The following is a 70,793-nucleotide window of genomic DNA, read 5'->3' as shown; positions in this document are numbered from 1 at the left end:
TCCTCCATGTAGCAGTCCTACCAGTCATCCCCTCTCCTTCCTCCATGTAGCAGTCCTACCAGTCATCCCCTCTCCTTCCTCCATGTAGCAGCCCTACCAGTCATCCACCCCCCTTCCTCCATGTAGCAGCCCTACCAGTCATCCCCTCTCCTTCCTCCATGTAGCAGCCCTACCAGTCATCCTTTCTCCTTCCTTCACGTAGCAGCCCTACCAGTCATCCCCTCTCCGTCCTCCATGTAGCAGTCCTACCAGTCATCCCCTCTCCTTCCTCCATGTAGCAGCCCTACCAGTCATCCCCTCTCCTTCCTCCATGTAGCAGCCCTACCAGTCATCCCCTCTCCTACCGCCATGTAGCAGCCCTACCAGTCATCCCCTCTCCGTCCTCCACGTAGCAGCCCTACCAGTCATCCCCTCTCCATGTTGCAGCCCTTACCAGTCATCCCCCTCCTTCCTCCATGTAGCAGCCCTACCAGTCATCCCCTCTCCTTCCTCCATGCAGCAGCCCTACCAGTCATCCCCTCTCCTTCCTCCATGTAGCAGCCCTACCAGTCATCCCTTCTCCTTCCTTCATGTAGCAGCCCTACCAGTCATCCCCTCTCCTACCTCCATGTAGCAGCCCTACCAGTCATCCCCTTTCCGTCCTTCACGTAGCAGCCCTACCAGTCATCCCCTCTCCTTCCTCCATGTAGCAGCCCTACCAGTCATCCCCTCTCCTTCCTCCATGTAGCAGCCCTACCAGTCATCCCCTCTCCTTCCTCCATGTAGCAGCCCTACCAGTCATCCCCTCTCCTTCCTCCATGTAGCAGCCCTACCAGCCATCCCCTCTCCTTCCTCCATGTAGCAGCCCTACCAGTCATCCCCTCTCCTTCCTCCATGTAGCAGCCCTACCAGTCATCCACTCTCCTTCCTCCATGTAGCAGCCCTACCAGTCATCCTCTCTCCTTCCTCCATGTAGCAGTCCTACCAGTCATCCCCTCTCCTTCCTCCATGTAGCAGTCCTACCAGTCATCCCCTCTCCTTCCTCCATGTAGCAGTCCTACCAGTCATCCCCTCTCCGTCCTCCATGTAGCAGTCCTACCAGTCATCCCCTCTCCTTCCTCCATGTAGCAGCCCTACCAGTCATCCCCTCTCCTTCCTCCATGTAGCAGCCCTACCAGTCATCCCCTCTCCTACCGCCATGTAGCAGCCCTACCAGTCATCCCCTCTCCGTCCTCCACGTAGCAGCCCTACCAGTCATCCCCTCTCCATGTTGCAGCCCTTACCAGTCATCCCCCTGCTTCCTCCATGTAGCAGTCGTACCAGTCATCCCCTCTCCTTCCTCCATGTAGCAGCCCTACCAGTCATCCCCTCTTCTTCCTCCATGTAGCAGCCCTACCAGTCATCCCCTCTCCTTCCTCCATGTAGCAGCCCTACCAGTCATCCCCTCTCCTTCCTCCATGTAGCAGCCCTACCAGTCATCCCCTCTCCTTCCTCCATGTAGCAGCCCTACCAGTCATCCCCTCTCCATGTTGCAGCCCTTACCAGTCTTCCCCCTCCTTCCTCCATGTAGCAGCCCTACCAGTCATCCCCTCTCCTTCCTCCATGTAGCAGCCCTACCAGTCATCCCCTCTCCTTCCTCCATGTAGCAGCCCTACCAGTCATCCCCTCTCCTTCCTCCATGTAGCAGCCCTACCAGTCATCCCCTCTCCTTCCTCCATGTAGCAGCCCTACCAGCCATCCCCTCTCCTTCCTCCATGTAGCAGCCCTACCAGTCATCCCCTCTCCTTCCTCCATGTAGCAGCCCTACCAGCCATCCTCTCCTTCCTCCATGTAGCAGCCCTACCAGTCATCCTCTCTCCTTCCTCCATGTAGCAGTCCTACCAGTCATCCACTCTCCTTCCTCCATGTAGCAGCCCTACCAGTCATCCCCTCTCCTACCTCCATGTAGCAGCCCTACCAGTCATCCCCTCTCCGTCCTCCACGTAGCAGCCCTACCAGTCATCCCCTCTCCTTCCTCCATGTAGCAGCCCTACCAGTCATCCCCTCTCCTTCCTCCATGTAGCAGCCCTACCAGTCATCCCCTCTCCTTCCTCCATGTAGCAGCCCTACCAGTCATCCCCTCTCCTTCCTCCATGTAGCAGCCCTACCAGTCATCCTCTCTCCTTCCTCCATGTAGCAGCCCTACCAGTCATCCTCTCTCCTTCCTCCATGTAGCAGCCCTACCAGTCATCCCTTCTCCTTCCTTCACGTAGCAGCCCTACCAGTCATCCCCTCTCCTACCTCCATGTAGCAGCCCTACCAGTCATCCCCTCTCCGTCCTCCACGTAGCAGCCCTACCAGTCATCCCCTCTCCATGTTGCAGCCCTTACCAGTCATCCCCCTCTTTCCTCCATGTAGCAGCCCTACCAGTCATCCCCTCTCCTTCCTCCATGTAGCAGCCCTACCAGTCATCCCCTCTCCTTCCTCCATGTAGCAGCCCTACCAGTCATCCCCTCTCCTTCCTCCATGTAGCAGCCCTACCAGTCATCCCCTCTCCATGTTGCAGCCCTTACCAGTCATCCCCCTCCTTCCTCCATGTAGCAGCCCTACCAGTCATCCCCTCTCCTTCCTCCATGTAGCAGCCCTACCAGTCATCCCCTCACCTTCCTCCATGTAGCAGCCCTACCAGTCATCCCCTCTCCTTCCTCCATGTAGCAGCGCTACCAGTCATCCCCTCTCCTACCTCCATGTAGCAGCCCTATCAGTCATCCCCTCTCCTTCCTCCATGTAGCAGCCCTACCAGCCATCCCCTCTCCTTCCTCCATATAGCAGCCCTACCAGTCATCCCCTCTCCTTCCTCCATGTAGCAGCCCTACCAGTCATCCCCTCTCCTTCCTCCATGTAGCAGCCCTACCAGTCATCCCCTCTCCTTCCTCCATGTAGCAGCCCTACCAGCCATCCCCTCTCCTTCCTCCATGTAGCAGCCCTACCAGTCATCCCCTCTCCTTCCTCCATGTAGCAGCCCTACCAGTCATCCACTCTCCTTCCTCCATGTAGCAGCCCTACCAGTCATCCTCTCTCCTTCCTCCATGTAGCAGTCCTACCAGTCATCCCCTCTCCTTCCTCCATGTAGCAGTCCTACCAGTCATCCCCTCTCCTTCCTCCATGTAGCAGTCCTACCAGTCATCCCCTCTCCGTCCTCCATGTAGCAGCCCTACCAGTCATCCCCTCTCCGTCCTCCACGTAGCAGCCCTACCAGTCATCCCCTCTCCATGTTGCAGCCCTTACCAGTCATCCCCCTGCTTCCTCCATGTAGCAGTCGTACCAGTCATCCCCTCTCCTTCCTCCATGTAGCAGCCCTACCAGTCATCCCCTCTCCTTCCTCCATGTAGCAGCCCTACCAGTCATCCCCTCTCCTTCCTCCATGTAGCAGCCCTACCAGTCATCCCCTCTCCTTCCTCCATGTAGCAGCCCTACCAGTCATCCCCTCTCCATGTTGCAGCCCTTACCAGTCTTCCCCCTCCTTCCTCCATGTAGCAGCCCTACCAGTCATCCCCTCTCCTTCCTCCATGTAGCAGCCCTACCAGTCATCCCCTCTCCTTCCTCCATGTAGCAGCCCTACCAGTCATCCCTTCTCCTTCCTTCACGTAGCAGCCCTACCAGTCATCCCCTCTCCTACCTCCATGTAGCAGCCCTACCAGTCATCCCCTCTCCGTCCTCCACGTAGCAGCCCTACCAGTCATCCCCTCTCCTTCCTCCATGTAGCAGCCCTACCAGTCATCCCCTCTCCTTCCTCCATGTAGCAGCCCTACCAGTCATCCCCTCTCCTTCCTCCATGTAGCAGCCCTACCAGCCATCCCCTCTCCTTCCTCCATGTAGCAGCCCTACCAGTCATCCCCTCTCCTTCCTCCATGTAGCAGCCCTACCAGCCATCCTCTCCTTCCTCCATGTAGCAGCCCTACCAGTCATCCTCTCTCCTTCCTCCATGTAGCAGTCCTACCAGTCATCCACTCTCCTTCCTCCATGTAGCAGCCCTACCAGTCATCCCCTCTCCTACCTCCATGTAGCAGCCCTACCAGTCATCCCCTCTCCGTCCTCCACGTAGCAGCCCTACCAGTCATCCCCTCTCCTTCCTCCATGTAGCAGCCCTACCAGTCATCCTCTCTCCTTCCTCCATGTAGCAGCCCTACCAGTCATCCTCTCTCCTTCCTCCATGTAGCAGCCCTACCAGTCATCCCTTCTCCTTCCTTCACGTAGCAGCCCTACCAGTCATCCCCTCTCCTACCTCCATGTAGCAGCCCTACCAGTCATCCCCTCTCCGTCCTCCACGTAGCAGCCCTACCAGTCATCCCCTCTCCATGTTGCAGCCCTTACCAGTCATCCCCCTCTTTCCTCCATGTAGCAGCCCTACCAGTCATCCCCTCTCCTTCCTCCATGTAGCAGCCCTACCAGTCATCCCCTCTCCTTCCTCCATGTAGCAGCCCTACCAGTCATCCCCTCTCCATGTTGCAGCCCTTACCAGTCATCCCCCTCCTTCCTCCATGTAGCAGCCCTACCAGTCATCCCCTCTCCTTCCTCCATGTAGCAGCCCTACCAGTCATCCCCTCACCTTCCTCCATGTAGCAGCCCTACCAGTCATCCCCTCTCCTTCCTCCATGTAGCAGCCCTACCAGTCATCCCCTCTCCTACCTCCATGTAGCAGCCCTATCAGTCATCCCCTCTCCTTCCTCCATGTAGCAGCCCTACCAGCCATCCCCTCTCCTTCCTCCATATAGCAGCCCTACCAGTCATCCCCTCTCCTTCCTCCATGTAGCAGCCCTACCAGTCATCCCCTCTCCATGTTGCAGCCCTTACCAGTCATCCCCCTCCTTCCTCCATGTAGCAGCCCTACCAGTCATCCCCTCTCCTTCCTCCATGTAGCAGCCCTACCAGTCATCCCCTCACCTTCCTCCATGTAGCAGCCCTACCAGTCATCCCCTCTCCTTCCTCCATGTAGCAGCGCTACCAGTCATCCCCTCTCCTACCTCCATGTAGCAGCCCTATCAGTCATCCCCTCTCCTTCCTCCATGTAGCAGCCCTACCAGCCATCCCCTCTCCTTCCTCCATATAGCAGCCCTACCAGTCATCCCCTCTCCTTCCTCCATGTAGCAGCCCTACCAGTCATCCCCTCTCCTTCCTCCATGTAGCAGCCCTACCAGTCATCCCCTCTCCTTCCTCCATGTAGCAGCCCTACCAGCCATCCCCTCTCCTTCCTCCATGTAGCAGCCCTACCAGTCATCCCCTCTCCTTCCTCCATGTAGCAGCCCTACCAGTCATCCACTCTCCTTCCTCCATGTAGCAGCCCTACCAGTCATCCTCTCTCCTTCCTCCATGTAGCAGTCCTACCAGTCATCCCCTCTCCTTCCTCCATGTAGCAGTCCTACCAGTCATCCCCTCTCCTTCCTCCATGTAGCAGTCCTACCAGTCATCCCCTCTCCGTCCTCCATGTAGCAGTCCTACCAGTCATCCCCTCTCCTTCCTCCATGTAGCAGCCCTACCAGTCATCCCCTCTCCTTCCTCCATGTAGCAGCCCTACCAGTCATCCCCTCTCCTACCGCCATGTAGCAGCCCTACCAGTCATCCCCTCTCCGTCCTCCACGTAGCAGCCCTACCAGTCATCCCCTCTCCATGTTGCAGCCCTTACCAGTCATCCCCCTGCTTCCTCCATGTAGCAGTCGTACCAGTCATCCCCTCTCCTTCCTCCATGTAGCAGCCCTACCAGTCATCCCCTCTCCTTCCTCCATGTAGCAGCCCTACCAGTCATCCCCTCTCCTTCCTCCATGTAGCAGCCCTACCAGTCATCCCCTCTCCTTCCTCCATGTAGCAGCCCTACCAGTCATCCCCTCTCCATGTTGCAGCCCTTACCAGTCTTCCCCCTCCTTCCTCCATGTAGCAGCCCTACCAGTCATCCCCTCTCCTTCCTCCATGTAGCAGCCCTACCAGTCATCCCCTCTCCTTCCTCCATGTAGCAGCCCTACCAGTCATCCCTTCTCCTTCCTTCACGTAGCAGCCCTACCAGTCATCCCCTCTCCTACCTCCATGTAGCAGCCCTACCAGTCATCCCCTCTCCGTCCTCCACGTAGCAGCCCTACCAGTCATCCCCTCTCCTTCCTCCATGTAGCAGCCCTACCAGTCATCCCCTCTCCTTCCTCCATGTAGCAGCCCTACCAGTCATCCCCTCTCCTTCCTCCATGTAGCAGCCCTACCAGCCATCCCCTCTCCTTCCTCCATGTAGCAGCCCTACCAGTCATCCCCTCTCCTTCCTCCATGTAGCAGCCCTACCAGCCATCCTCTCCTTCCTCCATGTAGCAGCCCTACCAGTCATCCTCTCTCCTTCCTCCATGTAGCAGTCCTACCAGTCATCCACTCTCCTTCCTCCATGTAGCAGCCCTACCAGTCATCCCCTCTCCTACCTCCATGTAGCAGCCCTACCAGTCATCCCCTCTCCGTCCTCCACGTAGCAGCCCTACCAGTCATCCCCTCTCCTTCCTCCATGTAGCAGCCCTACCAGTCATCCTCTCTCCTTCCTCCATGTAGCAGCCCTACCAGTCATCCTCTCTCCTTCCTCCATGTAGCAGCCCTACCAGTCATCCCTTCTCCTTCCTTCACGTAGCAGCCCTACCAGTCATCCCCTCTCCTACCTCCATGTAGCAGCCCTACCAGTCATCCCCTCTCCGTCCTCCACGTAGCAGCCCTACCAGTCATCCCCTCTCCATGTTGCAGCCCTTACCAGTCATCCCCCTCTTTCCTCCATGTAGCAGCCCTACCAGTCATCCCCTCTCCTTCCTCCATGTAGCAGCCCTACCAGTCATCCCCTCTCCTTCCTCCATGTAGCAGCCCTACCAGTCATCCCCTCTCCATGTTGCAGCCCTTACCAGTCATCCCCCTCCTTCCTCCATGTAGCAGCCCTACCAGTCATCCCCTCTCCTTCCTCCATGTAGCAGCCCTACCAGTCATCCCCTCACCTTCCTCCATGTAGCAGCCCTACCAGTCATCCCCTCTCCTTCCTCCATGTAGCAGCCCTACCAGTCATCCCCTCTCCTACCTCCATGTAGCAGCCCTATCAGTCATCCCCTCTCCTTCCTCCATGTAGCAGCCCTACCAGCCATCCCCTCTCCTTCCTCCATATAGCAGCCCTACCAGTCATCCCCTCTCCTTCCTCCATGTAGCAGCCCTACCAGTCATCCACTCTCCTTCCTTCATGTAGCAGTCCTACCAGTCATCCCCTCTCCATGTTGCAGCCCTTACCAGTCATCCCCCTCCTTCCTCCATGTAACAGTCGTACCAGTCATCCCCTCTCCTTCCTTCACGTAGCAGCCCTACCAGTCATCCCCTCTCCTACCTCCATGTAGCAGCCCTACCAGTCATCCCCTCTCCTTCCTCCATGTAGCAGCCCTACCAGTCATCCCCTCTCCTTCCTCCATGTAGCAGCCCTACCAGTCATCCCCTCTCCTTCCTCCATGTAGCAGCCCTACCAGTCATCCCCTCTCCTTCCTCCATGTAGCAGCCCTACCAGTCATCCCCTCTCCTTCCTCCATGTAGCAGCCCTACCAGTCATCCCCTCTCCTTCCTCCATGTAGCAGCCCTACCAGTCATCCCCTCTCCTTCCTTCACGTAGCAGCCCTACCAGTCATCCCCTCTCCTTCCTCCATGTAGCAGCCCTACCAGTCATCCCCTCTCCTTCCTCCATGTAGCAGCCCTACCAGTCATCCCCTCTCCATGTTGCAGCCCTTACCAGTCATCCCCCTCCTTCCTCCATGTAGCAGCCCTACCAGTCATCCCCTCTCCTTCCTCCATGTAGCAGCCCTACCAGTCATCCCCTCACCTTCCTCCATGTAGCAGCCCTACCAGTCATCCCCTCTCCATGTTGCAGCCCTTACCAGTCATCCCCCTCCTTCCTCCATGTAGCAGCCCTACCAGTCCTCCCTTCTCCTTCCTTCACGTAGCAGCCCTACCAGTCATCCCCTCTCCTACCTCCATGTAGCAGCCCTATCAGTCATCCCCTCTCCTTCCTCAATGTAGCAGCCCTACCAGCCATCCCCTCTCCTTCCTCCATATAGCAGCCCTACCAGTCATCCCCTCTCCTTCCTCCATGTAGCAGCCCTACCAGTCATCCACTCTCCTTCCTTCATATAGCAGTCCTACCAGTCATCCCCTCACCATGTTGCAGCCCTTACCAGTCATCCCCCTCCTTCCTCCATGTAGCAGCCCTACCAGTCATCCCCTCTCCTTCCTCCATGTAGCAGCCCTACCAGTCATCCCCTCATCTTCCTCCATGTAGCAGCCCTACCAGCCATCCCCTCTCCTTCCTCCATGTAGCAGCCCTACCAGCCATCCCCTCTCCTTCCTCCATGTAGCAGCCCTACCAGTCATCCCCTCTCCTTCCTCCATGTAGCAGCCCTACCAGCCATCCTCTCCTTCCTCCATGTAGCAGCCCAACCAGTCATCCTCTCTCCTTCCTCCATTTAGCAGTCCTACCAGTCATCCACTCTCCTTCCTCCATGTAGCAGCCCTACCAGTCATCCCCTCTCCTACCTCCATGTAGCAGCCCTACCAGTCATCCCCTCTCCGTCCTCCACGTAGCAGCCCTACCAGTCATCCCCTCTCCTTCCTCCATGTAGCAGCCCTACCAGTCATCCCCTCTCCTTCCTCCATGTAGCAGCCCTACCAGTCATCCCCTCTCCTTCCTCCATGTAGCAGCCCTACCAGTCATCCCCTCTCCTTCCTCCATGTAGCAGCCCTACCAGTCATCCTCTCTCCTTCCTCCATGTAGCAGCCCTACCAGTCATCCTCTCTCCTTCCTCCATGTAGCAGCCCTACCAGTCATCCCTTCTCCTTCCTTCACGTAGCAGCCCTACCAGTCATCCCCTCTCCTACCTCCATGTAGCAGCCCTACCAGTCATCCCCTCTCCGTCCTCCACGTAGCAGCCCTACCAGTCATCCCCTCTCCATGTTGCAGCCCTTACCAGTCATCCCCCTCTTTCCTCCATGTAGCAGCCCTACCAGTCATCCCCTCTCCTTCCTCCATGTAGCAGCCCTACCAGTCATCCCCTCTCCTTCCTCCATGTAGCAGCCCTACCAGTCATCCCCTCTCCTTCCTCCATGTAGCAGCCCTACCAGTCATCCCCTCTCCTTCCTCCATGTAGCAGCCCTACCAGTCATCCCCTCTCCATGTAGCAGCCCTTACCAGTCATCCCCCTCCTTCCTCCATGTAGCAGCCCTACCAGTCATCCCCTCTCCTTCCTCCATGTAGCAGCCCTACCAGTCATCCCCTCACCTTCCTCCATGTAGCAGCCCTACCAGTCATCCCCTCTCCTTCCTCCATGTAGCAGCCCTACCAGTCATCCCCTCTCCTACCTCCATGTAGCAGCCCTATCAGTCATCCCCTCTCCTTCCTCCATGTAGCAGCCCTACCAGCCATCCCCTCTCCTTCCTCCATATAGCAGCCCTACCAGTCATCCCCTCTCCTTCCTCCATGTAGCAGCCCTACCAGTCATCCACTCTCCTTCCTTCATGTAGCAGTCCTACCAGTCATCCCCTCTCCATGTTGCAGCCCTTACCAGTCATCCCCCTCCTTCCTCCATGTAACAGTCGTACCAGTCATCCCCTCTCCTTCCTTCACGTAGCAGCCCTACCAGTCATCCCCTCTCCTACCTCCATGTAGCAGCCCTACCAGTCATCCCCTCTCCTTCCTCCATGTAGCAGCCCTACCAGTCATCCCCTCTCCTTCCTCCATGTAGCAGCCCTACCAGTCATCCCCTCTCCTTCCTCCATGTAGCAGCCCTACCAGTCATCCCCTCTCCTTCCTCCATGTAGCAGCCCTACCAGTCATCCCCTCTCCTTCCTCCATGTAGCAGCCCTACCAGTCATCCCCTCTCCTTCCTCCATGTAGCAGTCCTACCAGTCATCCCCTCTCCTTCCTTCACGTAGCAGCCCTACCAGTCATCCCCTCTCCTTCCTCCATGTAGCAGCCCTACCAGTCATCCCCTCTCCTTCCTCCATGTAGCAGCCCTACCAGTCATCCCCTCTCCATGTTGCAGCCCTTCTTCCTCCATGTAGCAGCCCTACCAGTCATCCCCTCTCCTTCCTCCATGTAGCAGCCCTACCAGTCATCCCCTCACCTTCCTCCATGTAGCAGCCCTACCAGTCATCCCCTCTCCATGTTGCAGCCCTTACCAGTCATCCCCCTCCTTCCTCCATGTAGCAGCCCTACCAGTCCTCCCTTCTCCTTCCTTCACGTAGCAGCCCTACCAGTCATCCCCTCTCCTACCTCCATGTAGCAGCCCTATCAGTCATCCCCTCTCCTTCCTCAATGTAGCAGCCCTACCAGCCATCCCCTCTCCTTCCTCCATATAGCAGCCCTACCAGTCATCCCCTCTCCTTCCTCCATGTAGCAGCCCTACCAGTCATCCACTCTCCTTCCTTCATATAGCAGTCCTACCAGTCATCCCCTCACCATGTTGCAGCCCTTACCAGTCATCCCCCTCCTTCCTCCATGTAGCAGCCCTACCAGTCATCCCCTCTCCTTCCTCCATGTAGCAGCCCTACCAGTCATCCCCTCATCTTCCTCCATGTAGCAGCCCTACCAGTCATCCCCTCTCCATGTTGCAGCCCTTACCAGTCATCCCCCTCCTTCCTCCATGTAGCAGCCCTACCAGTCCTCCCTTCTCCTTCCTTCACGTAGCAGCCCTACCAGTCATCCCCTCTCCTACCTCCATGTAGCAGCCCTACCAGTCATCCCCTCTCCGTCCTCCACGTAGCAGCCCTACCAGTCATCCCCTCTCCTTCCTCCATGTAGCAGCCCTACCAGTCATCCCCTCTCCTTCCTCCATGTAGCAGCCCTACCAGTCATCCCCTCTCCTTCCTCCATGTAGCAGCCCTACCAGTCATCCTTTCTCCTTCCTTCACGTAGCAGCCCTACCAGTCATCCCCTCTCCTACCTCAAGGTAGCAGCCCTACCAGTCATCCCCTCTCCGTCCTCCACGTAGCAGCCCTACCAGTCATCCCCTCTCCATGTTGCAGCCCTTACCAGTCATCCCCCTCTTTCCTCCATGTAGCAGCCCTACCAGTCATCCCCTCTCCTTCCTCCATGTAGCAGCCCTACCAGTCATCCCCTCTCCTTCCTCCATGTAGCAGCCCTACCAGTCATCCCCTCTCCTTCCTCCATGTAGCAGCCCTACCAGTCATCCCCTCTCCTTCCTCCATGTAGCAGCCCTACCAGTCATCCCCTCTCCATGTTGCAGCCCTTACCAGTCATCCCCCTCCTTCCTCCATGTAGCAGCCCTACCAGCCATCCCCTCTCCTTCCTCCATGTAGCAGCCCTACCAGTCATCCCCTCTCCTTCCTCCATGTAGCAGCCCTACCAGTCATCCTCTCTCCTTCCTCCATGTAGCAGTCCTACCAGTCATCCCCTCTCCTTCCTCCATGTAGCAGCCCTACCAGTCATCCCCTCTCCTTCCTCCATGTAGCGGCCCTACCAGTCATCCCCTCTCCATGTTGCAGCCCTTACCAGTCATCCCCCTTCTTCCTCCATGTAGCAGCCCTACCAGTCATCCCCTCTCCTTCCTCCATGTAGCAGCCCTACCAGTCATCCCCTGACCTTCCTCCATGTAGCAGCCCTACCAGTCATCCCCTCTCCTTCCTCCATGTAGCAGCCCTACCAGTCATCCCCTCTCCTACCTCCATGTAGCAGCCCTATCAGTCATCCCCTCTCCTTCCTCCATGTAGCAGTCCTACCAGTCATCCCCTCTCCTTCCTCCATGTAGCAGTCCTACCAGTCATCCCCTCTCCTTCCTCCATGTAGCAGCCCTACCAGTCAAACCCTCTCCTTCCTCCATGTAGCAGCCCTACCAGTCATCCCTTCCCATTCCTTCACGTAGCAGCCCTACCAGTCATCCCCTCTCCTACCTCCATGTAGCAGCCCTACCAGTCATCCCCTCTCCGTCCTCCACGTAGCAGCCCTACCAGTCATCCCCTCTCCATGTTGCAGCCCTTACCAGTCATCCCCCTGCTTCCTCCATGTAGCAGCCCTACCAGCCATCCCCTCTCCTTCCTCCATGTAGCAGCCCTACCAGTCATCCCCTCTCCTTCCTCCATGTAGCAGCCCTACCAGTCATCCCCTCTCCTTCCTCCATGTAGCAGCCCTACCAGTCATCCTCTCTCCTTCCTCCATGTAGCAGTCCTACCAGTCATCCCCTCTCCTTCCTCCATGTAGCAGCCCTACCAGTCATCCCCTCTCCTTCCTCCATGTAGCGGCCCTACCAGTCATCCCTTCTCCTTCCTTCACGTAGCAGCCCTACCAGTCATCCCCTCTCCTACCTCCATGTAGCAGCCCTACCAGTCATCCCCTCTCCGTCCTCCACGTAGCAGCCCTACCAGTCATCCCCTCTCCATGTTGCAGCCCTTACCAGTCATCCCCCTCTTTCCTCCATGTAGCAGCCCTACCAGTCATCCCCTCTCCTTCCTCCATGTAGCAGCCCTACCAGTCATCCCCTCTCCTTCCTCCATGTAGCAGCCCTACCAGTCATCCCCTCTCCATGTTGCAGCCCTTACCAGTCATCCCCCTCCTTCCTCCATGTAGCAGCCCTACCAGTCATCCCCTCTCCTTCCTCCATGTAGCAGCCCTACCAGTCATCCCCTCACCTTCCTCCATGTAGCAGCCCTACCAGTCATCCCCTCTCCTTCCTCCATGTAGCAGCCCTACCAGTCATCCCCTCTCCTACCTCCATGTAGCAGCCCTATCAGTCATCCCCTCTCCTTCCTCCATGTAGCAGCCCTACCAGCCATCCCCTCTCCTTCCTCCATATAGCAGCCCTACCAGTCATCCCCTCTCCTTCCTCCATGTAGCAGCCCTACCAGTCATCCACTCTCCTTCCTTCATGTAGCAGTCCTACCAGTCATCCCCTCTCCATGTTGCAGCCCTTACCAGTCATCCCCCTCCTTCCTCCATGTAACAGTCGTACCAGTCATCCCCTCTCCTTCCTTCACGTAGCAGCCCTACCAGTCATCCCCTCTCCTACCTCCATGTAGCAGCCCTACCAGTCATCCCCTCTCCTTCCTCCATGTAGCAGCCCTACCAGTCATCCCCTCTCCTTCCTCCATGTAGCAGCCCTACCAGTCATCCCCTCTCCTTCCTCCATGTAGCAGCCCTACCAGTCATCCCCTCTCCTTCCTCCATGTAGCAGCCCTACCAGTCATCCCCTCTCCTTCCTCCATGTAGCAGCCCTACCAGTCATCCCCTCTCCTTCCTCCATGTAGCAGCCCTACCAGTCATCCCCTCTCCTTCCTTCACGTAGCAGCCCTACCAGTCATCCCCTCTCCTTCCTCCATGTAGCAGCCCTACCAGTCATCCCCTCTCCTTCCTCCATGTAGCAGCCCTACCAGTCATCCCCTCTCCATGTTGCAGCCCTTACCAGTCATCCCCCTCCTTCCTCCATGTAGCAGCCCTACCAGTCATCCCCTCTCCTTCCTCCATGTAGCAGCCCTACCAGTCATCCCCTCACCTTCCTCCATGTAGCAGCCCTACCAGTCATCCCCTCTCCATGTTGCAGCCCTTACCAGTCATCCCCCTCCTTCCTCCATGTAGCAGCCCTACCAGTCCTCCCTTCTCCTTCCTTCACGTAGCAGCCCTACCAGTCATCCCCTCTCCTACCTCCATGTAGCAGCCCTATCAGTCATCCCCTCTCCTTCCTCAATGTAGCAGCCCTACCAGCCATCCCCTCTCCTTCCTCCATATAGCAGCCCTACCAGTCATCCCCTCTCCTTCCTCCATGTAGCAGCCCTACCAGTCATCCACTCTCCTTCCTTCATATAGCAGTCCTACCAGTCATCCCCTCACCATGTTGCAGCCCTTACCAGTCATCCCCCTCCTTCCTCCATGTAGCAGCCCTACCAGTCATCCCCTCTCCTTCCTCCATGTAGCAGCCCTACCAGTCATCCCCTCATCTTCCTCCATGTAGCAGCCCTACCAGCCATCCCCTCTCCTTCCTCCATGTAGCAGCCCTACCAGCCATCCCCTCTCCTTCCTCCATGTAGCAGCCCTACCAGTCATCCCCTCTCCTTCCTCCATGTAGCAGCCCTACCAGCCATCCTCTCCTTCCTCCATGTAGCAGCCCTACCAGTCATCCTCTCTCCTTCCTCCATTTAGCAGTCCTACCAGTCATCCACTCTCCTTCCTCCATGTAGCAGCCCTACCAGTCATCCCCTCTCCTACCTCCATGTAGCAGCCCTACCAGTCATCCCCTCTCCGTCCTCCACGTAGCAGCCCTACCAGTCATCCCCTCTCCTTCCTCCATGTAGCAGCCCTACCAGTCATCCCCTCTCCTTCCTCCATGTAGCAGCCCTACCAGTCATCCCCTCTCCTTCCTCCATGTAGCAGCCCTACCAGTCATCCCCTCTCCTTCCTCCATGTAGCAGCCCTACCAGTCATCCTCTCTCCTTCCTCCATGTAGCAGCCCTACCAGTCATCCTCTCTCCTTCCTCCATGTAGCAGCCCTACCAGTCATCCCTTCTCCTTCCTTCACGTAGCAGCCCTACCAGTCATCCCCTCTCCTACCTCCATGTAGCAGCCCTACCAGTCATCCCCTCTCCGTCCTCCACGTAGCAGCCCTACCAGTCATCCCCTCTCCATGTTGCAGCCCTTACCAGTCATCCCCCTCTTTCCTCCATGTAGCAGCCCTACCAGTCATCCCCTCTCCTTCCTCCATGTAGCAGCCCTACCAGTCATCCCCTCTCCTTCCTCCATGTAGCAGCCCTACCAGTCATCCCCTCTCCTTCCTCCATGTAGCAGCCCTACCAGTCATCCCCTCTCCTTCCTCCATGTAGCAGCCCTACCAGTCATCCCCTCTCCATGTAGCAGCCCTTACCAGTCATCCCCCTCCTTCCTCCATGTAGCAGCCCTACCAGTCATCCCCTCTCCTTCCTCCATGTAGCAGCCCTACCAGTCATCCCCTCACCTTCCTCCATGTAGCAGCCCTATCAGTCATCCCCTCTCCTTCCTCCATGTAGCAGCCCTACCAGCCATCCCCTCTCCTTCCTCCATATAGCAGCCCTACCAGTCATCCCCTCTCCTTCCTCCATGTAGCAGCCCTACCAGTCATCCACTCTCCTTCCTTCATGTAGCAGTCCTACCAGTCATCCCCTCTCCATGTTGCAGCCCTTACCAGTCATCCCCCTCCTTCCTCCATGTAACAGTCGTACCAGTCATCCCCTCTCCTTCCTTCACGTAGCAGCCCTACCAGTCATCCCCTCTCCTACCTCCATGTAGCAGCCCTACCAGTCATCCCCTCTCCTTCCTCCATGTAGCAGCCCTACCAGTCATCCCCTCTCCTTCCTCCATGTAGCAGCCCTACCAGTCATCCCCTCTCCTTCCTCCATGTAGCAGCCCTACCAGTCATCCCCTCTCCTTCCTCCATGTAGCAGCCCTACCAGTCATCCCCTCTCCTTCCTCCATGTAGCAGCCCTACCAGTCATCCCCTCTCCTTCCTCCATGTAGCAGTCCTACCAGTCATCCCCTCTCCTTCCTTCACGTAGCAGCCCTACCAGTCATCCCCTCTCCTTCCTCCATGTAGCAGCCCTACCAGTCATCCCCTCTCCTTCCTCCATGTAGCAGCCCTACCAGTCATCCCCTCTCCATGTTGCAGCCCTTCTTCCTCCATGTAGCAGCCCTACCAGTCATCCCCTCTCCTTCCTCCATGTAGCAGCCCTACCAGTCATCCCCTCACCTTCCTCCATGTAGCAGCCCTACCAGTCATCCCCTCTCCATGTTGCAGCCCTTACCAGTCATCCCCCTCCTTCCTCCATGTAGCAGCCCTACCAGTCCTCCCTTCTCCTTCCTTCACGTAGCAGCCCTACCAGTCATCCCCTCTCCTACCTCCATGTAGCAGCCCTATCAGTCATCCCCTCTCCTTCCTCAATGTAGCAGCCCTACCAGCCATCCCCTCTCCTTCCTCCATATAGCAGCCCTACCAGTCATCCCCTCTCCTTCCTCCATGTAGCAGCCCTACCAGTCATCCACTCTCCTTCCTTCATATAGCAGTCCTACCAGTCATCCCCTCACCATGTTGCAGCCCTTACCAGTCATCCCCCTCCTTCCTCCATGTAGCAGCCCTACCAGTCATCCCCTCTCCTTCCTCCATGTAGCAGCCCTACCAGTCATCCCCTCATCTTCCTCCATGTAGCAGCCCTACCAGTCATCCCCTCTCCATGTTGCAGCCCTTACCAGTCATCCCCCTCCTTCCTCCATGTAGCAGCCCTACCAGTCCTCCCTTCTCCTTCCTTCACGTAGCAGCCCTACCAGTCATCCCCTCTCCTACCTCCATGTAGCAGCCCTACCAGTCATCCCCTCTCCGTCCTCCACGTAGCAGCCCTACCAGTCATCCCCTCTCCTTCCTCCATGTAGCAGCCCTACCAGTCATCCCCTCTCCTTCCTCCATGTAGCAGCCCTACCAGTCATCCCCTCTCCTTCCTCCATGTAGCAGCCCTACCAGTCATCCTTTCTCCTTCCTTCACGTAGCAGCCCTACCAGTCATCCCCTCTCCTACCTCAAGGTAGCAGCCCTACCAGTCATCCCCTCTCCGTCCTCCACGTAGCAGCCCTACCAGTCATCCCCTCTCCATGTTGCAGCCCTTACCAGTCATCCCCCTCTTTCCTCCATGTAGCAGCCCTACCAGTCATCCCCTCTCCTTCCTCCATGTAGCAGCCCTACCAGTCATCCCCTCTCCTTCCTCCATGTAGCAGCCCTACCAGTCATCCCCTCTCCTTCCTCCATGTAGCAGCCCTACCAGTCATCCCCTTTCCTTCCTCCATGTAGCAGCCCTACCAGTCATCCCCTCTCCATGTTGCAGCCCTTACCAGTCATCCCCCTCCTTCCTCCATGTAGCAGCCCTACCAGCCATCCCCTCTCCTTCCTCCATGTAGCAGCCCTACCAGTCATCCCCTCTCCTTCCTCCATGTAGCAGCCCTACCAGTCATCCTCTCTCCTTCCTCCATGTAGCAGTCCTACCAGTCATCCCCTCTCCTTCCTCCATGTAGCAGCCCTACCAGTCATCCCCTCTCCTTCCTCCATGTAGCGGCCCTACAAGTCATCCCCTCTCCATGTTGCAGCCCTTACCAGTCATCCCCCTTCTTCCTCCATGTAGCAGCCCTACCAGTCATCCCCTCTCCTTCCTCCATGTAGCAGCCCTACCAGTCATCCCCTGACCTTCCTCCATGTAGCAGCCCTACCAGTCATCCCCTCTCCTTCCTCCATGTAGCAGCCCTACCAGTCATCCCCTCTCCTACCTCCATGTAGCAGCCCTATCAGTCATCCCCTCTCCTTCCTCCATGTAGCAGTCCTACCAGTCATCCCCTCTCCTTCCTCCATGTAGCAGTCCTACCAGTCATCCCCTCTCCTTCCTCCATGTAGCAGCCCTACCAGTCAAACCCTCTCCTTCCTCCATGTAGCAGCCCTACCAGTCATCCCTTCCCATTCCTTCACGTAGCAGCCCTACCAGTCATCCCCTCTCCTACCTCCATGTAGCAGCCCTACCAGTCATCCCCTCTCCGTCCTCCACGTAGCAGCCCTACCAGTCATCCCCTCTCCATGTTGCAGCCCTTACCAGTCATCCCCCTGCTTCCTCCATGTAGCAGTCGTACCAGTCATCCCCTCTCCTTCCTCCATGTAGCAGCCCTACCAGTCATCCCCTCTCCTTCCTCCATGTAGCAGCCCTACCAGTCATCCCCTCTCCTTCCTCCATGTAGCAGCCCTACCAGTCATCCCCTCTCCTTCCTCCATGTAGCAGCCCTACCAGTCATCCCCTCTCCTTCCTCCATGTAGCAGCCCTACCAGCCATCCCCTCTCCTTCCTCCATGTAGCAGCCCTACCAGTCATCCCCTTTCCTTCCTCCATGTAGCAGCCCTACCAGTCATCCACTCTCCTTCCTCCATGTAGCAGCCCTACCAGTCATCCTATCTCCTTCCTCCATGTAGCAGTCCTACCAGTCATCCCCTCTCCTTCCTCCATGTAGCAGTCCTACCAGTCATCCCCTCTCCATGTTGCAGCCCTTACCAGTCATCCCCCTCCTTCCTCCATGTAGCAGCCCTACCAGCCATCCCCTCTCCTTCCTCCATGTAGCAGCCCTACCAGTCATCCCCTCTCCTTCCTCCATGTAGCAGCCCTACCAGTCATCCTCTCTCCTTCCTCCATGTAGCAGTCCTACCAGTCATCCCCTCTCCTTCCTCCATGTAGCAGCCCTACCAGTCATCCCCTCTCCTTCCTCCATGTAGCGGCCCTACCAGTCATCCCCTCTCCATGTTGCAGCCCTTACCAGTCATCCCCCTTCTTCCTCCATGTAGCAGCCCTACCAGTCATCCCCTCTCCTTCCTCCATGTAGCAGCCCTACCAGTCATCCCCTGACCTTCCTCCATGTAGCAGCCCTACCAGTCATCCCCTCTCCTTCCTCCATGTAGCAGCCCTACCAGTCATCCCCTCTCCTACCTCCATGTAGCAGCCCTATCAGTCATCCCCTCTCCTTCCTCCATGTAGCAGCCCTACCAGCCATCCCCTCTCCTTCCTCCATATAGCAGCCCTACCAGTCATCCCCTCTCATTCCTCCATGTAGCTGCCCTACCAGTCATCCCCTCTCCTTCCTCCATGTAGCAGTCCTACCAGTCATCCCCTCTCCTTCCTCCATGTAGCAGTCCTACCAGTCATCCCCTCTCCTTCCTCCATGTAGCAGCCCTACCAGTCATACCCTCTCCTTCCTCCATGTAGCAGCCCTACCAGTCATCCCTTCCCATTCCTTCACGTAGCAGCCCTACCAGTCATCCCCTCTCCTACCTCCACGTAGCAGCCCTACCAGTCATCCCCTCTCCATGTTGCAGCCCTTACCAGTCATCCCCCTGCTTCCTCCATGTAGCAGTCGTACCAGTCATCCCCTCTCCTTCCTCCATGTAGCAGCCCTACCAGTCATCCCCTCTCCTTCCTCCATGTAGCAGCCCTACCAGTCATCCCCTCTCCTTCCTCCATGTAGCAGCCCAACCAGTCATCCCCTCTCCTTCCTCCATGTAGCAGCCCTACCAGTCATCCCCTCTCCTTCCTCCATGTAGCAGCCCTACCAGCCATCCCCTCTCCTTCCTCCATGTAGCAGCCCTACCAGTCATCCCCTTTCCTTCCTCCATGTAGCAGCCCTACCAGTCATCCACTCTCCTTCCTCCATGTAGCAGCCCTACCAGTCATCCACTCTCCTTCCTCCATGTAGCAGTCCTACCAGTCATCCCCTCTCCTTCCTCCATGTAGCAGTCCTACCAGTCATCCCCTCTCCTTCCTCCATGTAGCAGTCCTACCAGTCATCCCCTCTCCTTCCTCCATGTAGCAGCCCTACCAGTCATCCACTCCCCTTCCTCCATGTAGCAGCCCTACCAGTCATCCCCTCTCCTTCCTCCATGTAGCAGCCCTACCAGTCATCCTTTCTCCTTCCTTCACGTAGCAGCCCTACCAGTCATCCCCTCTCCGTCCTCCACGTAGCAGCCCTACCAGTCATCCCCTCTCCATGTTGCAGCCCTTACCAGTCATCCCCCTCTTTCCTCCATGTAGCAGCCCTACCAGTCATCCCCTCTCCTTCCTCCATGTAGCAGCCCTACCAGTCATCCCCTCTCCTTCCTCCATGTAGCAGCCCTACCAGTCATCCCCTCTCCTTCCTCCATGTAGCAGCCCTACCAGTCATCCCCTCTCCATGTTGCAGCCCTTACCAGTCATCCCCCTCCTTCCTCCATGTAGCAGCCCTGCCAGTCATCCCCTCTCCTTCCTCCATGTTGCAGCCCTTACCAGTCATCCCCTCTCCTTCCTCCATGTAGCAGCCCTACCGGTCATCCCCTCTCCTTCCTCCATGTAGCAGCCCTACCAGTCATCCCCTCTCCTTCCTCCATGTAGCAGCCCTACCAGTCATCCCCTCTCCTTCCTCCATGTAGCAGCCCTACCAGTCATCCCCTCTCCTTCCTCCATGTAGCAGCCCTACCAGTCATCCCCTCTCCTTCCTCCATGTTGCACCCCTACCAGTCATCCCCTCTCCTTCCTCCATGTAGCAGCCCTACCAGCCATCCCCTCTCCTTCCTCCATATAGCAGCCCTACCAGTCATCCCCTCTCATTCCTCCATGTAGCTGCCCTACCAGTCATCCCCTCTCCTTCCTCCATGTAGCAGTCCTACCAGTCATCCCCTCTCCTTCCTCCATGTAGCAGTCCTACCAGTCATCCCCTCTCCTTCCTCCATGTAGCAGCCCTACCAGTCAAACCCTCTCCTTCCTCCATGTAGCAGCCCTACCAGTCATCCCTTCCCATTCCTTCACGTAGCAGCCCTACCAGTCATCCCCTCTCCTACCTCCATGTAGCAGCCCTACCAGTCATCCCCTCTCCGTCCTCCACGTAGCAGCCCTACCAGTCATCCCCTCTCCATGTTGCAGCCCTTACCAGTCATCCCCCTGCTTCCTCCATGTAGCAGTCGTACCAGTCATCCCCTCTCCTTCCTCCATGTAGCAGCCCTACCAGTCATCCCCTCTCCTTCCTCCATGTAGCAGCCCTACCAGTCATCCCCTCTCCTTCCTCCATGTAGCAGCCCTACCAGTCATCCCCTCTCCTTCCTCCATGTAGCAGCCCTACCAGTCATCCCCTCTCCTTCCTCCATGTAGCAGCCCTACCAGCCATCCCCTCTCCTTCCTCCATGTAGCAGCCCTACCAGTCATCCCCTTTCCTTCCTCCATGTAGCAGCCCTACCAGTCATCCACTCTCCTTCCTCTATGTAGCAGCCCTACCAGTCATCCTATCTCCTTCCTCCATGTAGCAGTCCTACCAGTCATCCCCTCTCCTTCCTCCATGTAGCAGTCCTACCAGTCATCCCCTCTCCTTCCTCCATGTAGCAGTCCTACCAGTCATCCCCTCTCCTTCCTCCATGTAGCAGTCCTACCAGTCATCCCCTCTCCTTCCTCCATGTAGCAGTCCTACCAGTCATCCCCTCTCCTTCCTCCATGTAGCAGCCCTACCAGTCATCCACTCCCCTTCCTCCATGTAGCAGCCCTACCAGTCATCCCCTCTCCGTCCTCCACGTAGCAGCCCTACCAGTCATCCCCTCTCCATGTTGCAGCCCTTACCAGTCATCCCCCTCTTTCCTCCATGTAGCAGCCCTACCAGTCATCCCCTCTCCTTCCTCCATGTAGCAGCCCTACCAGTCATCCCCTCTCCTTCCTCCATGTAGCAGCCCTACCAGTCATCCCCTCTCCTTCCTCCATGTAGCAGCCCTACCAGTCATCCCCTCTCCTTCCTCCATGTAGCAGCCCTACCAGTCATCCCCTCCCCATGTGGCAGCCCTTACCAGTCATCCCCCTCCTTCCTCCATGTAGCAGCCCTACCAGTCATCCCCTCTCCTTCCTCCATGTAGCAGCCCTACCAGTCATCCCCTCTCCATGTTGCAGCCCTTACCAGTCATCCCCTCTCCTTCCTCCATGTAGCAGCCCTACCAGTCATCCCCTCTCCTTCCTCCATGTAGCAGCCCTACCAGTCATCCCTTCTCCATCCTCCACGTAGCAGCCCTACCAGTCATCCCCTCTCCTACCTCCATGTAGCAGCCCTACCAGTCATCCCTTCTCCTTCCTTCACGTAGCAGCCCTACCAGTCATCCCCTCTCCTTCCTTCACGTAGCAGCCCTACCAGTCATCCCCTCTCCTTCCTCCATGTAGCAGCCCTACCAGTCATCCCTTCTCCATTCTCCACGTAGCAGCCCTACCAGTCATCCCCTCTCCTTCCTCCATGTAGCAGCCCTACCAGTCATCCCTTCTCCATCCTCCACGTAGCAGCCCTACCAGTCATCCCCTCTCCTACCTCCATGTAGCAGCCCTACCAGTCATCCCCTCTCCGTCCTCCACGTAGCAGCCCTACCAGTCATCCCCTCTCCATGTTGCAGCCCTTACCAGTCATCCCCCTCTTTCCTCCATGTAGCAGCCCTACCAGTCATCCCCTCTCCTTCCTCCATGTAGCAGCCCTACCAGTCATCCCCTCTCCTTCCTCCATGTAGCAGCCCTACCAGTCATCCCCTCTCCTTCCTCCATGTAGCAGCCCTACCAGTCATCCCCTCTCCTTCCTCCATGTAGCAGCCCTACCAGTCATCCCCTCCCCATGTGGCAGCCCTTACCAGTCATCCCCCTCCTTCCTCCACGTAGCAGCCCTACCAGTCATCCCCTCTCCATGTTGCAGCCCTTACCAGTCATCCCCCTCCTTCCTCCATGTAGCAGCCCTACCAGTCATCCCCTCTCCTTCCTCCATGTAGCAGCCCTACCAGTCATCCCCTCTCCATGTTGCAGCCCTTACCAGTCATCCCCTCTCCTTCCTCCATGTAGCAGCCCTACCAGTCATCCCTTCTCCATCCTCCACGTAGCAGCCCTACCAGTCATCCCCTCTCCTACCTCCATGTAGCAGCCCTACCAGTCATCCCCTCTCCGTCCTCCACGTAGCAGCCCTACCAGTCATCCCCTCTCCATGTTGCAGCCCTTACCAGTCATCCCCCTCTTTCCTCCATGTAGCAGCCCTACCAGTCATCCCCTCTCCTTCCTCCATGTAGCAGCCCTACCAGTCATCCCCTCTCCTTCCTCCATGTAGCAGCCCTACCAGTCATCCCCTCTCCTTCCTCCATGTAGCAGCCCTACCAGTCATCCCCTCTCCTTCCTCCATGTAGCAGCCCTACCAGTCATCCCCTCCCCATGTGGCAGCCCTTACCAGTCATCCCCCTCCTTCCTCCACGTAGCAGCCCTACCAGTCATCCCCTCTCCATGTTGCAGCCCTTACCAGTCATCCCCCTCCTTCCTCCATGTAGCAGCCCTACCAGTCATCCCCTCTCCTTCCTCCATGTAGCAGCCCTACCAGTCATCCCCTCTCCATGTTGCAGCCCTTACCAGTCATCCCCTCTCCTTCCTCCATGTAGCAGCCCTACCAGTCATCCCCTCTCCTTCCTCCATGTAGCAGCCCTACCAGTCATCCCTTCTCCATCCTCCACGTAGCAGCCCTACCAGTCATCCCCTCTCCTACCTCCATGTAGCAGCCCTACCAGTCATCCCTTCTCCTTCCTTCACGTAGCAGCCCTACCAGTCATCCCCTCTCCTTCCTCCATGTAGCAGCCCTACCAGTCATCCCCTCTCCTTCCTCCATGTAGCAGCCCTACCAGTCATCCCTTCTCCATTCTCCACGTAGCAGCCCTACCAGTCATCCCCTCTCCTTCCTCCATGTAGCAGCCCTACCAGTCATCCCTTCTCCATCCTCCACGTAGCAGCCCTACCAGTCATCCCCTCTCCTACCTCCATGTAGCAGCCCTACCAGTCATCCCCTCTCCGTCCTCCACGTAGCAGCCCTACCAGTCATCCCCTCTCCATGTTGCAGCCCTTACCAGTCATCCCCCTCTTTCCTCCATGTAGCAGCCCTACCAGTCATCCCCTCTCCTTCCTCCATGTAGCAGCCCTACCAGTCATCCCCTCTCCTTCCTCCATGTAGCAGCCCTACCAGTCATCCCCTCTCCTTCCTCCATGTAGCAGCCCTACCAGTCATCCCCTCTCCTACCTCCATGTAGCAGCCCTACCAGTCATCCCCTCTCCTTCCTCCATGTAGCAGCCCTACCAGTCATCCCCTCTCCTTCCTCCATGTAGCAGCCCTACCAGTCATCCCCTCTCCATGTTGCAGCCCTACCAGTCATCCCCCTCCTTCCTCCATGTAGCAGCCCTACCAGTCATCCCCTCTCCTTCCTCCATGTAGCAGCCCTACCAGTCATCCCCTCACCTTCCTCCATGTAGCAGCCCTACCAGTCATCCCCTCTCCTTCCTCCATGTAGCAGCCCTACCAGTCATCCCCTCTCCTACCTCCATGTAGCAGCCCTACCAGTCATCCCCTCTCCTTCCTCCATGTAGCAGCCCTACCATTCATCCCCTCACCTTCCTCCATGTAGCAGCCCTACCAGTCATCCCCTCTCCTTCCTCCATGTAGCAGCCCTACCAGTCATCCCCTCTCCGTCCTCCACGTAGCAGCCCTACCAGTCATCCCCTCTCCATGTTGCAGCCCTTACCAGTCATCCCCCTCTTTCCTCCATGTAGCAGCCCTACCAGTCATCCCCTCTCCTTCCTCCATGTAGCAGCCCTACCAGTCATCCCCTCACCTTCCTCCATGTAGCAGCCCTACCAGTCATCCCCTCTCCTACCTCCATGTAGCAGCCCTACCAGTCATCCCCTCTCCATGTTGCAGCCCTTACCAGTCATCCCCCTCCTTCCTCCATGTAGCAGCCCTACCAGTCATCCCCTCTCCTTCCTCCATGTAGCAGCCCTACCAGTCATCCCCTCACCTTCCTCCATGTAGCAGCCCTACCAGTCATCCCCTCTCCTTCCTCCATGTAGCAGCCCTACCAGTCATCCCCTCTCCTACCTCCATATAGCAGCCCTACCAGTCATCCCTTCTCCTTCCTCCACGTAGCAGCCCTACCAGTCATCCCCTCTCCTACCTCCATGTAGCAGCCCTACCAGTCATCCCTTCTCCTTCCTTCACGTAGCAGCCCTACCAGTCATCCCCTCTCCTACCTCCATGTAGCAGCCCTACCAGTCATCCCCTCTCCGTCCTCCACGTAGCAGCCCTACCAGTCATCCCCTCTCCATGTTGCAGCCCTTACCAGTCATCCCCCTCTTTCCTCCATGTAGCAGCCCTACCAGTCATCCCCTCTCCTTCCTCCATGTAGCAGCCCTACCAGTCATCCCCTCTCCTTCCTCCATGTAGCAGCCCTACCAGTCATCCCCTCTCCTACCTCCATGTAGCAGCCCTACCAGTCATCCCCTCTCCTTCGTCCATGTAGCAGCCCTACCAGTCATCCCCTCTCCTTCCTCCATGTAGCAGCCCTACCAGTCATCCCCTCTCCTTCCTCCATGTAGCAGCCCTACCAGTCATCCCCTCTCCTTCCTCCATGTAGCAGCCCTACCAGTCATCCCCTCTCCTTCCTCCATGTAGCAGCCCTACCAGTTATCCCCTCTCCTTCCTCCATGTAGCAGCCCTACCAGTCATCCCCTCTCCATGTTGCAGCCCTTACCAGTCATCCCCCTCCTTCCTCCATGTAGCAGCCCTACCAGTCATCCCCTCTCCTTCCTCCATGTAGCAGCCCTACCAGTCATCCCCTCTCCATGTTGCAGCCCTTACCAGTCATCCCCCTCCTTCCTCCATGTAGCAGCCCTACCAGTCATCCCCTCTCCTTCCTCCATGTAGCAGCCCTACCAGTCATCCCTTCTCCTTCCTCCACGTAGCAGCCCTACCAGTCATCCCCTCTCCTACCTCCATGTAGCAGCCCTACCAGTCATCCCTTCTCCTTCCTTCACGTAGCAGCCCTACCAGTCATCCCCTCTCCTACCTCCATGTAGCAGCCCTACCAGTCATCCCCTCTCCGTCCTCCACGTAGCAGCCCTACCAGTCATCCCCTCTCCATGTTGCAGCCCTTACCAGTCATCCCCCTCTTTCCTCCATGTAGCAGCCCTACCAGTCATCCCCTCTCCATGTTGCAGCCCTTACCAGTCATCCCCCTCCTTCCTCCATGTAGCAGCCCTACCAGTCATCCCCTCTCCTTCCTCCATGTAGCAGCCCTACCAGTCATCCCCTCACCTTCCTCCATGTAGCAGCCCTACCAGTCATCCCCTCTCCTTCCTCCATGTAGCAGCCCTACCAGCCATCCCCTCTCCTTCCTCCATATAGCAGCCCTACCAGTCATCCCCTCTCCTTCCTCCATGTAGCAGCCCTACCAGTCATCCACTCTCCTTCCTTCATGTAGCAGTCCTACCAGTCATCCCCTCTCCATGTTGCAGCCCTTACCAGTCATCCCCCTCCTTCCTCCATGTAACAGTCGTACCAGTCATCCCCTCTCCTTCCTTCACGTAGCATCCCTACCAGTCATCCCCTCTCCTACCTCCATGTAGCAGCCCTACCAGTCATCCCCTCTCCTTCCTCCATGTAGCAGCCCTACCAGTCATCCCCTCTCCTTCCTCCATGTAGCAGCCCTACCAGTCATCCCCTCTCCTTCCTCCATGTAGCAGCCCTACCAGTCATCCCCTCTCCTTCCTCCATGTAGCAGCCCTACCAGTCATCCCCTCACCTTCCTCCATGTAGCAGCCCTACCAGTCATCCCCTCTCCATGTTGCAGCCCTTACCAGTCATCCCCCTCCTTCCTCCATGTAGCAGCCCTACCAGTCCTCCCTTCTCCTTCCTTCACATAGCAGCCCTACCAGTCATCCCCTCTCCTACCTCCATGTAGCAGCCCTATCAGTCATCCCCTCTCCTTCCTCAATGTAGCAGCCCTACCAGCCATCCCCTCTCCTTCCTCCATATAGCAGCCCTACCAGTCATCCCCTCTCCTTCCTCCATGTAGCAGTCCTACCAGTCATCCCCTCTCCATGTTGCAGCCCTTACCAGTCATCCCCCTCCTTCCTCCATGTAGCAGCCCTACCAGTCATCCCCTCTCCTTCCTCCATGTAGCAGCCCTACCAGTCATCCCCTCTCCTTCCTCCATGTAGCAGCCCTACCAGTCATCCCCTCTCCTTCCTCCATGTAGCAGCCCTACCAGTCATCCTTTCTCCTTCCTTCACGTAGCAGCCCTACCAGTCATCCCCTCTCCTACCTCAAGGTAGCAGCCCTACCAGTCATCCCCTCTCCGTCCTCCACGTAGCAGCCCTACCAGTCATCCCCTCTCCGTCCTCCACGTAGCAGCCCTACCAGTCATCCCCTCTCCATGTTGCAGCCCTTACCAGTCATCCCCCTCCTTCCTCCATTTAGCATCCCTACCAGTCATCCCCTCTCCTTCCTCCATGTAGCAGCCCTACCAGTCATCCCCTCTCCTTCCTCCATGTAGCAGCCCTACCAGTCATCCCTTCTCCTTCCTTCACTTAGCAGCCCTACCAGTCATCCCCTCTCCTACCTCCATGTAGCAGCCCTACCAGTCATCCCCTCTCCGTCCTCCACGTAGCAGCCCTACCAGTCATCCCCTCTCCTTCCGCCATGTAGCAGCCCTACCAGTCATCCCCTCTCCTTCCGCCATGTAGCAGCCCTACCAGTCATCCCCTCTCCTTCCTCCATGTAGCAGCCCTACCAGTCATCCCCTCTCCTTCCTCCATGTAGCAGCCCTACCAGTCATCCCCTCTCCATGTTGCAGCCCTTACCAGTCATCCCCCTCCTTCCTCCATGTAGCAGCCCTACCAGTCATCCCCTCTCCTTCCTCCATGTAGCAGCCCTACCAGTCATCCCCTCACCTTCCTCCATGTAGCAGCCCTACCAGTCATCCCCTCTCCTTCCTCCATGTAGCAGCCCTACCAGTCATCCCCTCTCCTACCTCCATGTAGCAGCCCTATCAGTCATCCCCTCTCCTTCCTCCATGTAGCAGCCCTACCAGCCATCCCCTCTCCTTCCTCCATATAGCAGCCCTACCAGTCATCCCCTCTCCTTCCTCCATGTAGCAGCCCTACCAGTCATCCACTCTCCTTCCTTCATGTAGCAGTCCTACCAGTCATCCCCTCTCCATGTTGCAGCCCTTACCAGTCATCCCCCTCCTTCCTCCATGTAACAGTCGTACCAGTCATCCCCTCTCCTTCCTTCACGTAGCATCCCTACCAGTCATCCCCTCTCCTACCTCCATGTAGCAGCCCTACCAGTCATCCCCTCTCCTTCCTCCATGTAGCAGCCCTACCAGTCATCCCCTCTCCTTCCTCCATGTAGCAGCCCTACCAGTCATCCCCTCTCCTTCCTCCATGTAGCAGCCCTACCAGTCATCCCCTCTCCTTCCTCCATGTAGCAGCCCTACCAGTCATCCCCTCACCTTCCTCCATGTAGCAGCCCTACCAGTCATCCCCTCTCCATGTTGCAGCCCTTACCAGTCATCCCCCTCCTTCCTCCATGTAGCAGCCCTACCAGTCCTCCCTTCTCCTTCCTTCACATAGCAGCCCTACCAGTCATCCCCTCTCCTACCTCCATGTAGCAGCCCTATCAGTCATCCCCTCTCCTTCCTCAATGTAGCAGCCCTACCAGCCATCCCCTCTCCTTCCTCCATATAGCAGCCCTACCAGTCATCCCCTCTCCTTCCTCCATGTAGCAGTCCTACCAGTCATCCCCTCTCCATGTTGCAGCCCTTACCAGTCATCCCCCTCCTTCCTCCATGTAGCAGCCCTACCAGTCATCCCCTCTCCTTCCTCCATGTAGCAGCCCTACCAGTCATCCCCTCTCCTTCCTCCATGTAGCAGCCCTACCAGTCATCCCCTCTCCTTCCTCCATGTAGCAGCCCTACCAGTCATCCCCTCTCCGTCCTCCACGTAGCAGCCCTACCAGTCATCCCCTCTCCATGTTGCAGCCCTTACCAGTCATCCCCCTCCTTCCTCCATTTAGCATCCCTACCAGTCATCCCCTCTCCTTCCTCCATGTAGCAGCCCTACCAGTCATCCCCTCTCCTTCCTCCATGTAGCAGCCCTACCAGTCATCCCTTCTCCTTCCTTCACTTAGCAGCCCTACCAGTCATCCCCTCTCCTACCTCCATGTAGCAGCCCTACCAGTCATCCCCTCTCCGTCCTCCACGTAGCAGCCCTACCAGTCATCCCCTCTCCTTCCGCCATGTAGCAGCCCTACCAGTCATCCCCTCTCCTTCCTCCATGTAGCAGCCCTACCAGTCATCCCCTCTCCTTCCTCCATGTAGCAGCCCTACCAGCCATCCCCTCTCCTTCCTCCATGTAGCAGCCCTACCAGTCATCCCCTCTCCTTCCTCCATGTAGCAGCCCTACCAGTCATCCACTCTCCTTCCTCCATGTAGCAGTCCTACCAGTCATCCTCTCTCCTTCCTCCATGTAGCAGTCCTACCAGTCATCCCCTCTCCTTCCTCCATGTAGCAGTCCTACCAGTCATCCCCTCTCCTTCCTCCATGTAGCAGTCCTACCAGTCATCCCCTCTCCTTCCTCCATGTAGCAGCCCTACCAGTCATCCACTCCCCTTCCTCCATGTAGCAGCCCTACCAGTCATCCCCTCTCCTTCCTCCATGTAGCAGCCCTACCAGTCATCCTTTCTCCTTCCTTCACGTAGCAGCCCTACCAGTCATCCCCTCTCCTACCTCAAGGTAGCAGCCCTACCAGTCATCCCCTCTCCGTCCTCCACGTAGCAGCCCTACCAGTCATCCCCTCTCCTTCCTCCATGTAGCAGCCCTACCAGTCATCCCCTCTCCTTCCTCCATGTAGCAGCCCTACCAGTCATCCCCTCTCCATGTTGTAACCCTTACCAGTCATCCCCTCTCCTTCCTCCATGTAGCAGCCCTACCAGTCATCCCCTCACCTTCCTCCATGTAGCAGCCCTACCAGTCATCCCCTCTCCTACCTCCATGTAGCAGCCCTATCAGTCATCCCCTCTCCTTCCTCCATGTAGCAGCCCTACCAGCCATCCCCTCTCCTTCCTCCATATAGCAGCCCTACCAGTCATCCCCTCTCCTTCCTCCATGTAGGAGCCCTACCAGTCATCCACTCTCCTTCCTTCATGTAGCAGTCCTACCAGTCATCCCCTCTCCATGTTGCAGCCCTTACCAGTCATCCCCCTCCTTCCTCCATGTAACAGTCGTACCAGTCATCCCCTCTCCTTCCTTCACGTAGCAGCCCTACCAGTCATCCCCTCTCCTACCTCCATGTAGCAGCCCTACCAGTCATCCCCTCTCCTTCCTCCATGTAGCAGCCCTACCAGTCATCCCCTCTCCTTCCTCCATGTAGCAGCCCTACCAGTCATCCCCTCTCCTTCCTCCATGTAGCAGCCCTACCAGTCATCCCCTCTCCTTCCTCCATGTAGCAGCCCTACCAGTCATCCCCTCTCCTTCCTCCATGTAGCAGTCCTACCAGTCATCCCCTCTCCTTCCTTCACGTAGCAGCCCTACCAGTCATCCCATCTCCTTCCTCCATGTAGCAGCCCTACCAGTCATCCCCTCTCCTTCCTCCATGTAGCAGCCCTACCAGTCATCCCCTCTCCATGTTGCAGCCCTTAATAGTCATCACCCTCCTTCCTCCATGTAGCAGCCCTACCAGTCATCCCCTCTCCTTCCTCCATGTAGCAGCCCTACCAGTCATCCCCTCACCTTCCTCCATGTAGCAGCCCTACCAGTCATCCCCTCTCCATGTTGCAGCCCTAACCAGTCATCCCCCTCCTTCCTCCATGTATCAGCCCTACCAGTCCTCCCTTCTCCTTCCTTCACGTAGCAGCCCTACCAGTCATCCCCTCTCCTACCTCCATGTAGCAGCCCTATCAGTCATCCCCTCTCCTTCCTCAATGTAGCAGCCCTACCAGCCATCCCCTCTCCTTCCTCCATATAGCAGCCCTACCAGTCATCCCCTCTCCTTCCTCCATGTAGCAGCCCTACCAGTCATCCACTCTCCTTCCTTCATGTAGCAGTCCTACCAGTCATCCCCTCTCCATGTTGCAGCCCTTACCAGTCATCCCCCTCCTTCCTCCATGTAGCAGTCGTACCAGTCATCCCCTCTCCTTCCTTCACATAGCAGCCCTACCAGTCATCCCCTCTCCTACCTCCATGTAGCAGCCCTACCAGTCATCCCCTCTCCTTCCTCCATGTAGCAGCCCTACCAGTCATCCCCTTTCCTTCCTCCATGTAGCAGCCCTACCAGTCATCCCCTCTCCATGTTGCAGCCCTTACCAGTCATCCCCCTCCTTCCTCCATGTAGCAGCCCTACCAGTCATCCCCTCTCCTTCCTCCATGTAGCAGCCCTACCAGTCATCCCCTCACCTTCCTCCATGTAGCAGCCCTACCAGTCATCACCTCTCCATGTTGCAGCCCTTACCAGTCATCCCTCTCCTTCCTCCATGTAGCAGCCCTACCAGTCCTCCCTTCTCCTTCCTTCACGTAGCAGCCCTACCAGTCATCCCCTCTCCTACCTCCATGTAGCAGCCCTACCAGTCATCCCCTCTCCGTCCTCCACGTAGCAGCCCTACCAGTCATCCCCTCTCCTTCCTCCATGTAGCAGCCCTACCAGTCATCCTTTCTCCTTCCTTCACGTAGCAGCCCTACCAGTCATCCCCTCTCCTACCTCAAGGTAGCAGCCCTACCAGTCATCCCCTCTCCGTCCTCCACGTAGCAGCCCTACCAGTCATCCCCTCTCCATGTTGCAGCCCTTACCAGTCATCCCCCTCTTTCCTCCATGTAGCAGCCCTACCAGTCATCCCCTCTCCTTCCTCCATGTAGCAGCCCTACCAGTCATCCCCTCTCCTTCCTCCATGTAGCAGCCCTACCAGTCATCCCCTCTCCTTCCTCCATGTAGCAGCCCTACCAGTCATCCCCTCTCCTTCCTCCATGTAGCAGCCCTACCAGTCATCCCCTCTCCTTCCTCCATGTAGCAGCCCTACCAGTCATCCCTTCTCCTTCCTTCACGTAGCAGCCCTACCAGTCATCCCCTCTCCTACCTCCACGTAGCAGCCCTACCAGTCATCCCCTCTCCGTCCTCCACGTAGCAGCCCTACCAGTCATCCCCTCTCCTTCCTCCATGTAGCAGCCCTACCAGTCATCCTCTCTCCTTCCTCCATGTAGCAGTCCTACCAGTCATCCCCTCTCCTTCCTCCATGTAGCAGTCCTACCAGTCATCCCCTCTCCTTCCTCCATGTAGCAGTCCTACCAGTCATCCCCTCTCCTTCCTCCATGTAGCAGCCCTACCAGTCATCCACTCCCCTTCCTCCATGTAGCAGCCCTACCAGTCATCCCCTCTCCTACCTCAAGGTAGCAGCCCTACCAGTCATCCCCTCTCCGTCCTCCACGTAGCAGCCCTACCAGTCATCCCCTCTCCTTCCTCCATGTAGCAGCCCTACCAGTCATCCCCTCTCCTTCCTCCATGTAGCAGCCCTACCAGTCATCCCCTCTCCTTCCTCCATGTAGCAGTCCTACCAGTCATCCCCTCTCCTTCCTCCATGTAGCAGTCTTACCAGTCATCCCCTCTCCTTCCTCCATGTAGCAGCCCTACCAGTCATCCCCTCTCCTTCCTCCATGTAGCAGCCCTACCAGTCATCCACTCCCCTTCCTCCATGTAGCAGCCCTACCAGTCATCCCCTCTTCAACCTCAAGGTAGCAGCCCTACCAGTCATCCCCTCTCCGTCCTCCACGTAGCAGCCCTACCAGTCATCCCCTCTCCTTCCTCCATGTAGCAGCCCTACCAGTCATCCCCTCTCCATGTTGTAACCCTTACCAGTCATCCCCCTCCTTCTTCCATGTAGCAGCCCTACCAGTCATCCCCTCTCCTTCCTCCATGTAGCAGCCCTACCAGTCATCCCCTCTCCTTCCTCCATGTAGCAGCCCTACCAGTCATCCCCTCTCCTTCCTCCATGTAGCAGCCCTACCAGTCATCCACTCTCCTTCCTCCATGTAGCAGTCCTACCAGTCATCCCCTCTCCTTCCTTCATGTAGCAGTCCTACCAGTCATCCCCACTCCATGTTGCAGCCCTTACCAGTCATCCCCCTCCTTCCTCCATGTAGCAGTCGTACCGGTCATCCCCTCTCCTTCCTCCATGTAGCAGCCCTACCAGTCATCCCCTCTCCTTCCTCCATGTAGCAGCCCTACCAGTCATCCCCTCTCCATGTTGCAGCCCTTACCAGTCATCCCCCTCCTTCCTCCATGTAGCAGCCCTACCAGTCATCCCCTCTCCTTCCTCCATGTAGCAGCCCTACCAGTCATCCCCTCTCCTTCCTCCATGTAGCAGCCCTACCAGTCATCCCTTCTCCTTCCTTCACGTAGCAGCCCTACCAGTCATCCCCTCTCCTACCTCCATGTAGCAGCCCTACCAGTCATCCCCTCTCCGTCCTCCACGTAGCAGCCCTACCAGTCATCCCCTCTCCTTCCTCCATGTAGCAGCCCTACCAGTCATCCCCTCTCCTTCCTCCATGTAGCAGCCCTACCAGTCATCCCCTCTCCATGTTGTAACCCTTACCAGTCATCCCCCTCCTTCTTCCATGTAGCAGCCCTACCAGTCATCCCCTCTCCTTCCTCCATGTAGCAGCCCTACCAGTCATCCCCTCACCTTCCTCCATGTAGCAGCCCTACCAGTCATCCCCACTCCATGTTGCAGCCCTTACCAGTCATCCCCCTCCTTCCTCCATGTAGCAGTCGTACCGGTCATCCCCTCTCCTTCCTCCATGTAGCAGCCCTACCAGTCATCCCCTCTCCTTCCTCCATGTAGCAGCCCTACCAGTCCTCCCTTCTCCTTCCTTCACGTAGCAGCCCTACCAGTCATCCCCTCTCCGTCCTCCACGTAGCAGCCCTACCAGTCATCCCCTCTCCTTCCTCCATGTTGCAGCCCTTACCAGTCATCCCCTCTCCATCCTCCATGTAGTAGCCCTACCAGTCATCCCCTCTCCTTCCTCCATTTAGCAGCCCTACCAGTCATCCCCTCTCCTTCCTCCATGTTGCAGCCCTATCAGTTATCCCCTCTCCTTCCTCCATGTAGCAGCCCTACCAGTCATCCCCTCTCCTTCCTCCATGTAGCAGCCCTACCAGTCATCCCCTCTCCTTCCTCCATGTAGCAGTCCTACCAGTCATCCCCTCTCCTTCCTCCATGTAGCAGTCCTACCAGTCATCCCCTCTCCTTCCTCCATGTAGCAGTCCTACCAGTCATCCCCTCTCCTTCCTCCATGTAGCAGTCCTACCAGTCATCCCCTCTCCTTCCTCCATGTAGCAGCCCTACCAGTCATCCACTCCCCTTCCTCCATGTAGCAGCCCTACCAGTCATCCCCTCTCCTACCTCAAGGTAGCAGCCCTACCAGTCATCCCCTCTCCGTCCTCCACGTAGCAGCCCTACCAGTCATCCCCTCTCCTTCCTCCATGTAGCAGCCCTACCAGTCATCCCCTCTCCTTCCTCCATGTAGCAGCCCTACCAGTCATCCCCTCTCCTTCCTCCATGTAGCAGCCCTACCAGTCATCCCCTCTCCATGTTGTAACCCTTACCAGTCATCCGCCTCCTTCTTCCATGTAGCAGCCCTACCAGTCATCCCCTCTCCTTCCTCCATGTAGCAGCCCTACCAGTCATCCCCTCACCTTCCTCCATGTAGCAGCCCTACCAGTCATCCCCTCTCCATGTTGTAACCCTTACCAGTCATCCCCCTCCTTCTTCCATGTAGCAGCCCTACCAGTCATCCCCTCTCCTTCCTCCATGTAGCAGCCCTACCAGTCATCCCCTCACCTTCCTCCATGTAGCAGCCCTACCAGTCATCCCCTCTCCTTCCTCCATGTAGCAGCCCTACCAGTCATCCCCTCTCCTACCTCCATGTAGCAGCCCTATCAGTCATCCCCTCTCCTTCCTCCATGTAGCAGCCCTACCAGCCATCCCCTCTCCTTCCTCCATATAGCAGCCCTACCAGTCATCCCCTCTCCTTCCTCCATGTAGCAGCCCTACCAGTCATCCACTCTCCTTCCTCCATGTAGCAGTCCTACCAGTCATCCCCTCTCCTTCCTTCATGTAGCAGTCCTACCAGTCATCCCCACTCCATGTTGCAGCCCTTACCAGTCATCCCCCTCCTTCCTCCATGTAGCAGTCGTACCGGTCATCCCCTCTCCTTCCTCCATGTAGCAGCCCTACCAGTCATCCCCTCTCCTTCCTCCATGTAGCAGCCCTACCAGTCATCCCCTCTCCTTCCTCCATGTAGCAGCCCTACCAGCCATCCCCTCTCCTTCCTCCATGTAGCAGCCCTACCAGCCATCCCCTCTCCTTCCTCCATGTAGCAGCCCTACCAGTCATCCACTCTCCTTCCTCCATGTAGCAGCCCTACCAGTCATCCTCTCTCCTTCCTCCATGTAGCAGTCCTACCAGTCATCCCCTCTCCTTCCTCTATGTAGCAGTCCTACCAGTCATCCCCTCTCCTTCCTCCATGTAGCAGTCCTACCAGTCATCCCCTCTCCTTCCTCCATGTAGCAGCCCTACCAGTCATCCACTCCCCTTCCTCCATGTAGCAGCCCTACCAGTCATCCCCTCTCCTTCCTCCATGTAGCAGCCCTACCAGCCATCCCCTCTCCTTCCTCCATGTAGCAGCCCTACCAGCCATCCCCTCTCCTTCCTCCATGTAGCAGCCCTACCAGCCATCCCCTCTCCTTCCTCCATATAGCAGCCCTACCAGTCATCCCCTCTCCTTCCTCCATGTAGCAGCCCTACCAGTCATCCACTCTCCTTCCTCCATGTAGCAGTCCTACCAGTCATCCCCTCTCCTTCCTTCATGTAGCAGTCCTACCAGTCATCCCCACTCCATGTTGCAGCCCTTACCAGTCATCCCCCTCCTTCCTCCATGTAGCAGTCGTACCGGTCATCCCCTCTCCTTCCTCCATGTAGCAGCCCTACCGGTCATCCTTTCTCCTTCCTTCACGTAGCAGCCCTACCAGTCATCCCCTCTCCTACCTCAAGGTAGCAGCCCTACCAGTCATCCCCTCTCCGTCCTCCACGTAGCAGCCCTACCAGTCATCCCCTCTCCATGTTGCAGCCCTTACCAGTCATCCCCCTCTTTCCTCCATGTAGCAGCCCTACCAGTCATCCCCTCTCCTTCCTCCATGTAGCAGCCCTACCAGTCATCCCCTCTCCTTCCTCCATGTTGCAGCCCTATCAGTTATCCCCTCTCCTTCCTCCATGTAGCAGCCCTACCAGTCATCCCCTCTCCTTCCTCCATGTAGCAGCCCTACCAGTCATCCCCTCTCCTTCCTCCATGTAGCAGTCCTACCAGTCATCCCCTCTCCTTCCTCCATGTAGCAGTCCTACCAGTCATCCCCTCTCCTTCCTCCATGTAGCAGTCCTACCAGTCATCCCCTCTCCTTCCTCCATGTAGCAGCCCTACCAGTCATCCACTCCCCTTCCTCCATGTAGCAGCCCTACCAGTCATCCCCTCTCCTACCTCAAGGTAGCAGCCCTACCAGTCATCCCCTCTCCGTCCTCCACGTAGCAGCCCTACCAGTCATCCCCTCTCCTTCCTCCATGTAGCAGCCCTACCAGTCATCCCCTCTCCTTCCTCCATGTAGCAGCCCTACCAGTCATCCCCTCTCCTTCCTCCATGTAGCAGCCCTACCAGTCATCCCCTCTCCTTCCTCCATGTAGCAGCCCTACCAGTCATCCCCTCTCCATGTTGTAACCCTTACCAGTCATCCGCCTCCTTCTTCCATGTAGCAGCCCTACCAGTCATCCCCTCTCCTTCCTCCATGTAGCAGCCCTACCAGTCATCCCCTCACCTTCCTCCATGTAGCAGCCCTACCAGTCATCCCCTCTCCATGTTGTAACCCTTACCAGTCATCCCCCTCCTTCTTCCATGTAGCAGCCCTACCAGTCATCCCCTCTCCTTCCTCCATGTAGCAGCCCTACCAGTCATCCCCTCACCTTCCTCCATGTAGCAGCCCTACCAGTCATCCCCTCTCCTTCCTCCATGTAGCAGCCCTACCAGTCATCCCCTCTCCTACCTCCATGTAGCAGCCCTATCAGTCATCCCCTCTCCTTCCTCCATGTAGCAGCCCTACCAGCCATCCCCTCTCCTTCCTCCATATAGCAGCCCTACCAGTCATCCCCTCTCCTTCCTCCATGTAGCAGCCCTACCAGTCATCCACTCTCCTTCCTCCATGTAGCAGTCCTACCAGTCATCCCCTCTCCTTCCTTCATGTAGCAGTCCTACCAGTCATCCCCACTCCATGTTGCAGCCCTTACCAGTCATCCCCCTCCTTCCTCCATGTAGCAGTCGTACCGGTCATCCCCTCTCCTTCCTCCATGTAGCAGCCCTACCAGTCATCCCCTCTCCTTCCTCCATGTAGCAGCCCTACCAGTCATCCCCTCTCCATGTTGCAGCCCTTACCAGTCATCCCCCTCCTTCCTCCATGTAGCAGCCCTACCAGTCATCCCCTCTCCTTCCTCCATGTAGCAGCCCTACCAGTCATCCCCTCTCCTTCCTCCATGTAGCAGCCCTACCAGTCATCCCTTCTCCTTCCTTCACGTAGCAGCCCTACCAGTCATCCCCTCTCCTACCTCCATGTAGCAGCCCTACCAGTCATCCCCTCTCCGTCCTCCATGTAGCAGCCCTACCAGTCATCCCCTCTCCTTCCTCCATGTAGCAGCCCTACCAGTCATCCCCTCTCCTTCCTCCATGTAGCAGCCCTACCAGTCATCCCCTCTCCTTCCTCCATGTAGCAGCCCTACCAGTCATCCCCTCTCCTTCCTCCATGTAGCAGCCCTACCAGCCATCCCCTCTCCTTCCTCCATGTAGCAGCCCTACCAGCCATCCCCTCTCCTTCCTCCATGTAGCAGCCCTACCAGTCATCCACTCTCCTTCCTCCATGTAGCAGCCCTACCAGTCATCCTCTCTCCTTCCTCCATGTAGCAGTCCTACCAGTCATCCCCTCTCCTTCCTCTATGTAGCAGTCCTACCAGTCATCCCCTCTCCTTCCTCCATGTAGCAGTCCTACCAGTCATCCCCTCTCCTTCCTCCATGTAGCAGCCCTACCAGTCATCCACTCCCCTTCCTCCATGTAGCAGCCCTACCAGTCATCCCCTCTCCTTCCTCCATGTAGCAGCCCTACCAGCCATCCCCTCTCCTTCCTCCATGTAGCAGCCCTACCAGCCATCCCCTCTCCTTCCTCCATGTAGCAGCCCTACCAGTCATCCCCTCTCCTTCCTCCATGTAGCAGCCCTACCAGTCATCCACTCTCCTTCCTCCATGTAGCAGTCCTACCAGTCATCCCCTCTCCTTCCTTCATGTAGCAGTCCTACCAGTCATCCCCACTCCATGTTGCAGCCCTTACCAGTCATCCCCCTCCTTCCTCCATGTAGCAGTCGTACCGGTCATCCCCTCTCCTTCCTCCATGTAGCAGCCCTACCAGTCATCCCCTCTCCTTCCTCCATGTAGCAGCCCTACCAGTCCTCCCTTCTCCTTCCTTCACGTAGCAGCCCTACCAGTCATCCCCTCTCCTACCTCCATGTAGCAGCCCTACCAGTCATCCCCTCTCCGTCCTCCACGTAGCAGCCCTACCAGTCATCCCCTCTCCTTCCTCCATGTTGCAGCCCTTACCAGTCATCCCCTCTCCATCCTCCATGTAGTAGCCCTACCAGTCATCCCCTCTCCATCCTCCATTTAGCAGCCCTACCAGTCATCCCCTCTCCTTCCTCCATGTAGCAGCCCTACCAGTCATCCTCTCTTCTTCCTCCATGTAGCAGCCCTACCAGTCATCCCCTCTCCTTCCTCCATGTAGCAGCCCTACCAGTCATCCTTTCTCCTTCCTTCACGTAGCAGCCCTACCAGTCATCCCCTCTCCTACCTCAAGGTAGCAGCCCTACCAGTCATCCCCTCTCCGTCCTCCACGTAGCAGCCCTACCAGTCATCCCCTCTCCATGTTGCAGCCCTTACCAGTCATCCCCCTCTTTCCTCCATGTAGCAGCCCTACCAGTCATCCCCTCTCCTTCCTCCATGTAGCAGCCCTACCAGTCATCCCCTCTCCTTCCTCCAAGTAGCAGCCCTACCAGTCATCCCCTCTCCATGTTGCAGCCCTTACCAGTCATCCCCGTCCTTCCTCCATGTAGCAGCCCTACCAGTCATCCCCTCTCCTTCCTCCATGTAGCAGCCCTAACAGTCATCCCCTCTCCTTCCTCCATGTAGCAGCCCTACCAGTCATCCCCTCTCCATGTTGCAGCCCTTACCAGTCATCTCCGTCCTTCCTCCATGTAGCAGCCCTACCAGTCATCCCCTCTCCTTCCTCCATGTAGCAGCCCTACCAGTCATCCCCTCTCCTTCCTCCATGTAGCAGCCCTACCAGTCATCCCCTCTCCTTCCTCCATGTAGCAGCCCTATCAGTCATCCCCTCTCCTTCCTCCATGTAGCAGCCCTACCAGCCATCCCCTCTCCTTCCTTCATGTATCAGTCCTACCAGTCATCCCCACTCCATGTTGCAGCCCTTACCAGTCATCCCCCTCCTTCCTCCATGTAGCAGTCGTACCGGTCATCCCCTCTCCTTCCTCCATGTAGCAGCCCTACCAGTCATCCCCTCTCCTTCCTCCATGTAGCAGCCCTACCAGTCATCCCCTCTCCTTCCTCCATGTAGCAGTCCTACCAGTCATCCCCTCTCCTTCCTCCATGTAGCAGTCCTACCAGTCATCCCCTCTCCTTCCTCCATGTAGCAGTCCTACCAGTCATCCCCTCTCCTTCCTCCATGTAGCAGTCCTACCAGTCATCCCCTCTCCTTCCTCCATGTAGCAGCCCTACCAGTCATCCACTCCCCTTCCTCCATGTAGCAGCCCTACCAGTCATCCCCTCTCCTACCTCAAGGTAGCAGCCCTACCAGTCATCCCCTCTCCGTCCTCCACGTAGCAGCCCTACCAGTCATCCCCTCTCCTTCCTCCATGTAGCAGCCCTACCAGTCATCCCCTCTCCTTCCTCCATGTAGCAGCCCTACCAGTCATCCCCTCTCCTTCCTCCATGTAGCAGCCCTACCAGTCATCCCCTCTCCATGTTGTAACCCTTACCAGTCATCCGCCTCCTTCTTCCATGTAGCAGCCCTACCAGTCATCCCCTCTCCTTCCTCCATGTAGCAGCCCTACCAGTCATCCCCTCACCTTCCTCCATGTAGCAGCCCTACCAGTCATCCCCTCTCCATGTTGTAACCCTTACCAGTCATCCCCCTCCTTCTTCCATGTAGCAGCCCTACCAGTCATCCCCTCTCCTTCCTCCATGTAGCAGCCCTACCAGTCATCCCCTCACCTTCCTCCATGTAGCAGCCCTACCAGTCATCCCCTCTCCTTCCTCCATGTAGCAGCCCTACCAGTCATCCCCTCTCCTACCTCCATGTAGCAGCCCTATCAGTCATCCCCTCTCCTTCCTCCATGTAGCAGCCCTACCAGCCATCCCCTCTCCTTCCTCCATATAGCAGCCCTACCAGTCATCCCCTCTCCTTCCTCCATGTAGCAGCCCTACCAGTCATCCACTCTCCTTCCTCCATGTAGCAGTCCTACCAGTCATCCCCTCTCCTTCCTTCATGTAGCAGTCCTACCAGTCATCCCCACTCCATGTTGCAGCCCTTACCAGTCATCCCCCTCCTTCCTCCATGTAGCAGTCGTACCGGTCATCCCCTCTCCTTCCTCCATGTAGCAGCCCTACCAGTCATCCCCTCTCCTTCCTCCATGTAGCAGCCCTACCAGTCATCCCCTCTCCTTCCTCCATGTAGCAGCCCTACCAGCCATCCCCTCTCCTTCCTCCATGTAGCAGCCCTACCAGCCATCCCCTCTCCTTCCTCCATGTAGCAGCCCTACCAGTCATCCACTCTCCTTCCTCCATGTAGCAGCCCTACCAGTCATCCTCTCTCCTTCCTCCATGTAGCAGTCCTACCAGTCATCCCCTCTCCTTCCTCTATGTAGCAGTCCTACCAGTCATCCCCTCTCCTTCCTCCATGTAGCAGTCCTACCAGTCATCCCCTCTCCTTCCTCCATGTAGCAGCCCTACCAGTCATCCACTCCCCTTCCTCCATGTAGCAGCCCTACCAGTCATCCCCTCTCCTTCCTCCATGTAGCAGCCCTACCAGCCATCCCCTCTCCTTCCTCCATGTAGCAGCCCTACCAGCCATCCCCTCTCCTTCCTCCATGTAGCAGCCCTACCAGCCATCCCCTCTCCTTCCTCCATATAGCAGCCCTACCAGTCATCCCCTCTCCTTCCTCCATGTAGCAGCCCTACCAGTCATCCCCTCTCCTTCCTTCATGTAGCAGTCCTACCAGTCATCCCCACTCCATGTTGCAGCCCTTACCAGTCATCCCCCTCCTTCCTCCATGTAGCAGTCGTACCGGTCATCCCCTCTCCTTCCTCCATGTAGCAGCCCTACCGGTCATCCTTTCTCCTTCCTTCACGTAGCAGCCCTACCAGTCATCCCCTCTCCTACCTCAAGGTAGCAGCCCTACCAGTCATCCCCTCTCCGTCCTCCACGTAGCAGCCCTACCAGTCATCCCCTCTCCATGTTGCAGCCCTTACCAGTCATCCCCCTCTTTCCTCCATGTAGCAGCCCTACCAGTCATCCCCTCTCCTTCCTCCATGTAGCAGCCCTACCAGTCATCCCCTCTCCTTCCTCCATGTTGCAGCCCTATCAGTTATCCCCTCTCCTTCCTCCATGTAGCAGCCCTACCAGTCATCCCCTCTCCTTCCTCCATGTAGCAGCCCTACCAGTCATCCCCTCTCCTTCCTCCATGTAGCAGTCCTACCAGTCATCCCCTCTCCTTCCTCCATGTAGCAGTCCTACCAGTCATCCCCTCTCCTTCCTCCATGTAGCAGTCCTACCAGTCATCCCCTCTCCTTCCTCCATGTAGCAGCCCTACCAGTCATCCACTCCCCTTCCTCCATGTAGCAGCCCTACCAGTCATCCCCTCTCCTACCTCAAGGTAGCAGCCCTACCAGTCATCCCCTCTCCGTCCTCCACGTAGCAGCCCTACCAGTCATCCCCTCTCCTTCCTCCATGTAGCAGCCCTACCAGTCATCCCCTCTCCTTCCTCCATGTAGCAGCCCTACCAGTCATCCCCTCTCCTTCCTCCATGTAGCAGCCCTACCAGTCATCCCCTCTCCTTCCTCCATGTAGCAGCCCTACCAGTCATCCCCTCTCCATGTTGTAACCCTTACCAGTCATCCGCCTCCTTCTTCCATGTAGCAGCCCTACCAGTCATCCCCTCTCCTTCCTCCATGTAGCAGCCCTACCAGTCATCCCCTCACCTTCCTCCATGTAGCAGCCCTACCAGTCATCCCCTCTCCATGTTGTAACCCTTACCAGTCATCCCCCTCCTTCTTCCATGTAGCAGCCCTACCAGTCATCCCCTCTCCTTCCTCCATGTAGCAGCCCTACCAGTCATCCCCTCACCTTCCTCCATGTAGCAGCCCTACCAGTCATCCCCTCTCCTTCCTCCATGTAGCAGCCCTACCAGTCATCCCCTCTCCTACCTCCATGTAGCAGCCCTATCAGTCATCCCCTCTCCTTCCTCCATGTAGCAGCCCTACCAGCCATCCCCTCTCCTTCCTCCATATAGCAGCCCTACCAGTCATCCCCTCTCCTTCCTCCATGTAGCAGCCCTACCAGTCATCCACTCTCCTTCCTCCATGTAGCAGTCCTACCAGTCATCCCCTCTCCTTCCTTCATGTAGCAGTCCTACCAGTCATCCCCACTCCATGTTGCAGCCCTTACCAGTCATCCCCCTCCTTCCTCCATGTAGCAGTCGTACCGGTCATCCCCTCTCCTTCCTCCATGTAGCAGCCCTACCAGTCATCCCCTCTCCTTCCTCCATGTAGCAGCCCTACCAGTCATCCCCTCTCCATGTTGCAGCCCTTACCAGTCATCCCCCTCCTTCCTCCATGTAGCAGCCCTACCAGTCATCCCCTCTCCTTCCTCCATGTAGCAGCCCTACCAGTCATCCCCTCTCCTTCCTCCATGTAGCAGCCCTACCAGTCATCCCTTCTCCTTCCTTCACGTAGCAGCCCTACCAGTCATCCCCTCTCCTACCTCCATGTAGCAGCCCTACCAGTCATCCCCTCTCCGTCCTCCATGTAGCAGCCCTACCAGTCATCCCCTCTCCTTCCTCCATGTAGCAGCCCTACCAGTCATCCCCTCTCCTTCCTCCATGTAGCAGCCCTACCAGTCATCCCCTCTCCTTCCTCCATGTAGCAGCCCTACCAGTCATCCCCTCTCCTTCCTCCATGTAGCAGCCCTACCAGCCATCCCCTCTCCTTCCTCCATGTAGCAGCCCTACCAGCCAGCCCCTCTCCTTCCTCCATGTAGCAGCCCTACCAGTCATCCACTCTCCTTCCTCCATGTAGCAGCCCTACCAGTCATCCTCTCTCCTTCCTCCATGTAGCAGTCCTACCAGTCATCCCCTCTCCTTCCTCTATGTAGCAGTCCTACCAGTCATCCCCTCTCCTTCCTCCATGTAGCAGTCCTACCAGTCATCCCCTCTCCTTCCTCCATGTAGCAGCCCTACCAGTCATCCACTCCCCTTCCTCCATGTAGCAGCCCTACCAGTCATCCCCTCTCCTTCCTCCATGTAGCAGCCCTACCAGCCATCCCCTCTCCTTCCTCCATGTAGCAGCCCTACCAGCCATCCCCTCTCCTTCCTCCATATAGCAGCCCTACCAGTCATCCCCTCTCCTTCCTCCATGTAGCAGCCCTACCAGTCATCCACTCTCCTTCCTCCATGTAGCAGTCCTACCAGTCATCCCCTCTCCTTCCTTCATGTAGCAGTCCTACCAGTCATCCCCACTCCATGTTGCAGCCCTTACCAGTCATCCCCCTCCTTCCTCCATGTAGCAGTCGTACCGGTCATCCCCTCTCCTTCCTCCATGTAGCAGCCCTACCAGTCATCCCCTCTCCTTCCTCCATGTAGCAGCCCTACCAGTCCTCCCTTCTCCTTCCTTCACGTAGCAGCCCTACCAGTCATCCCCTCTCCTACCTCCATGTAGCAGCCCTACCAGTCATCCCCTCTCCGTCCTCCACGTAGCAGCCCTACCAGTCATCCCCTCTCCTTCCTCCATGTTGCAGCCCTTACCAGTCATCCCCTCTCCATCCTCCATGTAGTAGCCCTACCAGTCATCCCCTCTCCATCCTCCATTTAGCAGCCCTACCAGTCATCCCCTCTCCTTCCTCCATGTAGCAGCCCTACCAGTCATCCTCTCTTCTTCCTCCATGTAGCAGCCCTACCAGTCATCCCCTCTCCTTCCTCCATGTAGCAGCCCTACCAGTCATCCTTTCTCCTTCCTTCACGTAGCAGCCCTACCAGTCATCCCCTCTCCTACCTCAAGGTAGCAGCCCTACCAGTCATCCCCTCTCCGTCCTCCACGTAGCAGCCCTACCAGTCATCCCCTCTCCATGTTGCAGCCCTTACCAGTCATCCCCCTCTTTCCTCCATGTAGCAGCCCTACCAGTCATCCCCTCTCCTTCCTCCATGTAGCAGCCCTACCAGTCATCCCCTCTCCTTCCTCCAAGTAGCAGCCCTACCAGTCATCCCCTCTCCATGTTGCAGCCCTTACCAGTCATCCCCGTCCTTCCTCCATGTAGCAGCCCTACCAGTCATCCCCTCTCCTTCCTCCATGTAGCAGCCCTAACAGTCATCCCCTCTCCTTCCTCCATGTAGCAGCCCTACCAGTCATCCCCTCTCCATGTTGCAGCCCTTACCAGTCATCTCCGTCCTTCCTCCATGTAGCAGCCCTACCAGTCATCCCCTCTCCTTCCTCCATGTAGCAGCCCTACCAGTCATCCCCTCTCCTTCCTCCATGTAGCAGCCCTACCAGTCATCCCCTCTCCTTCCTCCATGTAGCAGCCCTATCAGTCATCCCCTCTCCTTCCTCCATGTAGCAGCCCTACCAGCCATCCCCTCTCCTTCCTTCATGTATCAGTCCTACCAGTCATCCCCACTCCATGTTGCAGCCCTTACCAGTCATCCCCCTCCTTCCTCCATGTAGCAGTCGTACCGGTCATCCCCTCTCCTTCCTCCATGTAGCAGCCCTACCAGTCATCCCCTCTCCTTCCTCCATGTAGCAGCCCTACCAGTCCTCCCTTCTCCTTCCTTCACGTAGCAGCCCTACCAGTCATCCCCTCTCCTACCTCCATGTAGCAGCCCTACCAGTCATCCCCTCTCCTTCCTCCATGTAGCAGCCCTACCAGTCATCCCCTCTCCTTCCTCCATGTAGCAGCCCTACCAGCCATCCCCTCTCCTTCCTCCATGTAGCAGCCCTACCAGTCATCCCCTCTCCTTCCTCCATGTAGCAGCCCTACCAGTCATCCCCTCTCCTTCCTCCATGTAGCAGCCCTACCAGTCATCCACTCTCCTTCCTCCATGTAGCAGCCCTACCAGTCATCCCCTCTCCTTCCTCCATGTAGCAGCCCTACCAGTCATCCTTTCTCCTTCCTTCACGTAGCAGCCCTACCAGTCATCCCCTCTCCTACCTCAAGGTAGCAGCCCTACCAGTCATCCCCTCTCCGTCCTCCACGTAGCAGCCCTACCAGTCATCCCCTCTCCATGTTGCAGCCCTTACCAGTCATCCCCCTCTTTCCTCCATGTAGCAGCCCTACCAGTCATCCCCTCTCCTTCCTCCATGTTGCAGCCCTTACCAGTCATCCCCGTCCTTCCTCCATGTAGCAGCCCTACCAGTCATCCCCTCTCCTTCCTCCATGTAGCAGCCCTACCAGTCATCCCCTCTCCTTCCTCCATGTAGCAGCCCTACCAGTCATCCCCTCTCCATGTTGCAGCCCTTACCAGTCATCTCCGTCCTTCCTCCATGTAGCAGCCCTACCAGTCATCCCCTCTCCTTCCTCCATGTAGCAGCCCTACCAGTCATCCCCTCTCCTTCCTCCATGTAGCAGCCCTACCAGTCATCCCTTCTCCTTCCTCCACGTAGCAGCCCTACCAGTCATCCCCTCTCCTACCTCCATGTAGCAGCCCTATCAGTCATCCCCTCTCCTTCCTCCATGTAGCAGCCCTACCAGTCATCCCCTCTCCTTCCTCCATGTAGCAGCCCTACCAGTCATCCCCTCTCCTTCCTCCATGTAGCAGCCCTACCAGTCATCCCCTCTCCTTCCTCCATGTAGCAGCCCTACCAGTCATCCCCTCTCCTTCCTGCATGTAGCAGCCCTACCAGTCATCCCCTCTCCTTCCTCCATGTAGCAGCCCTACCAGCCATCCCCTCTCCTTCCTCCATGTAGCAGCCCTACCAGTCATCCCCTTTCCTTCCTCCATGTAGCAGCCCTACCAGTCATCCACTCTCCTTCCTCCATGTAGCAGCCCTACCAGTCATCCTCTCTTCTTCCTCCATGTAGCAGTCCTACCAGTCATCCCCTCTCCTTCCTCCATGTAGCAGTCCTACCAGTCATGCCCTCTCCTTCCTCCATGTAGCAGTCCTACCAGTCATCCGCTCTCCTTCCTCCATGTAGCAGCCCTACCAGTCATCCACTCCCCTTCCTCCATGTAGCAGCCCTACCAGTCATCCCCTCTCCTTCCTCCATGTAGCAGCCCTACCAGTCATCCCCTCACCTTCCTCCATGTAGCAGCCCTACCAGTCATCCCCTCTCCTTCCTCCATGTAGCAGCCCTACCAGTCATCCCCTCTCCTACCTCCATGTAGCAGCCCTACCAGTCATCCCCTCTCCTTCCTCCATGTAGCAGCCCTACCAGTCATCCCTTCTCCTTCCTCCACGTAGCAGCCCTACCAGTCATCCCCTCTCCTACCTCCATGTAGCAGCCCTATCAGTCATCCCCTCTCCTTCCTCCATGTAGCAGCCCTACCAGCCATCCCCTCTCCTTCCTCCATGTAGCAGCCCTACCAGTCATCCCCTCTCCTTCCTCCATGTAGCAGCCCTACCAGTCATCCACTCTCCTTCCTCCATGTAGCAGTCCTACCAGTCATCCCCTCTCCTTCCTTCATGTAGCAGTCCTACCAGTCATCCCCTCTCCATGTTGCAGCCCTTACCAGTCATCCCCCTCCTTCCTCCATGTAGCAGTCGTACCAGTCATCCCCTCTCCTTCCTCCATGTAGCAGCCCTACCAGTCATCCCCTCTCCTTCCTCCATGTAGCACCCCTACCAGTCATCCCCTCTCCTTCCTCCATGTAGCAGCCCTACCAGTCATCCCCTCTCCTTCCTCCATGTAGCAGCCCTACCAGTCATCCCCTCTCCATGTTGCAGCCCTTACCAGTCATCTCCGTCCTTCCTCCATGTAGCAGCCCTACCAGTCATCCCCTCTCCTTCCTCCATGTAGCAGCCCTACCAGTCATCCCCTCTCCTTCCTCCATGTAGCAGCCCTACCAGTCATCCCTTCTCCTTCCTCCACGTAGCAGCCCTACCAGTCATCCCCTCTCCTACCTCCATGTAGCAGCCCTATCAGTCATCCCCTCTCCTTCCTCCATGTAGCAGCCCTACCAGCCATCCCCTCTCCTTCCTCCATGTAGCAGCCCTACCAGTCATCCCCTCTCCTTCCTCCATGTAGCAGCCCTACCAGTCATCCACTCTCCTTCCTCCATGTAGCAGTCCTACCAGTCATCCCCTCTCCTTCCTTCATGTAGCAGTCCTACCAGTCATCCCCTCTCCATGTTGCAGCCCTTACCAGTCATCCCCCTCCTTCCTCCATGTAGCAGTCGTACCAGTCATCCCCTCTCCTTCCTCCATGTAGCAGCCCTACCAGTCATCCCCTCTCCTTCCTCCATGTAGCAGCCCTACCAGTCCTCCCTTCTCCTTCCTTCACGTAGCAGCCCTACCAGTCATCCCCTCTCCTACCTCCACGTAGCAGCCCTACCAGTCATCCCCTCTCCGTCCTCCACATAGCAGCCCTACCAGTCATCCCCTCTCCTTCCTCCATGTTGCAGCCCTTACCAGTCATTCCCTCTCCATCCTCCATGTAGCAGCCCTACCAGTCATCCCCTCTCCTTCCTCCATGTAGCAGCCCTACCAGTCATCCCCTCTCCTTCCTCCATGTAGCAGCCCTACCAGTCATCCCCTCTCCTTCCTCCATGTAGCAGCCCTACCAGTCATCCCCTCTCCTTCCTGCATGTAGCAGCCCTACCAGTCATCCCCTCTCCTTCCTCCATGTAGCAGCCCTACCAGCCATCCCCTCTCCTTCCTCCATGTAGCAGCCCTACCAGTCATCCCCTTTCCTTCCTCCATGTAGCAGCCCTACCAGTCATCCACTCTCCTTCCTCCATGTAGCAGCCCTACCAGTCATCCTCTCTTCTTCCTCCATGTAGCAGTCCTACCAGTCATCCCCTCTCCTTCCTCCATGTAGCAGTCCTACCAGTCATGCCCTCTCCTTCCTCCATGTAGCAGTCCTACCAGTCATCCGCTCTCCTTCCTCCATGTAGCAGCCCTACCAGTCATCCACTCCCCTTCCTCCATGTAGCAGCCCTACCAGTCATCCCCTCTCCTTCCTCCATGTAGCAGCCCTACCAGTCATCCCCTCACCTTCCTCCATGTAGCAGCCCTACCAGTCATCCCCTCTCCTTCCTCCATGTAGCAGCCCTACCAGTCATCCCCTCTCCTACCTCCATGTAGCAGCCCTACCAGTCATCCCCTCTCCTTCCTCCATGTAGCAGCCCTACCAGTCATCCCTTCTCCTTCCTCCACGTAGCAGCCCTACCAGTCATCCCCTCTCCTACCTCCATGTAGCAGCCCTATCAGTCATCCCCTCTCCTTCCTCCATGTAGCAGCCCTACCAGCCATCCCCTCTCCTTCCTCCATGTAGCAGCCCTACCAGTCATCCCCTCTCCTTCCTCCATGTAGCAGCCCTACCAGTCATCCACTCTCCTTCCTCCATGTAGCAGTCCTACCAGTCATCCCCTCTCCTTCCTTCATGTAGCAGTCCTACCAGTCATCCCCTCTCCATGTTGCAGCCCTTACCAGTCATCCCCCTCCTTCCTCCATGTAGCAGTCGTACCAGTCATCCCCTCTCCTTCCTCCATGTAGCAGCCCTACCAGTCATCCCCTCTCCTTCCTCCATGTAGCAGCCCTACCAGTCCTCCCTTCTCCTTCCTTCACGTAGCAGCCCTACCAGTCATCCCCTCTCCTACCTCCACGTAGCAGCCCTACCAGTCATCCCCTCTCCGTCCTCCACATAGCAGCCCTACCAGTCATCCCCTCTCCTTCCTCCATGTTGCAGCCCTTACCAGTCATTCCCTCTCCATCCTCCATGTAGCAGCCCTACCAGTCATCCCCTCTCCTTCCTCCATGTAGCAGCCCTACCAGTCATCCCCTCTCCTTCCTCCATGTAGCAGCCCTACCAGTCATCCCCTCTCCTTCCTCCATGTAGCAGCCCTACCAGTCATCCCCTCTCCTTCCTCCATGTAGCAGCCCTACCAGTCATCCCCTCTCCTTCCTGCATGTAGCAGCCCTACCAGTCATCCCCTCTCCTTCCTCCATGTAGCAGCCCTACCAGCCATCCCCTCTCCTTCCTCCATGTAGCAGCCCTACCAGTCATCCCCTTTCCTTCCTCCATGTAGCAGCCCTACCAGTCATCCACTCTCCTTCCTCCATGTAGCAGCCCTACCAGTCATCCTCTCTTCTTCCTCCATGTAGCAGTCCTACCAGTCATCCCCTCTCCTTCCTCCATGTAGCAGTCCTACCAGTCATGCCCTCTCCTTCCTCCATGTAGCAGTCCTACCAGTCATCCGCTCTCCTTCCTCCATGTAGCAGCCCTACCAGTCATCCACTCCCCTTCCTCCATGTAGCAGCCCTACCAGTCATCCCCTTTCCTTCCTCCATGTAGCAGCCCTACCAGTCATCCCCTTTCCTTCCTCCATGTAGCAGCCCTACCAGTCATCCTTTCTCCTTCCTTCACGTAGCAGCCCTACCAGTCATCCCCTCTCCGTCCTCCACGTAGCAGCCCTACCAGTCATCCCCTCTCCATGTTGCAGCCCTTACCAGTCATCCCCCTCTTTCCTCCATGTAGCAGCCCTACCAGTCATCCCCTCTCCTTCCTCCATGTAGCAGCCCTACCAGTCATCCCCTCTCCTTCCTCCATGTAGCAGCCCTACCCGTCATCCCCTCTCCTTCCTCCATGTAGCAGCCCTACCAGTCATCCTCTCTCCATGTTGCAGCCCTTATCAGTCATCCCCCTCCTTCCTCCATGTAGCAGCCCTACCAGTCATCCCCTCTCCTTCCTCCATGTAGCAGCCCTACCAGTCATCCCCTCACCTTCCTCCATGTAGCAGCCCTACCAGTCATCCCCTCTCCTTCCTCCATGTAGCAGCCCTACCAGTCATCCCCTCACCTTCCTCCATGTAGCAGCCCTACCAGTCATCCCCTCTCCTTCCTCCATGTTGCAGCCCTACCAGTCATCCCCTCTCCTACCTCCATGTAGCAGCCCTATCAGTCATCCCCTCTCCTTCCTCCATGTAGCAGCCCTACCAGCCATCCCCTCTCCTTCCTCCATATAGCAGCCCTACCAGTCATCCCCTCGCCTTCCTCCATGTAGCAGCCCTACCAGTCATCCACTCTCCTTCCTCCATGTAGCAGTCCTACCAGTCATCCCCTCTCCTTCCTTCATGTAGCAGTCCTACCAGTCATCCCCTCTCCATGTTGCAGCCCTTACCAGTCATCCCCCTCCTTCCTCCATGTAGCAGTCGTACCAGTCATCCCCTCTCCTTCCTCCATGTAGCAGTCGTACCAGTCATCCCCTCTCCTTCCTCCATGTAGCAGCCCTACCAGTCATCCCCTCTCCTTCCTCCATGTTGCAGCCCTACCAGTCATCCCCTCTCCTTCCTTCATGTAGCAGCCCTACCAGTCATCCCCTCTCCTTCCTCCATGTTGCAGCCCTACCAGTTATCCCCTCTCCTTCCTCCATGTAGCAGCCCTACCAGTCATCCCCTCTCCTTCCTCCATGTAGCAGCCCTACCAGTCATCCCCTCTCCTTCCTCCATGTAGCAGCCCTACCAGTCATCCCCTCTCCTTCCTCCATGTAGCAGCCCTACCAGTCATCCCCTCTCCTTCCTCCATGTAGCAGCCCTATCAGTCATCCTCTCTTCTTCCTCCATGTAGCAGCCCTACCAGTCATCCCCTATCCTTCCTCCATGTAGCAGTCCTACCAGTCATCCCCTCTCCTTCCTCCATGTAGCAGCCCTACCAGTCATACCCTCTCCTTCCTCCATGTAGCAGCCCTACCAGTCATCCCCTCTCCATGTTGCAGCCCTTACCAGTCATCCCCCTCCTTCCTCCATTTAGCAGTCGTACCAGTCATCCCCTCTCCTTCCTCCATGTAGCAGCCCTACCAGTCATCCCCTCTCCTTCCTCCATGTAGCAGCCCTACCAGTCATCCCTTCTCCTTTCTTCACGTAGCAGCCCTACCAGATATCCCCTCTCCTACCTCCATGTAGCAGCCCTACCAGTCATCCCCTCTCCTTCCTCCATGTAGCAGCCCTACCAGTCATCCCCTCTCCTTCCTCCATGTAGCAGCCCTACCAGTCATCCCCTCTCCATGTTGCAGCCCTTACCAGTCATCCCCCTCCTTCCTCCATGTAGCAGTCCTACCAGTCATCCCCTCTCCTTCCTCCATGTAGCAGCCCTACCAGTCATACCCTCTCCTTCCTCCATGTAGCAGCCCTACCAGTCATCCCCTCTCCATGTTGCAGCCCTTACCAGTCATCCCCCTCCTTCCTCCATGTAGCAGTCGTACCAGTCATCCCCTCTCCTTCCTCCATGTAGCAGCCCTACCAGTCATCCCCTCTCCTTCCTCCATGTAGCAGCCCTACCAGTCATCCCTTCTCCTTTCTTCACGTAGCAGCCCTACCAGATATCCCCTCTCCTACCTCCATGTAGCAGCCCTACCAGTCATCCCCTCTCCTTCCTCCATGTAGCAGCCCTACCAGTCATCCCCTCTCCTTCCTCCATGTAGCAGCCCTACCAGTCATCCCCTCTCCATGTTGCAGCCCTTACCAGTCATCCCCCTCCTTCCTCCATGTAGCAGCCCTACCAGTCATCCCCTCTCCTTCCTCCATGTAGCAGCCCTACCAGTCATCCCCTCACCTTCCTCCATGTAGCAGCCCTACCAGTCATCCCCTCTCCTTCCTCCATGTAGCAGCCCTACCAGTCATCCCCTCTCCTACCTCCATGTAGCAGCCCTATCAGTCATCCCCTCTCCTTCCTCCATGTAGCAGCCCTACCAGTCATCCCCTCTCCTTCCTCCATGTAGCAGCCCTACCAGTCATCCCCTCTCCTTCCTCCATGTAGCAGCCCTACCAGTCATCCCCTCTCCTTCCTCCATGTAGCAGCCCTACCAGTCATCCCCTCTCCATGTTGCAGCCCTTACCAGTCATCCCCCTCCTTCCTCCATGTAGCAGCCCTACCAGTCATCCCCTCTCCTTCCTCCATGTAGCAGCCCTACCAGTCATCCCCTCACCTTCCTCCATGTAGCAGCCCTACCAGTCATCCCCTCTCCTTCCTCCATGTAGCAGCCCGACCAGTCATCCCCTCTCCTACCTCCATGTAGCAGCCCTATCAGTCATCCCCTCTCCTTCCTCCATGTAGCAGCCCTACCAGCCATCCCCTCTCCTTCCTCCATGTAGCAGCCCTACCAGTCATCCCCTCTCCTTCCTCCATGTAGCAGCCCTACCAGTCATCCACTCTCCTTCCTCCATGTAGCAGTCCTACCAGTCATCCCCTCTCCTTCCTTCATGTAGCAGTCCTACCAGTCATCCCCTCTCCATGTTGCAGCCCTTACCAGTCATCCCCCTCCTTCCTCCATGTAGCAGTCGTACCAGTCATCCCCTCTCCTTCCTCCATGTAGCAGCCCTACCAGTCATCCCCTCTCCTTCCTCCATGTAGCAGCCCTACCAGTCCTCCCTTCTCCTTCCTTCACGTAGCAGCCCTACCAGTCATCCCCTCTCCTACCTCCACGTAGCAGCCCTACCAGTCATCCCCTCTCCGTCCTCCACATAGCAGCCCTACCAGTCATCCCCTCTCCTTCCTCCATGTTGCAGCCCTTACCAGTCATTCCCTCTCCATCCTCCATGTAGCAGCCCTACCAGTCATCCCCTCTCCTTCCTCCATGTAGCAGCCCTACCAGTCATCCCCTCTCCTTCCTCCATGTTGCAGCCCTACCAGTCATCCCCTCTCCTTCCTCCATGTAGCAGCCCTACCAGTCATCCCCTCTCCTTCCTCCATGTAGCAGCCCTACCAGTCATCCCCTCTCCTTCCTCCATGTTGCAGCCCTACCAGTCATCCCCTCTCCTTCCTTCATGTAGCAGCCCTACCAGTCATCCCCTCTCCTTCCTTCATGTAGCAGTCCTACCAGTCATCCCCTCTCCATGTTGCAGCCCTTACCAGTCATCCCCCTCCTTCCTCCATGTAGCAGTCGTACCAGTCATCCCCTCTCCTTCCTCCATGTAGCAGCCCTACCAGTCATCCACCTCTCCTTCCTCCATGTAGCAGCCCTACCAGTCCTCCCTTCTCCTTCCTTCACGTAGCAGCCCTACCAGTCATCCCCTCTCCTACCTCCATGTAGCAGCCCTACCAGTCATCCCCTCTCCATCCTCCACGTAGCAGCCCTACCAGTCATTCCCTCTCCTTCCTCCATGTAGCAGCCCTACCAGTCATCCCCTCTCCTTCCTCCATGTTGCAGCCCTACCAGTTATCCCCTCTCCTTCCTCCATGTAGCAGCCCTACCAGTCATCCCCTCTCCTTCCTCCATGTAGCAGCCCTACCAGTCATCCCCTCTCCTTCCTCCATGTAGCAGCCCTACCAGTCATCCCCTCTCCATGTTGCAGCCCTTACCAGTCATCCCCCTCTTTCCTCCATGTAGCAGCCCTACCAGTCATCCCCTCTCCTTCCTCCATGTAGCAGCCCTACCAGTCATCCCCTCTCCTTCCTCCATGTAGCAGCCCTACCAGTCATCCCCTCTCCTTCCTCCATGTAGCAGCCCTACCAGTCATCCCCTCTCCTTCCTCCATGTAGCAGCCCTACCAGTCATCCCCTCTCCTTCCTTCATGTAGCAGCCCTACCAGTCATCGCCTCTCCTTCCTCCATGTTGCAGCCCTACCAGTTATCCCCTCTCCTTCCTCCATGTTGCAGCCCTTACCAGTCATCCCCCTCCTTCCTCCATGTAGCAGTCGTACCAGTCATCCCCTCTCCTTCCTCCATGTAGCAGCCCTACCAGTCATCCCCTCTCCTTCCTCCATGTAGCAGCCCTACCAGTCCTCCCTTCTCCTTCCTTCACGTAGCAGCCCTACCAGTCATCCCCTCTCCTTCCTCCATGTTGCAGCCCTTACCAGTCATTCCCTCTCCATCCTCCATGTAGCAGCCCTACCAGTCATCCCCTCTCCTTCCTCCATGTAGCAGCCCTACCATTCATCCCCTCTCCTTCCTGCATGTATCAGCCCTACCAGTCATCCCCTCTCCTTCCTCCATGTAGCAGCCCTACCAGCCATCCCCTCTCCTTCCTCCATGTAGCAGCCCTACCAGTCATCCCCTTTCCTTCCTCCATGTAGCAGCCCTACCAGTCATCCTTTCTCCTTCCTTCACGTAGCAGCCCTACCAGCCATCCCCTCTCCTTCCTCCATGTAGCAGCCCTACCAGTCATCCCCTCTCCGTCCTCCACGTAGCAGCCCTACCAGTCATCCCCTCTCCATGTTGCAGCCCTTACCAGTCATCCCCCTCTTTCCTCCATGTAGCAGCCCTACCAGTCATCCCCTCTCCTTCCTCCATGTAGCAGCCCTACCAGTCATCCCCTCTCCTTCCTCCATGTAGCAGCCCTACCAGTCATCCCCTCTCCTTCCTCCATGTAGCAGCCCTACCAGTCATCCCCTCTCCTTCCTCCATGTAGCAGCCCTACCAGTCATCCCCTCTCCTTCCTCCATGTAGCAGCCCTACCAGTCATCCCCTCTCCATGTTGCAGCCCTTATCAGTCATCCCCCTCCTTCCTCCATGTAGCAGCCCTACCAGTCATCCCCTCTCCTTCCTCAATGTAGCAGCCCTACCAGTCATCCCCTCACCTTCCTCCATGTAGCAGCCCTACCAGTCATCCCCTCTCCTTCCTCCATGTAGCAGCCCTACCAGTCATCCCCTCTCCTACCTCCATGTAGCAGCCCTATCAGTCATCCCCTCTCCTTCCTCCATGTAGCAGCCCTACCAGCCATCCCCTCTCCTTCCTCCATATAGCAGCCCTACCAGTCATCCCCTCTCCTTCCTCCATGTAGCAGCCCTACCAGTCATCCACTCTCCTTCCTCCATGTAGCAGTCCTACCAGTCATCCCCTCTCCTTCCTTCATGTAGCAGTCCTACCAGTCATCCCCTCTCCATGTTGCAGCCCTTACCAGTCATCCCCCTCCTTCCTCCATGTAGCAGTCGTACCAGTCATCCCCTCTCCTTCCTCCATGTAGCAGCCCTACCAGTCATCCCCTCTCCTTCCTCCATGTAGCAGCCCTACCAGTCCTCCCTTCTCCTTCCTTCACGTAGCAGCCCTACCAGTCATCCCCTCTCCTTCCTCCATGTTGCAGCCCTTACCAGTCATTCCCTCTCCATCCTCCATGTAGCAGCCCTACCAGTCATCCCCTCTCCTTCCTCCATGTAGCAGCCCTACCAGTCATCCCCTCTCCTTCCTCCATGTAGCAGCCCTACCAGTCATCCCCTCTCCTTCCTTCATGTAGCAGCCCTACCAGTCATCGCCTCTCCTTCCTCCATGTTGCAGCCCTACCAGTCATCGCCTCTCCTTCCTCCATGTAGCAGCCCTACCAGTCATCCCCTCTCCTTCCTCCATGTAGCAGCCCTACCAGTCATCCCCTCTCCTTCCTCCATGTAGCAGCCCTACCAGTCATCCCCTCTCCTTCCTCCATGTAGCAGCCCTACCAGTCATCCCCTCTCCTTCCTCCATGTAGCAGCCCTACCAGTCATCCCCTCTCCTTCCTCCATGTAGCAGCCCTACCAGTCATCCCCTCTCCTACCTCCATGTAGCAGCCCTATCAGTCATCCCCTCTCCTTCCTCCATGTAGCAGCCCTACCAGCCATCCCCTCTCCTTCCTCCATGTAGCAGCCCTACCAGTCATCCCCTCTCCTTCCTCCATGTAGCAGCCCTACCAGTCATCCACTCTCCTTCCTCCATGTAGCAGCCCTACCAGTCATCCTCTCTTCTTCCTCCAAGTAGCAGCCCTACCAGTCATCCCCTCTCCTTCCTCCATGTAGCAGCCCTACCAGTCATCCTCTCTCCTTCCTCCATGTAGCAGTCCTACCAGTCATCCCCTCTCCTTCCTCCATGTAGCAGTCCTACCAGTCATCCCCTCTCCTTCCTCCATGTAGCAGTCCTACCAGTCATCCCCTCTCCTTCCTCCATGTAGCAGCCCTACCAGTCATCCACTCCCCTTCCTCCATGTAGCAGCCCTACCAGTCATCCCCTTTCCTTCCTCCATGTAGCAGCCCTACCAGTCATCCTTTCTCCTTCCTTCACGTAGCAGCCCTACCAGTCATCCCCTCTCCTACCTCAAGGTAGCAGCCCTACCAGTCATCCCCTCTCCGTCCTCCACGTAGCAGCCCTACCAGTCATCCCCTCTCCATGTTGCAGCCCTTACCAGTCATCCCCCTCTTTCCTCCATGTAGCAGCCCTACCAGTCATCCCCTCTCCTTCCTCCATGTAGCAGCCCTACCAGTCATCCCCTCTCCTTCCTCCATGTAGCAGCCCTACCAGTCATCCCCTCTCCTTCCTCCATGTAGCAGCCCTACCAGTCATCCCCTCTCCTTCCTCCATGTAGCAGCCCTACCAGTCATCCCCTCTCCATGTTGCAGCCCTTATCAGTCATCCCCCTCCTTCCTCCATGTAGCAGCCCTACCAGTCATCCCCGCTCCTTCCTCAATGTAGCAGCCCTACCAGTCATCCCCTCACCTTCCTCCATGTAGCAGCCCTACCAGTCATCCCCTCTCCTTCCTCCATGTAGCAGCCCTACCAGTCATCCCCTCTCCTACCTCCATGTAGCAGCCCTATCAGTCATCCCCTCTCCTTCCTCCATGTAGCAGCCCTACCAGCCATCCCCTCTCCTTCCTCCATATAGCAGCCCTACCAGTCATCCCCTCTACTTCCTCCATGTAGCAGCCCTACCAGTCATCCACTCTCCTTCCTCCATGTAGCAGTCCTACCAGTCATCCCCTCTCCTTCCTTCATGTAGCAGTCCTACCAGTCATCCCCTCTCCATGTTGCAGCCCTTACCAGTCATCCCCCTCCTTCCTCCATGTAGCAGTCGTACCAGTCATCCCCTCTCCTTCCTCCATGTAGCAGCCCTACCAGTCATCCCCTCTCCTTCCTCCATGTAGCAGCCCTACCAGTCCTCCCTTCTCCTTCCTTCACGTAGCAGCCCTACCAGTCATCCCCTCTCCTTCCTCCATGTTGCAGCCCTTACCAGTCATTCCCTCTCCATCCTCCATGTAGCAGCCCTACCAGTCATCCCCTCTCCTTCCTCCATGTAGCAGCCCTACCAGTCATCCCCTCTCCTTCCTCCATGTAGCAGCCCTACCAGTCATCCCCGCTCCTTCCTCAATGTAGCAGCCCTACCAGTCATCCCCTCACCTTCCTCCATGTAGCAGCCCTACCAGTCATCCCCTCTCCTTCCTCCATGTAGCAGCCCTACCAGTCATCCCCTCTCCTACCTCCATGTAGCAGCCCTATCAGTCATCCCCTCTCCTTCCTCCATGTAGCAGCCCTACCAGCCATCCCCTCTCCTTCCTCCATATAGCAGCCCTACCAGTCATCCCCTCTACTTCCTCCATGTAGCAGCCCTACCAGTCATCCACTCTCCTTCCTCCATGTAGCAGTCCTACCAGTCATCCCCTCTCCTTCCTTCATGTAGCAGTCCTACCAGTCATCCCCTCTCCATGTTGCAGCCCTTACCAGTCATCCCCCTCCTTCCTCCATGTAGCAGTCGTACCAGTCATCCCCTCTCCTTCCTCCATGTAGCAGCCCTACCAGTCATCCCCTCTCCTTCCTCCATGTAGCAGCCCTACCAGTCCTCCCTTCTCCTTCCTTCACGTAGCAGCCCTACCAGTCATCCCCTCTCCTTCCTCCATGTTGCAGCCCTTACCAGTCATTCCCTCTCCATCCTCCATGTAGCAGCCCTACCAGTCATCCCCTCTCCTTCCTCCATGTAGCAGCCCTACCAGTCATCCCCTCTCCTTCCTCCATGTAGCAGCCCTACCAGTCATCCCCTCTCCTTCCTTCATGTAGCAGCCCTACCAGTCATCGCCTCTCCTTCCTCCATGTTGCAGCCCTACCAGTTATCCCCTCTCCTTCCTCCATGTAGCAGCCCTACCAGTCATCCCCTCTCCTTCCTCCATGTAGCAGCCCTACCAGTCATCCCCTCTCCTTCCTCCATGTAGCAGCCCTACCAGTCATCCCCTCTCCTTCCTCCATGTAGCAGCCCTACCAGTCATCCCCTCTCCTACCTCCATGTAGCAGCCCTATCAGTCATCCCCTCTCCTTCCTCCATGTAGCAGCCCTACCAGTCATCCCCTCTCCTTCCTCCATGTAGCAGCCCTACCAGTCATCCCCTCTCCTTCCTTCATGTAGCAGCCCTACCAGTCATCGCCTCTCCTTCCTCCATGTTGCAGCCCTACCAGTTATCCCCTCTCCTTCCTCCATGTAGCAGCCCTACCAGTCATCCCCTCTCCTTCCTCCATGTAGCAGCCCTACCAGTCATCCCCTCTCCTTCCTCCATGTAGCAGCCCTACCAGTCATCCACTCTCCTTCCTCCATGTAGCAGCCCTACCAGTCATCCTCTCTTCTTCCTCCAAGTAGCAGCCCTACCAGTCATCCCCTCTCCTTCCTCCATGTAGCAGTCCTACCAGTCATCCCCTCTCCTTCCTCCATGTAGCAGTCCTACCAGTCATCCCCTCTCCTTCCTCCATGTAGCAGCCCTACCAGTCCTCCCTTCTCCTTCCTTCACGTAGCAGCCCTACCAGTCATCCCCTCTCCTACTTCCATGTAGCAGCCCTACCAGTCATCCCCTCTCCGTCCTCCACGTAGCAGCCCTACCAGTCATCCCCTCTCATTCCTCCATGTTGCAGCCCTTACCAGTCATTCCCTCTCCATCCTCCATGTAGCAGCCCTACCAGTCATCCCCTCTCCTTCCTCCATGTAGCAGCCCTACCAGTCATCCCCTCTCCTTCCTCCATGTTGCAGCCCTACCAGTCATCCCCTCTCCTTCCTTCATGTAGCAGCCCTACCAGTCATCCCCTCTCCTTCCTTCATGTAGCAGTCCTACCAGTCATCCCCACTCCATGTTGCAGCCCTTACCAGTCATCCCCCTCCTTCCTCCATGTAGCAGTCGTACCAGTCATCCCCTCTCCTTCCTCCATGTAGCAGCCCTACCAGTCATCCCCTCTCCTTCCTCCATGTAGCAGCCCTACCAGTCCTCCCTTCTCCTTCCTTCACGTAGCAGCCCTACCAGTCATCCCCTCTCCTACCTCCATGTAGCAGCCCTACCAGTCATCCCCTCTCCATCCTCCATGTAGCAGCCCTACCAGTCATCCCCTCTCCTTCCTCCATGTAGCAGCCCTACCAGTCATCCCCTCTCCTTCCTCCATGTTGCAGCCCTACCAGTTATCCCCTCTCCTTCCTCCATGTAGCAGCCCTACCAGTCATCCCCTCTCCTTCCTCCATGTAGCAGCCCTACCAGTCATCCCCTCTCCTTCCTCCATGTAGCAGCCCTACCAGTCATCCCCTCTCCTTCCTCCATGTAGCAGCCCTACCAGCCATCCCCTCTCCTTCCTCCATGTAGCAGCCCTACCAGTCATCCCCTTTCCTTCCTCCATGTAGCAGCCCTACCAGTCATCCACTCTCCTTCCTCCATGTAGCAGCCCTACCAGTCATCCTCTCTCCTTCCTCCATGTAGCAGTCCTACCAGTCATCCCCTCTCCTTCCTCCATGTAGCAGTCCTACCAGTCATCCCCTCTCCTTCCTCCATGTAGCAGTCCTACCAGTCATCCCCTCTCCTTCCTCCATGTAGCAGCCCTACCAGTCATCCACTCCCCTTCCTCCATGTAGCAGCCCTACCAGTCATCCCCTCTCCTTCCTCCATGTAGCAGCCCTACCAGTCATCCTTTCTCCTTCCTTCACGTAGCAGCCCTACCAGTCATCCCCTCTCCTACCTCAAGGTAGCAGCCCTACCAGTCATCCCCTCTCCGTCCTCCACGTAGCAGCCCTACCAGTCATCCCCTCTCCATGTTGCAGCCCTTACCTGTCATCCCCCTCTTTACTCCATGTAGCAGCCCTACCAGTCATCCCCTCTCCTTCCTCCATGTAGCAGCCCTACCAGTCATCCCCTCTCCTTCCTCCATGTAGCAGCCCTACTAGTCATCCCCTCTCCTTCCTCCATGTAGCAGCCCTACCAGTCATCCCCTCTCCTTCCTCCATGTAGCAGCCCTACCAGTCATCCCCTCTCCATGTTGCAGCCCTTATCAGTCATCCCCCTCCTTCCTCCATGTAGCAGCCCTACCAGTCATCCCCTCTCCTTCCTCCATGTAGCAGCCCTACCAGTCATCCCCTCACCTTCCTCCATGTAGCAGCCCTACCAGTCATCCCCTCTCCTTCCTCCATGTAGCAGCCCTACCAGTCATCCCCTCTCCTACCTCCATGTAGCAGCCCTATCAGTCATCCCCTCTCCTTCCTCCATGTAGCAGCCCTACCAGCCATCCCCTCTCCTTCCTCCATATAGCAGCCCTACCAGTCATCCCCTCTCCTTCCTCCATGTAGCAGCCCTACCAGTCATCCCCTCTCCTTCCTCCATGTAGCAGTCCTACCAGTCATCCCCTCTCCTTCCTTCATGTAGCAGTCCTACCAGTCATCCCCTCTCCATGTTGCAGCCCTTACCAGTCATCCCCCTCCTTCCTCCATGTAGCAGTCGTACCAGTCATCCCCTCTCCTTCCTCCATGTAGCAGCCCTACCAGTCCTCCCTTCTCCTTCCTTCACGTAGCAGCCCTACCAGTCATCCCCTCTCCTACCTCCATGTAGCAGCCCTACCAGTCATCCCCTCTCCATCCTCCATGTAGCAGCCCTACCAGTCATCCCCTCTCCTTCCTCCATGTAGCAGCCCTACCAGTCATCCCCTCTCCTTCCTCCATGTTGCAGCCCTACCAGTTATCCCCTCTCCTTCCTCCATGTAGCAGCCCTACCAGTCATCCCCCTCTCCTTCCTCCATGTAGCAGCCCTACCAGTCATCCCCTCTCCTTCCTCCATGTAGCAGCCCTACCAGTCATCCCCTCTCCTTCCTCCATGTAGCAGCCCTACCAGTCATCCCCTCTCCTTCCTCCATGTAGCAGCCCTACCAGCCATCCCCTCTCCTTCCTCCATGTAGCAGCCCTACCAGTCATCCCCTTTCCTTCCTCCATGTAGCAGCCCTACCAGTCATCCACTCTCCTTCCTCCATGTAGCAGCCCTACCAGTCATCCTCTCTCCTTCCTCCATGTAGCAGTCCTACCAGTCATCCCCTCTCCTTCCTCCATGTAGCAGTCCTACCAGTCATCCCCTCTCCTTCCTCCATGTAGCAGTCCTACCAGTCAACCCCTCTCCTTCCTCCATGTAGCAGCCCTACCAGTCATCCACTCCCCTTCCTCCATGTAGCAGCCCTACCAGTCATCCCCTCTCCTTCCTCCATGTAGCAGCCCTACCAGTCATCCTTTCTCCTTCCTTCACGTAGCAGCCCTACCAGTCATCCCCTCTCCTACCTCAAGGTAGCAGCCCTACCAGTCATCCCCTCTCCGTCCTCCACGTAGCAGCCCTACCAGTCATCCCCTCTCCATGTTGCAGCCCTTACCAGTCATCCCCTCTCCTTCCTCCATGTAGCAGCCCTACCAGTCATCCCCTCTCCTTCCTCCATGTAGCAGCCCTACTAGTCATCCCCTCTCCTTCCTCCATGTAGCAGCCCTACCAGTCATCCCCTCTCCTTCCTCCATGTAGCAGCCCTACCAGTCATCCCCTCTCCTTCCTCCATGTTGCAGCCCTACCAGTTATCCCCTCTCCTTCCTCCATGTAGCAGCCCTACCAGTCATCCCCTCTCCTTCCTCCATGTAGCAGCCCTACCAGTCATCCCCTCTCCTTCCTCCATGTAGCAGCCCTACCAGTCATCCCCTCTCCTTCCTCCATGTAGCAGCCCTACCAGTCATCCCCTCTCCTTCCTCCATGTAGCAGCCCTACCAGCCATCCCCTCTCCTTCCTCCATGTAGCAGCCCTACCAGTCATCCCCTTTCCTTCCTCCATGTAGCAGCCCTACCAGTCATCCACTCTCCTTCCTCCATGTAGCAGCCCTACCAGTCATCCCCTCTCCTTCCTCCATGTAGCAGTCCTACCAGTCATCCCCTCTCCTTCCTCCATGTAGCAGTCCTACCAGTCATCCCCTCTCCTTCCTCCATGTAGCAGTCCTACCAGTCATCCCCTCTCCTTCCTCCATGTAGCAGCCCTACCAGTCATCCACTCCCCTTCCTCCATGTAGCAGCCCTACCAGTCATCCCCTCTCCTTCCTCCATGTAGCAGCCCTACCAGTCATCCTTTCTCCTTCCTTCACGTAGCAGCCCTACCAGTCATCCCCTCTCCTACCTCAAGGTAGCAGCCCTACCAGTCATCCCCTCTCCGTCCTCCACGTAGCAGCCCTACCAGTCATCCCCTCTCCATGTTGCAGCCCTTACCTGTCATCCCCCTCTTTACTCCATGTAGCAGCCCTACCAGTCATCCCCTCTCCTTCCTCCATGTAGCAGCCCTACCAGTCATCCCCTCTCCTTCCTCCATGTAGCAGCCCTACTAGTCATCCCCTCTCCTTCCTCCATGTAGCAGCCCTACCAGTCATCCCCTCTCCTTCCTCCATGTAGCAGCCCTACCAGTCATCCCCTCTCCATGTTGCAGCCCTTATCAGTCATCCCCCTCCTTCCTCCATGTAGCAGCCCTACCAGTCATCCCCTCTCCTTCCTCCATGTAGCAGCCCTACCAGTCATCCCCTCACCTTCCTCCATGTAGCAGCCCTACCAGTCATCCCCTGTCCTTCCTCCATGTAGCAGCCCTACCAGTCATCCCCTCTCCTACCTCCATGTAGCAGCCCTATCAGTCATCCCCTCTCCTTCCTCCATGTAGCAGCCCTACCAGCCATCCCCTCTCCTTCCTCCATATAGCAGCCCTACCAGTCATCCCCTCTCCTTCCTCCATGTAGCAGCCCTACCAGTCATCCCCTCTCCTTCCTCCATGTAGCAGTCCTACCAGTCATCCCCTCTCCTTCCTTCATGTAGCAGTCCTACCAGTCATCCCCTCTCCATGTTGCAGCCCTTACCAGTCATCCCCCTCCTTCCTCCATGTAGCAGTCGTACCAGTCATCCCCTCTCCTTCCTCCATGTAGCAGTCGTACCAGTCATCCCCTCTCCTTCCTCCATGTAGCAGCCCTACCAGTCATCCCCTCTCCTTCCTCCATGTTGCAGCCCTACCAGTCATCCCCTCTCCTTCCTTCATGTAGCAGTCCTACCAGTCATCCCCTCTCCATGTTGCAGCCCTTACCAGTCATCCCCCTCCTTCCTCCATGTAGCAGTCGTACCAGTCATCCCCTCTCCTTCCTCCATGTAGCAGCCCTACCAGTCATCCCCTCTCCTTCCTCCATGTAGCAGCCCTACCAGTCCTCCCTTCTCCTTCCTTCACGTAGCAGCCCTACCAGTCATCCCCTCTCCTACCTCCATGTAGCAGCCCTACCAGTCATCCCCTCTCCATCCTCCATGTAGCAGCCCTACCAGTCATCCCCTCTCCTTCCTCCATGTAGCAGCCCTACCAGTCATCCCCTCTCCTTCCTCCATGTAGCAGCCCTACCAGTCATCCCCTCTCCTTCCTCCATGTAGCAGCCCTACCAGTCATCCCCTCTCCTTCCTCCATGTAGCAGCCCTACCAGTCATCCCCTCTCCTTCCTCCATGTAGCAGCCCTACCAGCCATCCCCTCTCCTTCCTCCATGTAGCAGCCCTACCAGTCATCCCCTTTCCTTCCTCCATGTAGCAGCCCTACCAGTCATCCACTCTCCTTCCTCCATGTAGCAGCCCTACCAGTCATCCTCTCTCCTTCCTCCATGTAGCAGTCCTACCAGTCATCCCCTCTCCTTCCTCCATGTAGCAGTCCTACCAGTCATCCCCTCTCCTTCCTCCATGTAGCAGTCCTACCAGTCATCCCCTCTCCTTCCTCCATGTAGCAGCCCTACCAGTCATCCACTCCCCTTCCTCCATGTAGCAGCCCTACCAGTCATCCCCTCTCCTTCCTCCATGTAGCAGCCCTACCAGTCATCCTTTCTCCTTCCTTCACGTAGCAGCCCTACCAGTCATCCCCTCTCCTACCTCAAGGTAGCAGCCCTACCAGTCATCCCCTCTCCGTCCTCCACGTAGCAGCCCTACCAGTCATCCCCTCTCCATGTTGCAGCCCTTACCAGTCATCCCCTCTCCTTCCTCCATGTAGCAGCCCTACCAGTCATCCCCTCTCCTTCCTCCATGTAGCAGCCCTACTAGTCATCCCCTCTCCTTCCTCCATGTAGCAGCCCTACCAGTCATCCCCTCTCCTTCCTCCATGTTGCAGCCCTACCAGTCATCCCCTCTCCATGTTGCAGCCCTTATCAGTCATCCCCCTCCTTCCTCCATGTAGCAGCCCTACCAGTCATCCCCTCTCCTTCCTCCATGTAGCAGCCCTACCAGTCATCCCCTCACCTTCCTCCATGTAGCAGCCCTACCAGTCATCCCCTCTCCTTCCTCCATGTAGCAGCCCTACCAGTCATCCCCTCTCCTACCTCCATGTAGCAGCCCTATCAGTCATCCCCTCTCCTTCCTCCATGTAGCAGCCCTACCAGCCATCCCCTCTCCTTCCTCCATGTAGCAGCCCTACCAGTCATCCCCTCTCCTTCCTCCATGTAGCAGCCCTACCAGTCATCCCCTCTCCTTCCTGCATGTAGCAGCCCTACCAGTCATCCCCTCTCCTTCCTCCATGTAGCAGCCCTACCAGTCATCCCCTCTCCTTCCTCCATGTAGCAGCCCTACCAGTCATCCCCTCTCCTTCCTCCATGTAGCAGCCCTACCAGTCATCCCCTCTCCTTCCTCCATGTAGCAGCCCTACCAGTCATCCCCTCTCCTTCCTTCATGTAGCAGTCCTACCAGTCATCCCCTCTCCATGTTGCAGCCCTTACCAGTCATCCCCCTCCTTCCTCCATGTAGCAGTCGTACCAGTCATCCCCTCTCCTTCCTCCATGTAGCAGCCCTACCAGTCATCCACCTCTCCTTCCTCCATGTAGCAGCCCTACCAGTCCTCCCTTCTCCTTCCTTCACGTAGCAGCCCTACCAGTCATCCCCTCTCCTACCTCCATGTAGCAGCCCTACCAGTCATCCCCTCTCCATCCTCCATGTAGCAGCCCTACCAGTCATCCCCTCTCCTTCCTCCATGTAGCAGCCCTACCAGTCATCCCCTCTCCTTCCTCCATGTTGCAGCCCTACCAGTTATCCCCTCTCCTTCCTCCATGTAGCAGCTCTACCAGTCATCCCCTCTCCTTCCTCCATGTAGCAGCCCTACCAGTCATCCCCTCTCCTTCCTCCATGTAGCAGCCCTACCAGTCATCCCCTCTCCTTCCTGCATGTAGCAGCCCTACCAGTCATCCACTCTCCTTCCTCCATGTAGCAGCCCTACCAGTCATCCTCTCTCCTTCCTCCATGTAGCAGTCCTACCAGTCATCCCCTCTCCTTCCTCCATGTAGCAGTCCTACCAGTCATCCCCTCTCCTTCCTCCATGTAGCAGTCCTACCAGTCATCCCCTCTCCTTCCTCTATGTAGCAGCCCTACCAGTCATCCACTCCCCTTCCTCCATGTAGCAGCCCTACCAGTCATCCCCTTTCCTTCCTCCATGTAGCAGCCCTACCAGTCATCCTTTCTCCTTCCTTCACGTAGCAGCCCTACCAGTCATCCCCTCTCCTACCTCAAGGTAGCAGCCCTACCAGTCATCCCCTCTCCGTCCTCCACGTAGCAGCCCTACCAGTCATCCCCTCTCCATGTTGCAGCCCTTACCAGTCATCCCCCTCTTTCCTCCATGTAGCAGCCCTACCAGTCATCCCCTCTCCTTCCTCCATGTAGCAGCCCTACCAGTCATCCCCTCTCCTTCCTCCATGTAGCAGCCCTACCAGTCATCCCCTCTCCTTCCTCCATGTAGCAGCCCTACCAGTCATCCCCTCTCCTTCCTCCATGTAGCAGCCCTACCAGTCATCCCCTCTCCATGTTGCAGCCCTTATCAGTCATCCCCCTCCTTCCTCCATGTAGCAGCCCTACCAGTCATCCCCTCTCCTTCCTCAATGTAGCAGCCCTACCAGTCATCCCCTCACCTTCCTCCATGTAGCAGCCCTACCAGTCATCCCCTCTCCATGTTGCAGCCCTTATCAGTCATCCCCCTCCTTCCTCCATGTAGCAGCCCTACCAGTCATCCCCTCTCCTTCCTCAATGTAGCAGCCCTACCAGTCATCCCCTCACCTTCCTCCATGTAGCAGCCCTACCAGTCATCCCCTCTCCTTCCTCCATGTAGCAGCCCTACCAGTCATCCCCTCTCCTACCTCCATGTAGCATCCCTATCAGTCATCCCCTCTCCTTCCTCCATGTAGCAGCCCTACCAGCCATCCCCTCTCCTTCCTCCATATAGCAGCCCTACCAGTCATCCCCTCTCCTTCCTCCATGTAGCAGCCCTACCAGTCATCCACTCTCCTTCCTCCATGTAGCAGTCCTACCAGTCATCCCCTCTCCTTCCTTCATGTAGCAGTCCTACCAGTCATCCCCTCTCCATGTTGCAGCCCTTACCAGTCATCCCCCTCCTTCCTCCATGTAGCAGTCGTACCAGTCATCCCCTCTCCTTCCTCCATGTAGCAGCCCTACCAGTCATCCCCTCTCCTTCCTCCATGTAGCAGCCCTACCAGTCCTCCCTTCTCCTTCCTTCACGTAGCAGCCCTACCAGTCATCCCCTCTCCTACCTCCATGTAGCAGCCCTACCAGTCATCCCCTCTCCGTCCTCCACGTAGCAGCCCTACCAGTCATCCCCTCTCCTTCCTCCATGTTGCAGCCCTTACCAGTCATTCCCTCTCCATCCTCCATGTAGCAGCCCTACCAGTCATCCCCTCTCCTTCCTCCATGTAGCAGCCCTACCAGTCATCCCCTCTCCTTCCTCCATGTAGCAGCCCTACCAGTCATCCCCTCTCCTTCCTTCATGTAGCAGCCCTACCAGTCATCGCCTCTCCTTCCTCCATGTTGCAGCCCTACCAGTTATCCCCTCTCCTTCCTCCATGTAGCAGCCCTACCAGTCATCCCCTCTCCTTCCTCCATGTAGCAGCCCTACCAGTCATCCCCTCTCCTTCCTCCATGTAGCAGCCCTACCAGTCATCCCCTCTCCTACCTCCATGTAGCAGCCCTATCAGTCATCCCCTCTCCTTCCTCCATGTAGCAGCCCTACCAGCCATCCCCTCTCCTTCCTCCATGTAGCAGCCCTACCAGTCATCCCCTCTCCTTCCTCCATGTAGCAGCCCTACCAGTCATCCCCTCTCCTTCCTCCATGTAGCAGCCCTACCAGTCATCCACTCTCCTTCCTCCATGTAGCAGCCCTACCAGTCATCCTCTCTTCTTCCTCCAAGTAGCAGCCCTACCAGTCATCCCCTCTCCTTCCTCCATGTAGCAGTCCTACCAGTCATCCCCTCTCCTTCCTCCATGTAGCAGTCCTACCAGTCATCCCCTCTCCTTCCTCCATGTAGCAGCCCTACCAGTCATACCCTCTCCTTCCTCCATGTAGCAGCCCTACCAGTCATCCCTTCTCCTTCCTTCACGTAGCAGCCCTACCAGTCATCCCCTCTCCTACCTCCATGTAGCAGCCCTACCAGTCATCCCCTCCCTCCTCCTCCTCCATTCAGCCACCCCTCCGTCCATCCCCTCTCCTACCACTCTCCCTCCACCCACCACTCTCCACCCTGTAGTCTAGTCTGTAGTCTGTAGTATAGTCTGTAGTCTGTAGTATAGTCTGTAGTCTGTCGTCTAGTCTGTAGTCTGTACTAAACTAAGGTTAACTTGAGCTGACAGGCAGAGCAGGGGAACTCCAGACACACCTCCAGGTGATGATAGTTCTAGTTACAGCAGCACCTCTGTAGTGGGCCCATTAAAGATGCCAAGGGGTCTTATACATTTTTCATTAGGTGGTTGGTGAGCTGTTTCAGCACCCTGGTCAACCCCACCCTGGTCACCACCACACTGCTGCAGCCCGGCTGCACACACAAACACACACACCTTTGGGTGACACACCTGCTGGATGCCGTAGGTCCAGCCCTGGCGTATGCGATCCCTGGCCCACACATTGTGAGCGTTCTCCGCCAGCTTGTCCACCATGGCCTCCTGGGTAGAGGCCAGCTTGATGTGGCCCAGGTCCATAGGAGCAGGCTTGTAGCCACTAGACAGCTCATAACTGGACCAGAGAGGATGCAGGTACACATAGAAGGAGAAAACATTAGTCTGGGGAGACGCTGTGGGATGGAAGAAAGATAGTTTGGCATGAAAATGTTTACCCATCTGGTATAGGTTAAAACAGACACCCATCTGGTATAGGTTAAAACAGACACCCATCTGGTATAGGTTAAAACAGACACCCATCTAATAAAGGACTAGGTTAAAACAGAAAAACAGACACCCATCTGATAAAGGACTAGGTTAAAACAGAAAAACAGACACCCATCTGGTAAAGGACTAGGTTAAAACAGACACCCATCTGGTAAAGGACTAGGTTAAAACAGACACCCATCTGGTAAAGGACTAGGTTAAAACAGACACCCATCTGGTAAAGGACTAGGTTAAAACAGACACCCATCTGGTAAAGGACTAGGTTAAAACAGACACCCATCTGGTAAAGGACTAGGTTAAAACAGACACCCATCTGGTAAAGGACTAGGTTAAAACAGACACCCATCTGGTAAAGGACTAGGTTAAAACACAGACACCCATCTGGTAAAGGACTAGGTTAAAACAGACACCCATCTGGTAAAGGACTAGGTTAAAACATTAAAACAGACACCCATCTGGTAAAGGACTAGGTTAAAACACGACACCCATCTGGTAAAGGACTAGGTTAAAACATTAAAACAGACACCCATCTGGTAAAGGACTAGGTTAAAACAGACACCCATCTGGTAAAGGACTAGGTTAAAACATTAAAACAGACAACCCATCTGGTAAGGGACTAGGTTAAAACAGACACCCATCTGATGAAGGTTAAAACATTAAAACAGACATGCATCTGATAAAGGACTAGGTTAAAACATTAAAACAGACACCCATCTGGTAAAGGTTAAAACAGACATGCATCTGATAAAGGACTAGGTTAAAACAGACACCCATCTGATAAAGGACTAGGTTAAAACATTAAAACAGACAACCCATCTGGTAAAGGACTAGGTTAAAACATTAAAACAGACATCCATCTGGTAAAGGACTAGGTTAAAACAGACACCCATCTGATAAAGGACTAGGTTAAAACAGACACCCATCTGATAAAGGACTAGGTTAAAACAGACACCCATCTGATAAAGGACTAGGTTAAAACAGACACCCATCTGGTAAAGGACTTGGTTAAAACATTAAAACAGACACCCATCTGGTAAAGGACTAGATTAAAACAGACACCCATCTGATAAAGGACTAGGTTAAAACAGACACCCATCTGGTAAAGGACTAGGTTAAAACATTAAAACAGACAACCCATCTGGTAAGGGACTAGGTTAAAACAGACACCCAACTGATGAAGGTTAAAACGTTAAAACAGACATGCATCTGATAAAGGACTAGGTTAAAACATTAAAACAGACAACCCATCTGGTAAAGGACTAGGTTAAAACATTAAAACAGACACCCATCTGGTAAAGGTTAAAACAGACATGCATCTGATAAAGGACTAGGTTAAAACAGACACCCATCTGATAAAGGACTAGGTTAAAACATTAAAACAGACACCCATCTGGTAAAGGACTAGGTTAAAACATTAAAACAGACACCCATCTGGTAAAGGACTAGGTTAAAACAGACATCCATCTGGTAAAGGACTAGGTTAAAACATTAAAACAGACACCCATCTGATAAAGGACTAGGTTAAAACATTAAAACAGACACCCATCTGGTAAAAGGACTAGGTTAAAGAATTAAAACAGTCTGGTAAAGGACTAGGTTAAAACATTAAAACAGACACCCATCTGATAAAGGACTAGGTTAAAACATTAAAACAGACACCCATCTGATAAAGGACTAAGTTAAAACATTAAAACAGACACCCATCTGATAAAGGACTAGGTTAAAACATTAAAACAGTCTGGTAAAGGACTAAGTTAAAACATTAAAACAGACACCCATCTGGTAAAGGACTAGGTTAAAACATTAAAACAGACACCCATCTGGTAAAGGACTAGGTTAAAACATTAAAACAGACACCCATCTGGTAAAGGACTAGGTTAAAACATTAAAACAGACATCCATCTGGTAAAGGACTAGGTTAGAACAGAAAAAGAGCAGGTAAGGCACAAGCTAAGGCAAAATATGCACTTAAACTGAAATGTGTACCAGTACATCCAACACACTAGCAGTCATTTGCACAGTTATTGACATTGCACTTGGAGGAGGTAGACAGCTATGAGCAGAGACGTCACTCTTAGCTACGAGCAGTAGAGGCTGGAGAACATACAGCAGGTACTAACTGTTGTGTAATAAGACGGTGCAGAACGACTGAAGTGAGGAAAGTGACTCACGTGGCGGAGAGCTTGAGGTTTTTCACCTTCTCCACAGCGTGCTCATCAGCCAACCCCACGTGGCAACCCAGGGCCAAGAGAGTCCTTCAGACCAATCAGAAAGGAGAAGCATTTAGCTTCACTAAAGAGAGGGTGTGACTAACTTCCCCCCGAATACAACAGGTGTAGACCTTACAGTGAAATGCTGATTTACAAGCCCTTAACCAACAATACAGTTTTAAGAAAAATAAGTGTTAAGTAACAAATAATTAAACAACAGCATTAAAATAAGAAGCGAGGCTAAATACAGGCGGTACCGGTACAGAGTCAATGTGCGGGGGCACCAGTGTCGAGGTAATATGTACATGTAGGTAGAGGTAAAGTGACTATGCATAGATAATAAACAGAGAGTAGCAGCAGCGTAAAAGAGTGGTCTGGGTAGCCATTTGATTAGATGTTCAGGAGTCTTATGGCTTGGGGGTAGAAGCTGTTTAGAAGCCTCTTGGACCTAGACTTGGTGTTTCGTGACCTCTTGCAGTGCGGTAGCAGAGAGAACAGTCTATGACCTGGG

The sequence above is a fragment of the Salmo salar genome, chromosome 18, assembly GCF_965601325.2.
Source record: "Salmo salar chromosome 18, fSalSal1, whole genome shotgun sequence".
NCBI lineage: Eukaryota > Metazoa > Chordata > Actinopteri > Salmoniformes > Salmonidae > Salmo > Salmo salar.
Note: the sequence above shows the minus strand (reverse complement) of the source record.